Source organism: Lytechinus variegatus, chromosome 3 (genome assembly GCF_018143015.1).
Source record: "Lytechinus variegatus isolate NC3 chromosome 3, Lvar_3.0, whole genome shotgun sequence".
In the NCBI taxonomy this organism is placed as follows: domain Eukaryota; kingdom Metazoa; phylum Echinodermata; class Echinoidea; order Temnopleuroida; family Toxopneustidae; genus Lytechinus; species Lytechinus variegatus.
Window position 1 is genome coordinate 51,498,282 of NC_054742.1, and position 65,017 is coordinate 51,563,298.

The 65,017-nt window shown below is 35.3% G+C and overlaps 1 protein-coding gene across 1 annotated transcript; it reads left to right on the forward strand.

Moving 5' to 3' along the window:
• Positions 1-344: 344 nt before the first annotated feature.
• Positions 345-59,497, forward strand: LOC121411305 (guanine nucleotide-binding protein G(q) subunit alpha-like). Its single transcript, XM_041603958.1, has 7 exons — positions 345-793; positions 9,668-9,852; positions 36,878-37,032; positions 46,610-46,738; positions 48,274-48,403; positions 50,611-50,764; positions 52,846-59,497. Exons 1-7 carry the CDS (start codon positions 676-678, stop codon positions 53,034-53,036), a joined length of 1,062 nt encoding a protein of 353 aa, XP_041459892.1. The 5' UTR covers positions 345-675; the 3' UTR covers positions 53,037-59,497.
• The last annotated feature ends 5,520 nt before the right edge of the window (positions 59,498-65,017 follow it).

The following is a 65,017-nucleotide window of genomic DNA, read 5'->3' on the forward strand; positions in this document are numbered from 1 at the left end:
GTACAAATTTCTTTTGAATATGATTTTGAAAGGAAATGAATGGGAAAATCTCGACATGTGTATAGTGTAGCGCATGGGCCGTAGAAGATCGTGTGCTCTTGTACGAATTGGCCATCCCATAATACTTCTTATCAATCCTATTTTCGGACATTCCATCAATGATCCTTTCTATGGGTTTGAGATGCATTTGCTATTGATTTAAACCTATAAGATGGAACAAATCTTTATCGTCAAATATCAAAGTACTTAAATTATTTCTTTTTAATAGATAAAATGAAATTCTATCACCAAAAGTGCTTTTTAGTAAGAAATTATGCAATATATGGTAATTTCCGGAGGGGTATCTATGTTTCCCATCACCACACCCAACGTTGTAGGTCCCTTTCGGTTCTCCTGGCAGCGGATTTGTAAAGGGAATTACCGGGTCATTCAGGGTGCTACATTACGCTTAGGGGGCCCCGACCGGACACCCTTGCCTTCTTCGCACTCTATGGGATAATTTTGGCAAGAATTGGACAATTTAGTGGATGGCTAACCTGTCAGAAAACCGCCATAATTGCGTACTTGGTGACGTTCATTTTCAGTTCTAAGCTTGATAGCATAGCTTTGCATAGGCGCTGTGTACTGTGCAGCATACACACCGCATAGACCTGCACACATTACACGGCCATCATCATGGCTTGTTGTCTCAGCGAAGAAGCGAAAGAACAGAAGAGAATCAACCAAGAAATAGAAAAACAGCTACGAAAAGACAAACGAGATGCACGAAGGGAGCTCAAGTTACTCTTGCTGGGTGAGTATGCGATACGAAAGTAGGATATGCCCAATTGTTTTACCCCATTTACATCTTGATACCAATATTACCCATGTTTCAATGCAACACAGCATACATTGCCATTGGGTTTACACGGTATGGTCACAGTGCATCGGTTCGACTCGCGGATGTGCCATGTAACAACAAACGTGTGGATGCTACATGTAGTCCAATAGGCCAATGAATAATAAACATGATAAAAAGTACTTATAGATCTACATGACACAGCAGCGATGACGAGATGACCATGATGACTTGTGGAACAGATTATGGATTATACGCATTAGGCCTATATCATGATTATGTCTACTACGACTACGTGTAGATCTATCCATCTTCAAAAGGTAGTTGATGAACATGATGGACGACGTGTGTGGCGTGGCGTGTCATGCATGTGGACAGACAGTATGGCTTTTCGCTCATTTTGAAAGTGCTAGAAGTAAAACCAGCACCAGCCCAAGGTGTACCTGTTGAAACCTATGTCATCTTGACGGAGACCAACTTTCACTATTGTGATTGATGTGACTGAAATAATTACCTGGCACAATGAATTGGAATTTCGCGCCAAGACCCAGACCCATTTGCAATACCTGTTGACATTGCTCAGAATTGTGTCACAATTTTTTATATGCTCATGGACATCTTGACGTGTACATATTACATGCATGCCTTGGTTCTTGTAATACAATTCATAATATCCTCGCCTAATTCAATCCTTACTAGGACAAAATAAGTGTGAATCTAGCTTGACCATTTGAAAAACATAATAAACAGCACCATTCTCTGAATTGTTTATCTTGGAATTTGTATATTTTCTGTACTTTTACTATTGAAATGAAAAAATATTCTGACTAATAATATTAATTAGCATAGTATAAGAAAATTTCCAATGGGATTAGATGCATTTGATTGTCACACCCTCTTTGTGTACAAGAATTTTGTCCAACAATGCATTGCAAGCAAGAACCGTGGTGGCATGTATTGCATGTGCTGGTAATCTATCAGGAAGAAAACTTCTGTTGTATGTGTATTTTAGTTCTGATCATTTAGTACAGTATGTATCGTTAAAGTCTATTCTGTATTCATTGTACATGCACTTTGATTGTTTGTGTATTCAGAAATAAAGGTGTTTGAAACAAATTTATAACCAGCTTCAGTGTCTTTTTTTTTTACATTGAGGAACCCATTTCCTTCTTAATTATGCCAATATTGATTTCATTAACTAACAACCATTTACACATCAGTATTCGCATTACCCATACTTTTTTAATCAACAGCATTGGTCTCACAGATAAAACCCCATTGAATAATAATAAAAATAATAGTAATTAATGTAACTGATCAAGCGTCAATATACACTTTACAAATTGCTCAAGAGAGTTAATCAAATATAAAGGTTTTGAGCAGATTCCATAGAGATACATGTACAAGTTTGGCTGTCTAAGCATTTCCTTGTACATGTATGTAAATTGTAAATTCTTTGTGTCCTGGCTTATTTTAAGAAAGTAATACAGGAAGAGAAAATAAGCAAAAAATACTGATTGCTAGATTTCTTAAAGCTTCTCTTTGGGTTGAATTCACAAAAGGGTCATACATGTATTTACCAAACACCATTCTTAAATAGGAATCAGAAGAATATTCCAAGTGTATAAAGTACTTGTGCCATAACCTTTTAATAGCTTTGTTTGATTTTAAACCACCTTTGTGAATTCATCCCTTTGAAATTTTGTAAATTTCTCTAAAGCTTAGTGTTGGCCTTTCCCAGGCCATTTTTGTATATAGTGAATTATTTACTTTGTGATTGTTGATGAAAATCTGTGGTTGATAATTCTGAAAGATTAAAAGAAAGTAATATTTTTCTTTTTGATAGTAAACTAGTACTCAAGCTTGTTATCTGCTGAAAATTTGAGGTCTCCATCTTTGTAGCTTTATAATATTCAATCACCAAACTTGAAAGATGTGTTCAAAGGATGTTATTAAAGAAAAAAAATACTTCTGAGAGAGGGGATAAGAATCAATGGATGGGAAAAATTAAAAGGTCAATACACTTTTTGTTAGATTGGAATGTTACTTGGTTAATACTCCAATATAATTACCATCTAGAGTATCATTGATTACAGCTTTAATCTAGTCCACCCCAGGAAATTTTTATTTGAATCAATAGAGAAAAATCCAACTAGCATAATGTTGACAATTTAATCAAAATCGGATGTAAAATAAGAAAGTTAGGACATTTTAAAGTTATGCTTATTTTTCACAAATTGTACATTATTTCAATTTTTACAAATTTGACAAAGAGAACCAGCTTGACTGAACCATTATTGGTATTTTCACATATTCACAAAAAATTAAAACTTCTTTCACATTACCATGAGGAGAAGATTAGAATATTTTATATTATGAAATTAGAAAAAAGAAGTGAGTGGATGTCATCAGTCCCCTTATTTGCATACAGACCAGGGTATGCATTTAACTCTTTTGTTGTGAAATTAAGAGAAACTTAAGAATGTCAACAAAAAAATTCTTGCCTGCATAGCAGAGTGTGACTTACATGTAAAGGGATGGTCCAGGCTGGAAATATTTAAATCTCAATAAATTAGATTAGAATTCACAGAGCAAAAAGCTGAAAATTTGATCGAAGTCAGATAACAAATTTATAACAAAGTTATTGAATTTGAAAGATTTGCATTATTCCGGTGAAACGGTTCTGGTTCATGAAACTTGGACAGAAGAGTAATCAAGTATTAGTGAACATTCTGCCTGAGTTTCAGGTCACATGACCAAGGTCAAAGGTCAATGAACTTTGGCCAAGTGGGGGGGGTATTTGTTGAACTACCATGAAAACTTTAAAAGTTTATGGATCTGATTCATTAAACTTAGATATAAGAGTAATCAAGTATCATTGAACATGCTGTGCAAGTTTTAGGTCACATGACCAAGGTCAAAGGTCATCAAGGTCAATGAACTTTGGCCATGTTGGAGGTAATTATTGAATTGCTGCCATAACTTTTAAAGTTTATGATATATATGTGGACATATTGGTAATCAAGTATCACTTACAAGTCTTAAAGACATGATCAAGGTCAAGTGTCATTTAGGGCAACGTTCTCGCCAGGTTCATTCTGACGCTTGGCGGCGTGAAGCGACGAAAGCGGCGCAGCCGTCCGGTGCGTGCTTTGCACGCAGGAAGGTTCAGGAGGAGCGCGGTAGCTATAAAAAATATCAATATCGACGAGCTTAGATTGCTGCTAAATGCACCACATTTTATGTCTATTTAATGCTTCTCCAGCCGGCCACACAGCCATAACTGTTGCGCGAATTGCAATTGAAGCAGAAAGGCAAGTACTGATAACTTCAAAAAGGTCAAAGAAAATGATTTAAATTCAATCTCATTTTATACTTACAGTTTATAGATTTATTCACATCGATGACATCAATAAATTTACTCCATATTTCCCAATGTCTAGAGATCGCTACATCCTGAGAAAGTGCATTGATTTTGTGAATGCGTGTTGCTTCTTATATGTCAGTGACTGACTACATCTACGGATCGCATGCTAGCCCTTTGAGCTTGCGCCGCGCCCGATGGGCATCGGTATTCACTAGACGGGGTCCCCAACTTATGTAATTTGCATGTTTTGTTTTCAGATACTCACTGAAACTTTATCTCTCATAAAGACTTGTGTTGATGTATTCAATCAAGATTCGTTTATCAATGTCAGTTATTGCTATGTTCATTTGTATTGTTCTTTACTCACATAAAAGATAATGAATGTGCTCATCACGAGCGTGAGAAATATTTTTAGTCGTTCATAATACTTAAATATTACGATTTGTTCTTATTATAATTGCGATTTAAAATGTTTTGAAAGTATAGCTTTATCAACAGGAAAGCAGATTTCTATTCTTAAATAATACACTATGTAGGCCTACAAATACAGCGTGTGTGAAAGAGGAAGAGGGGGGTGTAGGATGGTCGAAGGGAGAGAGCGAAAGGGAGGGGTCGTGGCGTGGACAATGACAAGTGGATGTTGAGATCGTGTGTGTGGGATTGAAGAAGTTCTTATTCGAAGCGAATACATATTTATAGACGTGTCTATACTACTGATGACGGATGGATAATCTTTCTTTACATGTTTATTTTGGCGATTTTAAATTTCAAAAATATTTTCTTACACCATGAGTGGGAAGATCGAGGTACGTGATTCAATAAATTGCATCAGTTTTAAAGTTAAAGAAATTGCACACATTCCAAGGGCAGGAATTTGGGAAACCCGTTTTCAAGCACAATGATTGGCTCTACCCAGAAAGTGAATACTAATTAGATCACGTGCCATCAGCTTTGGGGCGTCTCGTTTACATTCAAACTCATTTCATAAATATCACCCACTTGCAGTAATTAGGCCGACGACGTTGGAAAGATAACTCTATATAAAACACTATTCCGATATAAAACACATAAATACATAAGTGAAATTGAAAAATTCAACGATATTCAAATTATACTAGCAACTCATGAGGGCGTGAACAAACGAAATATCCTCTGAAACGTTCACACATATCAACTTCAATAAATCGTACTTGAAATGAATTTATGTGAATGAATTGTCAATTCCACTTTGTTGAATGTGTACTTCTATCGAAATCTATTGAATCACGTACCCCTCCTGACCCAAGATGGATTTTCCAATTGCCATAAAGATTATGCAGCCACAATCACAGTAGACACATCCATAAATGAATATTAATTTCATTCGCTCCAAACATTGACTTCTTTTTGCCAATCCCCTCCCCCACAAAGTCACAAACATCCCTTTATTTTTTATTTACATTACCCACGACCACCCCCCCCCCATTATTCTCCCTTTCTCCCTTACACAATTTAATTTCAAATAATATTTTATTTTAAATCGTAGTTGTTAAGCAATTGTACAACAAATTCATGAAGCATTCACTGTGATGACTAAAAACATTCTCAGGACTGTGACAGGTGCGTTCATTATTCAATTGGCAGGCAAAGAGTAATAAAGAACAATACAAATTGAAATACACTGTACGTATAAACTCACATTAAAAATGAGTGGTAATATGATAAAAAGTGTGAATAATAATAAAGACTATTATGAAAATTATAACAGATTCAATGAATATCTGGAAAAAAAAACGTTCAAATTAAATTAGTTTTGGATCCCATCTAATTTTGGAAGACTCGGATCCCCGCGGATCAAGGATTTTGATGCCATGTGCAATTTGTATTCTGTATGTGGCCATGGCGAGTGCGAGTGCAGTGACACAGAACTTGGTAGACACACCGTCGCGAAATTAATTAAAACTTAACTGGTACCTCGCAAATGCGAGGTACCAGTAAACATCTTTGCGCTTCCTACAACAGAGAAAGAGAGTTAAATTGGGCCTCGAGTTGAGGTCGTTTGAACCCTAAATTATTAGGGGCGGTGGTGACCTTGACCCTGAATTATTTGCACATATTGGCCACATTCACAAATTCCCATGATATGAGACCCAACGGCATCTTCCCCCCCCCCCCCCCCCCCCCCCCGCTAGTACCCGGACCGAGCCGACTGGACTTGTTTACCTTCCCGTAGCCCTAGTCTTCAAACAGAAATATCAACTTTAGTGTCTGTTTTTTGCTCAAAATCACTAGTTTTTACCAAAGTCAGATATATCAGTTGCTTCCCCATAGTAAGCACGTGACTCGCAGCGTATTACACAGTGTGCTACCGCACATACGACACGAGCAACCACAAAAAAGTGGCATATTTTGGCCATTTTTTATGCCGAAGCCTTCCGAAACCATTGCCGCCCTTGTCTGAAATTATCGACTAAATATTCCGACACGTTTTTTCTACGTACACGTACTAGAGAGATGACGTCATTGTAAAAGATCACCTGACATTTGAAGTCACATCGGCCTATCGGGTATTTGCGCGTTCACTGGTAGGCCGGTATTCCGGCCCCTCGGGTTCAAAGGGTTAAGATGCTCATACAAGTAGACATTTATAAATATGCATGAACATCTAGAGCATATACAATGTATCACAAAAATTTGTATTGATGTGTAAATGCAAGGCCAATTGTCCTTATTTCTTGGTGATTGTCATTGATTGTTGAGACGTTCCTTTAAGATTTATGCATTGATTCTAAGAACACTACACTTGGGAATGCTTGAGTATTCAAATCATTGAATTTAATCTGTCTTCTCATCTTCGGTTATTGTGTTCAACATAATTCTGTTGGCAAACTAAAGTGAAATATAAATATTTTATTGTTTAATCATTTGTAATTTATGACTATTTTGAATACTTTTTCCAGAAAAATATCAAATTACATGTATGACAGACATTCATTCTCATGTCTACTGTCCACTGTACAGTATAACGCAGGTGCAGTGTGCACATCAATGTAAGTTGTACATGTATTGTGCATGTTGTGCAGACTTTATTACCTGCATTTGGTAGCTCAGATTAATGGCATTATGTACAACCTCCTTGATTTTTTTCTTTATAACAATTATTTTCCCCTGGAGGGGGCTGGTTACATAATTAGAGGTTCAGCTCCAAACTTGCAATACGGTAGTCCATGGTAAAGGACCACACACTTAATTTGGTAAATTTGAATCACATACTGTACATGTATTTGTCACTACGTTTTTTTATTTCATTTATTTTTATTTTCAATCCTGCATTGCTTACATGTATTTCAGACACATAATCCCAAAACCACACCGTCCAAAGAAATTCTTGAAGAGGTACATGTATTGTTCCTCTTTCCTAAGTTTACAACAACAAAAAATCATTAAAGATGGCTTCAGACCTCCTCGAACTTCATCAGTTCCAGGTATTTCTGATCAGGAAATATACCCTGATGGTTAATTTTGGTAGTGTGAAAGGTGTGGGGGGGCACTTAAAGTTTCCCAACCCAGTATGATCTTAGCATATCATTAAATTGAAATTGAAATTAAAACTGAAATTCATAATAACACAGGGGGGGAGAAATTATGCAGTATAGTACTGACTATTGTCAAGAATAATGCACAAGGAAATATATTATAGAGACTGTAACATGCAGATTTTAGGTTTTTAACTTTGTATGATGATATAAGATAAAAAGATTAAAAAAAAAATCTTTATGAATGTGTATCAGATAAATTAAATGAGTTGTCCATTGGTGGTCACTCCTTATGAATATCAGTCAATGTTACATGTATGATCTGAGATCACTTGTATGATCTCTTTGACGGCAAAGGCGAGGACTGCCTGACTGTCCTGGCATTGACATCACATGCGTCATCAAGTCATGTGATCACACATATCCTTTTTTCCGAGGGATGACTTTTGGCAAGTGTGAGAACTGCAACAAATTGTTATTTTTCCATATTTTTGCTCATTTTTTAAAGATTTTTTTATATTTTTCCATATTTTTGCTAAATTTGGAGAAAAATTCAAGGCTGGAATATTGATAAAGAGGGGTGTTTTGATGTTTTCAAAGCCTACATGTATGATAATTGGGCTGCAGGGACCCTTTAATCTATGAACATGGTGTACTCTGAAGTTTTGTTACATGTGACTACTGAATAGTTTAGCTATATTGTTAGTGCTTGGCAAGCTATTCAGTTATGCGATTGATTCATAAATTACAGAGGCCAAAGCTAATTGTGTTATATGCCACTCCCCATGGACGACCTTCAGCGATGGAATCCTACTCTGTTATATTATTGTAGATTAGATTTGTGTAAAGTGTAATATGTACTGTATGTAATAGAAATTGAGTGACTTCAGTTCAATATGAATTTTTGAAGTTGCACTTGATTGTATGCATATAAAGCAAGAAATGGCTTCCCCGTACAAGCTGTTCATGATCACGCACAGTAATTGTCATCCTGTATGGATGACAACAGATATAGTAATTTTCACTACAGTGTATTTCATTTCATTCTTTTGTAAGAATTCACATTTCTGTGCTTCTAGTAGTGTTTGTAGACTATTGCAATACTTTTGATATGCAATTAGGCCTGAGTTGTTACGTTTATATTGAAAAACATTTAAACGCTATTAAAAAATGGGCATGTATGGTTAAGCAGCGGGGGTAAAAAAAACCCTCCACTTGCGAAAATTTCATATTTTGCATCCTTAAATCTGTGAAAGGGCCATTTATTTTCTATATTTCCTTGAAGTTGTTTTGATTTAGTTGGAAACTATCAAGATAATGAAGAATACTCCAGTCTTTCTTGACTCTGAAAAATTGTTTTATGATGTGACACTCAGTCAATATTGTAGTCCCACATGAAGACTTGCATGGTGTTTCAATAATAAAATATAATGGAAAACGATTGTTGATTGTTTTATCGTTTGAATTGTTTCACACTCTGTCAACACTATGAAAGTTGACAACAGCAGTTAGTCCTAACAAATTTGCAATTTTTTGTTCGTCTGGGACAAAGCTGCTGTTTTCATTCACCAATTTTCGACAAAACTTTTCGCCATTGGTTGCTCAATGTCATGAAGGGATTTAACAAGACATTTTCTTTGTTCTTGGAATAGTTCCATGTGGCGGTATAAAAACTCATTATTGAAAGTAAGCACCTGAAAAAAAAATAGCCACTGGAAGGTTAAAATAGGAGTAGCTGGAACACAGGAACAGATGAAAATTAACCACTACTTGCTTTTTTTTGGGGGGGGATAGATTCTGTCCACATTGCAGTTTCAAGCCTTTTGTTTATCTACGGCTTTGTACACTTAAAATGTTGATATTTAATCTAAAGCAGCATCATGTGAAATCATTGATAGTGGTATTTATATTTCTCTGTTTTGTCTTCTCTTTACTCTCATTATTCAGGCACTGGAGAAAGTGGTAAAAGTACATTCATCAAACAGATGAGAATTATTCATGGGGCAGGTTACACAGAAGAAGATAGGAAGACATTCACCAAGCTTGTATACCAAAATATTTTCATGGCCATCAATGCAATGATCAGAGCCATGGACACACTCAAGATAGCCTATGGCGACCCTACAAATGAGGTAAATAAAGAGTTACGTTTGATACTCTCACTGGATAATATTTTTGGTGAAAAGCATACAGAGAATTACTGCTTATTTCTTCTTCAGAGCTAATCTTTGTTCAACTAGATTCTTCATAAGGTATGTGCTAGCAAAGGATATGATATGAGAAAAGGAGTTTCCGGTAAGTGATATGCATTTTCTAAGGATATACATGTAAAAGGTAAGTAACACTATTAGTGAACTTAGCGAAAACCATTGTCTATTGGCACCAAGAATCTTGCTATATTTATCTCACATACCTCTTAGTGCCCGTTGACAGATTAAATAGAAAAATTAAAGAAATAATGGAAAGAAAGTTTGAAAAAGAATTAATATCATTATTAAGTAAGATAGTTATGAGCATTTCAATGTTGATCACTTGTGTTTTGGAGAGCTTCCCATTGGCAATGTTAGTAAGATCTGTGATGTCACACTTGTTAAAGCCTGTGTATAGCTTTGGTAAAGGGTCAATAATGTGATTGATATCGAATATCATCTAATATGACAGTCTAAATGAAGCGTAGAGACCGTTAGATATTTTTCCAACTGCACTTCTCTGAGAAAATTTCAAATATTCAAATCTTGGATATATAGCGCCCTCTCTCGGCGATGCTTGTTTTAAATTAAAAAAATGGGCATTCAAGCACTTATCTTATAAATTTAGTGATTAGATATCCAAAAGTTACAGACAAAGAACATATCTTGAAAGTTTCAGCCCATTCCATGATTTGGAATAGGATTTAATTGAAAGACAAAAACACACAGATATTTTAATTTGATCGGGTGACCCGATCAAGTTAAATTTTCATGTAAAATCGCAAAATTTATCCTGTAAAACACATTTTCATTTCATATCCTCCACATCATAACTGTTATAGGGCATATCCACTCATATTAGCTAGCCATGAATTGGAATAGTGATAGGTGCATTTTGGTGGATTTACCAAAACTATACACAAGCTTTAAACTCCCCTATTACGTTTTTGGATATGGGTCTTTCCATGAAGGGCACAAATTGTGACATTTCAGCATATTAAGACCATATATTTTACTGGAACTTTGGGGCCATTTTGTGTAATTCAGCTTAATTTTCATTAAGCTAAATAGCAAAATGGTGTATAAAGCTGAACATGGGTGTCCGGGTAGCATCAGGATATTTACATTTGTTTCTAAAAGTCAAATAGTTGTAATGAGACTGACCAATAAATAATATGTACATTTACTTAAGTCAGGTAGCTAGATACCTTAGATATATGCATAGTTTCAAAAGAAAATTAAAAAATTATCAGTGTCCACATGTATGTAGCATTGGGAATTGTCACATTTGGTAGACACCGAATAGCATAGTGAAATTTTACAAATTTTCCTTTGAAAATAGAAGTTTATGCAAGGAAATCTGAGGTATTTAGCTACCTGACTTAACAAGTAAATATGCAAATTATATCAAGTGTTGGTCAACCTAATTGCCATATAACGACTTATAAGACCAAATGTAAAGATCCTGATGCTACAAGGACACTGTGTGCCTGTAACATCATCATTTTTTTGCTCAATAACTTCATTAAGTCTAAAAAGCCCTGAGTTTCCAGTAAAATGTATTATTATTTGCTTGGCATCACCTATGCCTGGGAAGCGAAAAGCGAACTGAATCACTATGACCCACAGGTCTCTCCTCCTGATATAACTGATTGGGGGGAGTGCAGGTGGACCACTAAACCAGGGTTTCCCCCTACTCTTACACGACTAGTGCAGTGGGTTCTTAACGTGCAAAGGAGATGACTCTCCTCTACCCAAGGCCTCCATTTAACATCCTATCCGAGGGACTGGGTGTTTTCCATTGTAACATAGCCTGCATCTATCAAACACGGGAGAGACGTTTACACACAATGCACTGGCTTCAGTTATCTGCCCGGGGTTGAATCAAACCCACGATCTTTGGTTTGATGGGCAGACGCGTTACCAACTTTGCCAACAACGCTCTCTTCTTAATACAAATTTAAAGCATACAAACAATAAATATGTAGTATAATTATTCTTGAGTTATGCTGAAATGAAACAATGCATGCCCCCAACTTTAGGGAAAGACCCATACTGTATGTCACTTGAATTGTTACTTTTATCAGTAGATCAGGTGTTCTTTTCATGGCAGCAAGATTTTTGCAAAATTTACGGTATATATATATTTTTCAGTGTAGAAAAGAAAAAGATCTATGTGTGTGACATCACAAATCATGGTTATATTGATAAAAAGATCTCCATCCCATTTGTGATCTCTACATTCAAATGCTCATACATTGTAGCTTTCTTATTGTTTGTCTGATTGTTGTCAATTTTTTTTATTCCATTGATCTTTTTCTTTGATTTTACTGTTTTCACACAAGCTAACTTGTTCCAAGGGTTTCATTCTTCTTTGAATGCAATTTAAACATCTATATTGGGTAGTGTACAAAGGGGAAAGATGTTTATGTGTGTCATAACAAATCATGGTAGCATTGCCAAGTGGAGGATCTCCATACCATCAGTGTTCTCTACAATCAAATGCTCATTGCTTTCTTTTTGTTTGTATGATTGTTTTCAAACTTCCATTTTCTTTTTCATTGATTTTACTGTTTTCACACAAGCTAATTTGTACAAAGGGGGAATGATGTTAATGTGTGACATCACAAATCATGATTGCATTGCCAATTGGAGGATCTCCATATTATTAGTGATCTCTATTCTCTACATTCAAATGCTCGTAACTTTCTTGTTTGTCAGATAGTTCTCTAACTTTCATTGACCTTTTCTTTGATTGTATGGTTTTCATCAAGCTAAATTGATCTTAGGGTTTCATTCTCCTTTCAATGCATTTAAAATGGTATATTGGGCAAATGTAATGCAAGTTTTCAGTATACAAACTTTGAAGGTATTGATTGAAAGATAGATGCCAGTTGTAATAATTTCAAAATTATTTTTGTACAGAATCCAAACATGTGCCAACGGATTCTGGAAGATATTGTGCAATTGCTGAGTACTGTAATTAGCAAAACAAGCATGACATTGGCAGGTTGTTTTTTTTCTCCAAACAATAATGTACACTGTCCCACATGGGCTTATCTGTGTTGGTGATCTTTAGTGTGATTGGTTTGCAGTTTAAATTCTAAATTTCATGATTTCACAAAGTTCATTTAATGTAACTGTGCTATATCAAGACCTTCGATAATATAGTGACAATCTTGGGTTTACAGACTGTCACTTGAAATCAGTGTCTAATGCAAAGTTTTATTTATCTTTAATACTTTTGATACAGCTTTGTTATTCAGTAATTATTATTTATCTGTGTTACTTATAATTTGTAAATATGTTTATAGTTTATAACACTGTAATCAGTGCTCTTTTCTGTAAAAGTGTTTTTGAAAAAAAAATGTTCATTTGATATAATTATCCATTAATAAATGATAAAAATTAAATCTCGCCTGAATTATCAATGTAACAACAGTGCTGACTTTAAAACAACTAAAATTTAAAAAATTGGGTTAAGAAGTGTAAAACACATTTTTTTGCATGTTTTGGGAATTGTGTTACCATGGCAATGGTAAATTATAGTAAAAATCTTGTGGCTTGAAGAACTTCAACCAATTCTCATGAAATTCGGCTTACATGTACATATTGGTCTTGAGGTAATTGGATAGGTAAGACATATTTTGTCAATGTGTTTGAAACTGCGTTTCCATGGTAACGACATATTACATGTATAGCAATTAACATCTGGTGGATCGAACTATGACCTATGCTCATGAAGTTCTAGAGTTAAAGATGTTCAAGACTTATTTTTTTTGCATTTGTCAGAAATGTGTTGCCATGATAACCTCATATTATGGTCAAAACCCCAGGAAAACTCATTGCGGATCAAACTATTTCCCCAATTTTTGACCAGTGCCTATGTTAGCTGACAGGCCTGACTCGTTAAAAAAAAAATTGAATTACCGTGGTTGTGGCACAAGGCAGGGGTAATAATCACTTCACTTACTTCACTTAGTGAAGTAAGTAAGCAGAGATGTACATGTAGGCTTACAAAAAATGGTGAAGAAAAGTGTTCTCTTGAGCATTTTGATACCTCATTTATCAAAATCAGTCTACAAAATATATGAAGAAATAATTTGACCTGAGTCCAGCTTGATTTGTCATGGATCACATCAGAAAAACTCCTGTTTACAAAAATCCCCCCCCCCCAGAGAGCTTTTTAATTCTCTAGGTCACATGACCGGGTGGCCCAAGAAAAGATTCAAATTGATGAGAAATGTATAAATTTTCCCCTCCAGATGAACTTTGGCATTCTTGTGTACTAAAACATGTATATACACCAAAAGTTATTTCTTAAATGCACTCTGACATGTCCATATTTGGCCTACTTGAGGCCATGCCCACCCAGATCAGATTTTTTGGAGGCAGTCTCATTTTTTGGCTGATTTCAGAATAAAAAATGGTATAAAAAAGGCTCAGGAGAAGCATGGGTGTAGTACATTGTAGGTCCATGGGAGAAGACACTGGCATAAGCTGGTGCCCTAAGGAATTTCAAACATCACCCTTTTTTGTATACCCCTGTATAGCCCACCATTCATAGTCAAGAAAATACAGTCCGACCTCTCTTATCCGGACAGGTTGGGACCAGCACCAATCTGGATAAGGGATTTATCTGGATCTGGGAGACCCAATATCAAATACACGCAGCTGCGCTGCTGGCTGCTTCCCCAGGCCAGGCCAACGGTGGTAGCTACACTTTACCTACTGTAGTGGTCTTACAGACAGTATTCACTGCAGTGTCATTGCAAATTATAAGCGGTATTTTTACGGAAATTAATGAAATCGATGGATGGCCTAAACTCTTTGATAATTTACCTGCTGAAATGATTAAGGTATGCATCGAGCATACCTCGAAAGAAAGAGAATGACTCAATGAAACTAGTTTTACAATTAGATCATCGCGGCGGGTATCTCAGCAATGTCAGCCATTGTTTCACTGACTGTCGGCTCAAACATGATAGATGGCAGTGTCCGTATTTAGGCCTAATGTTAGCTAGCGAGACATGTGTTGCTCTTCCCAGGAAGAAAAAAAGAAACGTGATGAAATGTTTGCACTGCGCCCTGATTTACTACCAGAAATTATCATGCCTAAGTTCTTTCTGTGATTTGGGTGAGATATTTTCCTGAAAAATAATTTTGTTGTAGGTAGACTATACTGGAAAATATATGTAATCAAAGTGAGTTTGCGTATGGGATTGAGTTTAGATTGAAATCTCATTTCCTCACGTACTAGATTGAATTTAAAAAAAAAAAAAATCTCTGCAAGTGTGCGTCCGGATAATAGAGAGGTCCGGATAAGGGGAGGGCGGATAAGAGAGGTCGGACTGTAATCAAACCTTTGTTCTGTAAACAGATGCTAACTAGGCCCGTTTCGGGCATATGTACATGAATACACGCCCGGTCAAGTCAGTGCACATGTAATGAATTCCATGGCCGTGTACACGGTAGCGTACTAGCGTGCATCTGTATAAAACTTGCTTGGGGTTGTAAACAAGTGAACAATTATTTACATATACTGAACACAATTCTATTACCATGCTCACAGCCTCACATTAATTTGAAGTTCTCAGACGCTGCACATGTTTTAATCAATAAAATTCCACTTTCATACCCATCTTTGAAGTTCTGTACTTGCGCTAGAAGCCATAGCACTCACAATTTTTTTATGAATGAAATCTGTCTTGGGCCGGCCTGGGGCACGAGCAGTGTACACGAAGTTGACATACAATACAGTGACACTATGCGTGATAAACCAATGAGCTATGAGCTTTTTCCTTCGCCTTCATAGAAATACTACTTACTTGATATATATTAAAATGAAACCTAATGTGTAATTATGCTTATTCACCATTAATTTGAAGTTTATTTTGATCCAAGTTCAATAGACGAGTCTTACTCGTCTATTAGTGCTGAGATAATTTATGCACACACAATGAATTCATGAATGAAATTTATTGTCATCGATCGCGTATGCTCATTGTACGTTAACAAACCAGATCGAAATTTGTTCTGAAAGGAAAAATCATGATGCGACCAATGTAAAATATATCTTGCTTTCATTATCTGTATCTCTTATGATGACCAAAGAACATTATTTAATTGAAATATTTTAACAATAATTTGCAAATGATAATCATTATATGAATTTAGAGCTTGATATGAAACGTGTATTTTGTTTCCATTTTTAATGACGGACATCGCTTTGCTTTACTTTGCAGCTTCATACATGTAGGTTTTTACAGGTGAATTATTTGAGGATGTTTTTTGGTTAAGACTCATTAATAGCGATATTGAAACAAAACTCTCAAATATGCTACTACAACTTGTGTACAAAGTTATTGAGATCTGTAGTATTCGAACTGTCGTTTAGGGATAGTGATTTTCCGCGATCACAAAAAAGATGGAACTCACGGAAACAGCCTTAAAACAGAAAGTGGCTTTTCAAACAGAAAATCACAGAAAACATATTTTTCCTCAAAGTGCACAGTGCATCGACATAATGGTTTCAAAATGTACATTACAGTATTTACCTTAATTTTGACGAATTTTCCACTGCAGGAAACATGAAACAGCTTGCCACGTATTGCATTATGTGGTTAATATGATGAAGTCAGCAAGTAATACGTGCATGTATACAGCCATGCACCGATCAATGCTGTTGTTTTCAAACAATGTTTGGTTGCTCATTTCATCAGTGCTGTTATTAGGCCCGACTTGAAACAGATATTTTAATATTCGGATACCCGACACTGAAATCTGGACGGCGGACGGGTATCCGAAATTTTACCCTGAAATATAAAAAATAATATCCATTTGCACTTATTTGAGTTATATTTAAGATTTTCAGTTATATTTGAGTTTTGAACCTATCGATGATGACGAGAGTCATCGTGCGTTAATTGAAATATTTCTGAAAACCACAAAATTACTAGAAGCTGAATATTTTGGGTTGAATCTGTTTTGCAATCGGATTTGCCTAATGTGAGTTAGCGTGAGGCTACGGCTACAAATGTAGATCAAATGACTTTGTAAGCTATTAGTAAATTACTATTATTTGAGTTATACAAGTCAGGCCTAGTTACGATCCCATTTAATGGTTGCGAGAGTATGTGTGTTTATTTTTTAGTTCTGATCGAATGAAAGAAGATGCAATGAATTTGACCGAGGCGAGTGTAAGTGCGAGTCTACTATTACTAAAAGTCTAAAACCAGACAGGCCTACATCATTCAGATCACGCAGGTGCTGTCCTGTCTGGACGTGTCTGGAGTGAATCGTCCGATATATATTTGGTCACATTACATACACTCGCTACACCTTCAAATGCGATCGTACTTGGAATATGTTCATTTTCATGTCGGGTTTCTCCCCATTCCCCAAATTATAGCCAAGCTACTAAAAAAAAAAAAAAATGTTGGAACGTGATTAAATAAATGAGCAGTTATGTTTAAATGGTTTAACCTTTTGTGCAAAAGGGGGAAAAGTTCAAAAAAAGAAATCACTGAAAAACACCCTTAGAATTGCCAAGATATTCCCAAATTCTTATATTTGTTTTAAAATGAATTTAGAATGTATATTACAATTTTATTAATGGAATGAAAAATGAAGGAAAACTGCATAGTATTTCTGTCCAAAAAGATGAAAGCTTCGCCTTTTCAAATATAGGTCTGAAATCTACTATACCCAAATTTTAGCATTTGGGTACCTACAAAAGTCACACGGTTTCTTCTTTGGATCATTCTACTTACATTCTTTCATGTAAATGTCTATAAATTCGATTACCTGTCAGGCTGTATTTTGTAGCAGTTGATGAACATATTAATTAACTTGTCACTTGAAATGCGAGCAGCCATCTTGGAATCTGACATCTAACCATCCAATATCAAACTTTACTTCAAAATATGGAAAGGTACTGTTTTAAAAAATGTCAAGTTAAAGGTTTTGACTTGAGCCTAAAAGAGACTCATCTTTTCCGACTTTGGGCTTACATGTATGCAGGCAACATAAGAATTTTTAGCCTCATTTTGGGGAATAAAAGTTTACTCCATGATGATTTGTGGACTGCCATGCGTTATAGTCAAACAACGTTTGTGTATGCCTTCTAGGCAAACGATTTTGAGAATGATGTGGGAATTATGCTCAACCTATTTGTGAGGAGCATGCCACTCTGCTCCTTGGCACAACAAAGTTGTGCAGAGTTTTTGTCTCACCTGCATAGCAGAGTGAGACTATTAGGCGCCGCTCTCCTGGCGGCAGCGGCGGCGTAAATGTCAACACCAAATCTTAAACCGAAGGTTAAGTTTTTGAAATGACAGCATATCTTTGAAAGTATATGGACCTAGTTCATGAAACATGGACATAAGGTTAGTCAAGTATTACTGAACATCCTGTTTGAGTTTCAGGTCACAAGACTAGGCCTACGCATGACCAAGGTCAAAGGGTATTTAGGTTCAATGAACTTAGACCATGTTGGGGAGTCAACATCAAAATCTTAACCTAAGGTTATGTTTTTGAAATGTCATAACTTGGAAAATATATGTATCTAGTTCATGAAACTTGGCCATAAAGGTAATCAAAATTACTGAATATCTTGCCTGAGTTTCAAGTCACATGGCCAAGGTCAAAGGTCATTTAGGGTCAATGAACTTTGGCCAAGTTGGGGGTATTTGTTGAAATTACCATCATACATGTAACTTTATCAGTTTATGGATCTGATTCATGAAAGTTGAAAATAAAAGTCATCAATTATCCCTGAACATGCTGTGCAAGTTTCAGGTCACATGATCAAGGTAAAAGTTCATTTAAGGTCAATAAACTTTGGCCAAGTTAGATTATTTGTTGACTTACCATTATAACTTTGAAAATTAATTGGTCCAGTTCATAAAACTTGGACATAAGAGTTGTCAAGTATCACTGAACATGCTGTACAAGTTTCAGGTCACATGAATTAAGGTCAATGAACTTTGGCCATTTTGTGGATATTTGTTGAATAACCATCATAACTCTGAAAGTGTATGGATCTAGTTCATAAAACTTGGACACAAGAGTAATCAAGTATCACTGAACATCTCTTGTGAGATTACATTTAGGCCCGAGTCATCCCACTTTTTTTTACCAGTGCGTGCCTGGTATTTTTTAGTGAAGATGAGTGCGCGTTGGGATTTTTCAGCGGAGACTGGTAGACCGCCAAAATAAAGATGTAAATCAGTGTCACCAAAGACTATGAATATCATCCACTTTTTTAAATTTTATTTCCTTATCTAGACCTGATACTATATTTCTAAACAATAAAACAACCAAGTAGATCTATAAAAATAATAGAACCGGAGCAGAATTTATTTATTTGTTAGCTTGAATTAATTGGCTGGAAAGTCATAATCCAGTGTATGTGTGCAGCCACGTTTTTCTTGTTTGGTCGCAATTGATGGTGGCGATCGCTGCAAAGCTTTGACACCCTGTTCGTTCATTGGATAGGCCCTATTGAAAAACTGATTTCCCAACCATAATTAAAGAAATCACACGCAGGTTTAGCATATCACACTTCACTTTCCTATCTGAAATTACATTTTTTGTAAAGGCGGTGCTGCACCAGCCCGAGGTTGCTCAATTTTGAGATTTTAGTCCGATTAGCTCTCTTCACAATTAATCTCGAGATTCAAGAAACCCCATCTCCACCAGCCCAAGAAGAGCATTTTGTGTTCTAGCAAGGCATCGATCCATTATGGTGTGACACCGAGAATAAATAATCCTGAGTCGAATCTCTAGTGCGTCTGCACCTGCAAATTCGCAGGATAATTCATAAATAGCGTGCTATTTTGCAAATCATCCTAAGTTGACTTAGGATTGTAAGCTTGAGATTAATCCAACGAACTCTCTTGATGATTGCGTCTCCATTACAAATAATCTTGAGATTGTGCAGATCGGGATAATTCGCCTGATCAGAAATAGCACGATTATTTGAAAACTTGGGCTGGTGCAGATGCCCCTAGTGATGTCTCGTGCAATGAAATCTCCATGTCATGCACTACGTATAAGTTGCCACAGATGGCACCTACATTCACTGAAAACAAGAAAATTAAGAAATTTGAATGCTTCCAAATATTAATTTCATTGATTTACTATTGATATAAAAAGGATGGAATTTCAATATCAAAATTCAAAATTGTGAGAATGCTGAAATAAAAAGAAAATTGATAATTTCAGCCCCCCAAAAAATTTATGAGCATGAATTGTGCTGTCACGGAATTGGGAAAATTATCAGAATCCAATAGGACATATTGTGTTCTGGAATCCCTGACTCCGAACCGAATCATATGTTGTAGTCAAAGGTACACAATCTACATAGGCCTTCATGTACTTGTAGTAAGTCTGATGCTGTGAATTCATGCATCTTACTTTAAGCCTACGTGTATTCTGACAGCATCATGTAAAACTAGACGAGGAAAGGACAAGAGAGGGGGGGGGAGGTGGGGTTGCATTCATTTCCGTTTTTGATTTGGAGTAATCCATTACTGATCCATAGAAATAGGCCTGTATGACTAAGCTCAGGCTAATTTATCCAGCTTGTGTCCTTGATGGATCTGGGCATTCAGCGACTCTCCATAATGAATTAACATCCATCTAGCTGTGTGCCTTGTGTATCTGGGAACACTCCCACTGATTATAATTAATTGCATTTTTATTAAAAACAGCAATATGTGGAAGCTATTGGCATAGACATAGATAAGTTCAATGTTGGTAGTACATCTATACCAGGTATCACATTGTCACTGGTTTGACTTAAATTGTCAAAATTGGGCTGTACATGTACAGGACTACATGTATATGATGAAATATTTGAAAACTATCAGTAATTGTGTGATGATGAATTCTTTTCTGTGTATGACAGACACATTTGACTAAAATTTAAGTACTGTTATGATAATAGACCAGGGGCCTGTTGCAGAAAGAGTTGTGTTTAAATGCAACAAAATGAAACCGAGCGCAAGTCCCTAATACATGTGTTTCATTGGTTGAAAATTAAGTTGATTGCAACTCTTCAATTGATGCAGCCCATGTCTGGAAGCAATCGGGCCTACATGTAGGCCTGAGACAGTGTCATAATTTTTTTGTTCCGAAATCTACCAGAGTTGCTCAGGTCAGAATCTGTTATTCCAATAGATAAAGGTTTAACATTTAAACCACTCAAAAAAAAAAAAAGGATATTTTTATTTCCCAAACAATTGTCAAACAATTATCAAAGAATTGAAAGCGGGATTTGCATGTCACACGTCACTTTGCTATCCAAACTTGTTCTGTTCATTGTCCTAAATTCTCAAGCAGAAGAGGTCCCAATATCATGCACTATTTGTTGCTGCAGTGGGTCACTTTTATAATCATTCACTGCTTAAATTCTTGTCACAGTCCATTCATTGTTTTCGGAGAGAAATCTCTCCAGATTGCGCCCTCTGTGGCAAAAGTATCCAATATACATTTACAAATATACATATACAAAGCAACCCCTTTTCACGATACTGATGAATTTCAATGTCAATTTTGTGAAAATACTTGATGGAATTTATTATTATGAATTATGCTATTGTCAGTTGTTTCATTAAAACACCAGAATTAGTCCAGGCTAGAAGGGGCATGAACTTTACATATACACAACAAAAAAAAGTAAGTCCCCCTTAAACAAACATCCATCATTTCCAAACCACTGGGAGTTAATATATTTTCACATGAGCATGTAGGTAATTTTATAAGCTACCCTCTTAGTGAATGTTACGGACATATTTTATGTTATGCTTCAGTGAGCAGCGGTAGAATGCGAAATTGTCACTTTTTAAAAGTCACAAGCAAAATATGACTTTGATATCAGTTTATTGGAACAAATTCCACATTCTCATCATGAAAAATCGTCAGAAGGCTTGTAAAAGATACTTTCTTAAAGACGATACAACTTTTTTTTGCTAAATTTCACGGTTGAATAAACAGTCAGAATTTGCCATTAATAGAATTTTTACACATTTCTATCGATGAAAATTATCGAATATGATAATTATTTTGGGGCAGATTATCAACAATTTTCATAATTTCACGGCTCTATGAACATGTAACGAAAACAAAAAATATGATTTTCAAATATCATTGGCAAGTAATGCTTCAATTTAGTAACTGAAATTATTTTTTCTCACCCCTTTTCGTGATGTTCATGACCAATTAACATATTTCAATGATTAAAAGGTGTTTCGCTAAGCATTTTAGCTTGAATGAACATGTGGAATGTGATAAGCTCTTTTTTACTTTCTTGGAAAAAATGAAATTGCGAACTATGGATATCTGTCACAAACCTTCTTGCAAAGTTAATTTGATTGGATTTTTATGAAAATCCCGATATTTAATGCTTCGGTGAGCACACAAATTTTTGAAAATTATGCAAATGAGATAAGGGTGGGAGCCGGAGAATTCCTTTCATGTTTCAAAACAATAATGCAACCTTTTTTCTATCCCCCTCACACAATGAAAACTACATTCCAACATGCGGCGTCTTCAACGGTACTTTCTCGACTAGTCTCCAAAAATAGACCCAGTTATAAATGTAGGTTCAAATGATAAAAAATCGTAATTTTAAAAGGTATTTCAAATTAAATATTTTGCAAAATATTTTTTTTAAATACATGTGTAGAATCGTGGGCAGTGCCACAAGTGGGGGCGGGGACATGGTGTGGGCAAGGGATGAAATTGTTCAAGAAATGCTCCACCTGGGGTCAGTCTCAAAGAATAGTTCATGAATGAGTTGTTTACATCTTTCGGCTTTTGAACTTTGGACGGCTGATCTGGGCTGATTCATTCATATGCAGGGGTGTGGCACTTGGAGGGATGCATGCATAATACCAGAGTACCAGCATGGATTTAGGAAGGATTTTCATTGGAACAATAAACTGAAAGTTTTAATCTCATTTCATGTAGTTTCTTTTGATATAAATATCATGGAGAAGGGGAAAAAGGTCCTACTTTCATTTATTCTAAACATGTGACTTTGATGGAGATTTCACCATAAAGTAGGTCAACTATTGTGACTTACAAGACCTGATTCCCGATGTACAATCGAATCATTCGATCATTTTTTCAGGAAATAATTGAATGATAAAAATGACAATCGTCCCAGGCCTAACATCCATGCACCATAGCGGTCACGCACAGTTCTCAAACTCCTTTGCTATTCGTTCATTGTGTGTATAGAGGGCGGGATAAATGACAAACACAGTACAAGTACATGTTCCTTGTATATACAATGCATTTATTCCAAGTTCCACTCCCATCATATCAAAGCGCAGCTACCGGTCATGGAGCATAGCCGGTGTGATGTGCGGGGCAGACGGGGGAATAGGCAACGGAACGACCGTACCGTGCCGTCATATGCCCTCAATAGCAGCCGCGAGCTAGCTGTGCGTCTTGCCACTTTCCTAGCCGTAGTAGGCCTGTAAGTGTTTCTTAAGTTGGTGGGACTTCGGCGCAACCCGATAAATGAAGTTGATATCACTAAGATGAGTTCATGGAGTGTATTATTTTTTTCTGAATATTTCCATTTAATTTTTCCACGCATGTCGCCACGCATGTCGCTGAAATTTTACGCATGGTTCCACTTGGTCTCCATTTCCGCACGCATGGTGTTTGCACCATGCGTATTATACACTGGCGAGAACGCTGGTGAGCACACTCGAAAACTGGGGAATGAATACTCAATTTACTGCATAAATGTATTCTTTTCCTAACAATTTTTCAGGATCAGTTAATTTTATGGACAAATGAGTGGTGGATCCAGAATTTGAAAGTGGGGAGGTGTTGAGAAATTTGGGAAGGGCAGCCACTAACATTTTCCAATTTTAACATGTTTTAACAAGTTACAGAAGATACTACCATAAACCCATATGAGAGGATGCAACATCACAAAAACGATGTGCTCACTCAACCATGAACATACGTTATCAAAATTTTGTGTGGAGTGGCTAAATGATGGATAGTAAAACAACATTATGGCCATAAAATCCATAAAAAACAACCTTTGCCCAACTTTGTATTTACACAATCTGAAAAATGACTCTTGTGACTTTAAAAAATGGTCATTTTTAATTCAATCTTTAATTACTCATGCATGACCCAACCGATCAATCTCATTTTCCCCCAGGAGTTGCCTAATGAGTGTAAAAAACCATCTATGAAATATTATGTCTCAAAATTATTCCGTTCGAAAGTTACAGCAATTTGATTTAGGGGGGACTTTCTTTTTTTGTTTTGTGTATATACGAATATCATAAGTATATATTATAGTGTTTTTAATGGTTTCTTCACTTTCTTGTCACTTCGAGAGTGCTGATTCGAAATCTGAATGCCATCACTCATGTTACTCTGAGCATATTCCACAAATTGGCAAATTCCAATTAGTTATTAGGCCACCAAAATATGCAAATTGCCTATGGAAATCTCAAAATTTTACACACATTTACTATAAAATACCTGCAATTCGGTGCACTATCTATCAACTGCAGCGGACAGGCTGAAATTTGCAATGCCGCACGGTAAATAGTCGACATCTTTTTCACACGCTAGTACTAAGGTGCATGCATGTGATTATTCAGCACTTGCCAATGCGGCTCGACCAGATATGCTGTTGATAGGGTCTAGGAAATGGAGAGAAATTTGCCCACCATACTTCTTTGCGAAATTTAGACTATTTTTTTAGACCGTGAATTCCTGCCATATAGATTTCATTTTTGAAGCATCCAGTCACATTACAGTACACTAGCACTGTGTGCTGCCTGCACATCATATTGTGAATCCACCGAATTTGTGACACAGAAGTGAAATACTGTCTGAAAAACATGATTTTTTTCTCACTATAGGCGCCGCCTTTCCGACGGCAGTGGCGTTGTCAACATTGACAACATTGAAATCTTAACCCAGGTTAAGTTTTTGAAATGTCCTCATAACTTAGAAAGTATTTGGACTTAGTCTTAGTTCATGAAACTTAGACATAAGGGTGATAGTGTATCACTGAAGATTCTGCCTGAGTCTTAGGTGACATGACAAAGGTCACTTAGGGTCAACAAAGTTTGACCATGTTGGCAGTATTTGTGGAATTGTCATAACTTTGAACTTTGATGGATCAAGTCCGTGAAACTTAGACATACTGTAAGAGCAATTGCGTATCCCTGAACACCCTGTGCAAGTTTTATGTCACATGATCAAGGTCAAAGGTCATTTAGGGTCAATGAACTTTTATAATGTTGGAGGTATTTGTGGAATTGTCACCATAACTTTAAAAGTTAATAGATCTTGTTCATGAAACTTGGACATGGAGTAACTATGTATCCCTGAATATCCTGTGTGTGGTTCAGGTCACATGACCAAGATCAAAGGTCATTTAAGGTCAATGAACTTTGGCCTTGTTGGGGGTATTTGTTGAATTGTCATCAGTGCTTAAAAAGTTTATGGATCTACACATGTAGTTCATGAAACATAGATAAGGTTAAATAAGAATGATTGTTTTGCATGTATGTCTTAGGTCACATGATCATAGTCAAAGGTCATGTAGGGTCAATGGACATAGTATTTTTTCATTTTCTTCTGTGAATAATTATTAAATACCTGTTTTCATAGTCAGCACTGCTATTGAATTGCGTAATGCAGGCGAGATAGCCAGAGGTGTTCCACTTGTTGACAAATTTGTATTTTCCTGATACCTAAACTAGCCGCAATTGACCCATGTACATGTATATTATATCATGTACAATATGAATGGGGAAAATAATATTCACAAAAGTGAGCAGTAATATGCATGTAATTGTGATTTAAGAATGAAGTACCATCTGAAAACATGAGTAATGAAATATATAATTTCTTATATCATGTGATATTCAAAATAACAATATTACATGTATAATAGGATTTGGGACAAAATAATTTTCACCAGAGTGCACTTGTTTAACCTTAAATTATGATCTATGATAATGTTATCTGAAAACATGACTATGTACATATTATGTAATTTCTTATACCATTTGTTATAAATGCTGTATTTTGACATTCAAAATGGCTGCTGTAATAGACCATGACTGTACAATGTGAATGGGGAATTATGATTTTCCCCAAGTCTGAGCAACACAAAATGCATGTAATTGTGATCTATCATGGGTAAAATATTGTCTGAAACATGATTTCTTGCAAAATTTATCATTTCTCCTGCTAAGTAGCTGTAGGTGATGAATGATGTATTTGGAAATTCAATATGGCCACCATACGCCCTTACAGTATTGTACAATGTGAAGGGGGATAATAACTTTGGCTTTGTTAACTATAATTTATGTGTAAATGAATGTATTTTTGCTGTATGAGTGAAATGTTGGTGAAAAATACTGTAGTATAAAATTTAGAATGGTCGTCATAAGTCACAACAGTATTATGTACAATGTGCATGGGGACAAATAAGTTTTACAAATTTCTTGACCATGAAATGTTTTTGATTGTGATATTAGAGAAATTATTCTGAAATAATGGTAAATATTAGTAAAAGTATAAGTTTGCTATATTTTAGAATTAATATAGCTACATCTGGCACTTCTATTATTTTACTGAATGGGAAAGAAGAAGCACCATTTACATGTATACCACTTCAAATTTCATTTCCCAAGTCATATGGTACATACATGTAATATAGTTAGGACCTGTAGCAGCCATTTTAAAACTAAAATTACTTCCAGACCATAAGAAATTAGTTTGTGTTACAATTTAGCATTTTATGGTCAAGCAAATCAAAATTTTTGTGAAATTAATTTCCCCATTCAAAATGTACAAAATACTGTAGAGCCTACATGTACGGCGGCCATTCTGAATTCCAAAATGTAGCATTTTGCCCTTATTTTTTATTTGTTATTTCGTGAGAATTCATGTTTTCAGACAATATTTCACTCACATAACATACATTTTAAAAACCAAGCAAAGTCAAAATTATTTGTCGCCATTCAAATTGTACTTATTATTGTAGCGGCAAATGACTGACTTATTTATTTAAATTCAGCATTCACCTTTGATGGCTCAGGATATAATTTTGTTAGAAATCACGTTTTCAGATAATTTTGCTCTCATACAACACATGTTTTCAGGTAATATTCTAATCACAGATCGTTTTCACCTATATGAAAATTAGTTTCCTTATTCGCATTGTACTTAATACAGTTGGGGCCATTGGAGGCCATTTTGAATTTTGAAAATACATTTATCACTTACATAGCAAAAGAAATGATATATCTCATTAAAAATCATGTCGTCAGACAGTATTTTACTATTAGTACATCACAAAAACATACTTTTGTCTCGCCTGAACAAAGTGTGGCAGAGGCCTAGTTAGCTCTGGTGAGTCTGTTGGTCTGTTACAAAAATGTTAAAGTTTTTGTTATTCTCATTTCTTTATTTCTGCATCAATTAAGTTCTCTCTTGTAGAGACAGTGATTTTCCATTTAAAAAAATTCCCTTTTCCTTTTCAGAAAATCTTAAATTCAATTTGAGCATGTCAGAAAACGGAAATTCCGTTTCCCCATAGACTTTGTGTACATAAAAAAATTAATGATTCCGTTTACCCATTCAGTAGCAATAACATTACGCTCGCGCTGGTCAAAATTTGTATCTGCCACTGTACCAACAACGCAGTAGAATCTGCTCTAATCGGATCTATGCGGGTACATAAAATATTTTGACGGACATATTTTACATGAATAAATCCTCACCTTTCACATTTTTGGCATTATTTTTGGGATTTTTGACATCGTTTTGAGCAGTCAACGACTTCATTCTATCCGCCATTTTGGATTTCATGATTGTGTTGTTATCTTCAAATGTTGAGGGCAGCAACACACGACCTGCATGTGAATGTTTTCGATACGGCCGATCGACCGTACCCCGCCTGCGCGGCCGGGAAGGCCTGGGGGGCGAGGGGTACGATCGAGTATGATGGAGTGAAGAGCAGTCACGATGTGTGGATTGTTGTGATTTTGTAGTGAAGTGAGATCTTGTTTTGTGGCCATTTAATATTCATATTTTCTTGAGATTTTGGAGTAATTTTTGTTGCTGTTCTGTGTATTCTGAGGAAAATTATGTTTTCCGTGATTTTCCGTTTGAAATGCCACTTTCCGTTTCAAAAGGCCATTTCGGTGAATTCCGTCTGTTTTCCGCAATTGCGGAAAATCACTATCCCTACTCTTGGTACATGTACATGATCCTTGGGTAATACCGAGCCTCATGGTTCATGAAGCAACTTGTTTAAAGTCAAGCAAAGCCAAATTTTGTCAAAATTATTTGTCCCCATTCATATTGTACATCATATAAGGGCCAATGGCAGCCATTTTGAATATAGAAATACTGTATTTATCACATAAATGACATTAATTATTCATTAACAATCACGTTTTTAGACAATTCTCCACTCAGGTCAGAATCACAAGCATTTTAGTGCCCACTTTTGTGAAAATTTTCTGCATTTATGTCGAACGGAGTACTGTAAGTACAGGGGTCTATGGCGGCCATTTTGAATATCAAGATATTTGTAAAAAATCATTTTTCAGACAGTATTTCATTCCTGCAGCACAATTACAGGCATTTTATGTTTAATGTGTGAGCAATTTTGTGATTTCCATGGGTAATTTGCATATTTTAATGGCCATATTGGATTTTGCCAATTTGCGGAAAATGCTCAAGTTTTAGCAAGTGTCATCATTCAGATTTGGAATTAGCACACTTGAATTGACAGGACACCATAAAAAACATTGAATATATCAAAAAGCAAGGTTAGTCTAGGGAAAACGTTACTGCAATCCGCTTGCATCGTCCTGATACCGGTGTGCTGCCCATTCCAATATAGGCTCAAAGGCATAGGTTAACATTACATACACCTTATTTAAAATATGCTTGTCGTGGGGGGATGGGGACTGCTGTGCTAGAGATTTTGAATCTTCGCCTTGCCTGCCTATCAAACCATTCTGCGCATGCTTGTAACTTCAAAAATTTACCCCCAAAATGTCATCTTTGGGTTGGTATGAATGTGTAAAAAAGAATTATCTGAAATTTTAAGACCTGAAAAAGTTCTTGTAAGTTAAGGGGTACATGTAAGCCAAATCTAGTAATCGAGGCAGTCTGAATTAGGGCTGTTATCGATAATCTTTTTTATCGCTGGTCTTGTCTATAATTGCTTGTTTTTTGCCACTTGGCGATATTGATAACCTTTCTCTCGTTGTCCATAATACTTGCTTATGTAAAGGACATGACAGTGATTTTCTGCGTTTTCACAGAATTCACAGAAACGGCCTTTGGAAAGTGGCTTTTTAAACAGAAAATCATAGAAAACATATTTTTCCTCAAAATGCACAGAACAGCGACAGAAATTATTCCTAAATCTTAAAGTACAAATATTTAATAGCCACAATGCACAAAACACGATCTCACTTCACTATAATCATGACAATCCAAACATCGTGACTGCACTCTACTCCATTCCATCGTTTATCAAAAACATTCACAAGGCAAGTTCAATTTTACCGAAGTACCAACAAAGAAGGCAGCACACGGCCGTGTGTTGCTGCTGCCCTCTACGTTTAAAGATGTACAGCACGATATCAAAATGGCAGATAGGCAAAAGACATTGACTGCTCAGAACCATGTCCGAAAAGCCCCAGAATTATCGATGAAATTTCATCCAACCCTAAAATAATGCTTATAACGTGAAAGGTGAGGATGCATTTATGCTAAATATGTATGCTAAAAGATGTTATATAATCGTTTACATCCGATGAACATGGATTTTAAAGCGTTCTTGGTATAGCGGCAGATACAAATTTTGACCAACACAAGTATTGGGTCATGACTGTATTGCATAAAAAATGCGTATTGATTATGTTCTTTTGTCGATAGTTATTAATATCGGTAAGATATTTCTAGCGACATATCGACAGAGAATTTTCTTTACGAGAACAGCCCTAATCTGAATACGCCTATAGTATAATCACTGGCCCTTTGTCGACCAGAAATGATCATGTTTTACATGTACATGTAGCTCTGATTGTGCACTGCAAAACTGTTATTTACATTTTTTTTTAATACAGAATTTGTCAATTCTCTGAACATTTGATTATTGAAATTAAAATATTTTTATTATTCTTTAAAAGTGCCCTTTAAATAAAAACATCTTAAAAATTTAGGTATTTGATATCAAGAAGCTATGTACAAAGAGTTTGTCCTAATTTTTTTAGCCCAGTCCATGCTATGGAATAGGATTTTTATAAAGTGGCAAAACCATGCAGATATTTCAATTTGATTGGGCATCTTATTGAATCATTTTCCATGATATCCTCGACAATATAACTTTTTTAGGACATACACATTCATATTATCTAGTAGTAGTAATGAAATCGAATAGTGATAGCCACATTGTTGGGCATTTCATTACCAAAACTAAAGATGGGATTTAAAGCAGATACAAACCAATAGCACCATCTCGAGTCCTCATACTACTCATGCCTGGCCAGTTTCCTGACCCATAATGCTAGTGTAGTCTAGTAATATAGACCCACTTGAATAATAACTTGCTAATTAACTACTCAATACATTTATACTGCAATAATTATGTTACCAAGTAGAAAAAAACAATTTCCTCTCAAAACATTGTAGTTTCTCTACACAAATACAATTACAGGTCAATTAATTCTCTAGTATTAGTAGATATCTGAAAACGTATATTTAAGACTATGCATCTATTACACACAGTCAATGAGAGACCACACACAGTTCACCCCCCCCCCCTTTATAATGGTTGATATCTTTGGTGACACTGAATTTCTTATGCATTTCTTTATTTTAGCAGTCCACTAATTTTGATGAGAAATCGCACTCAGTCACCGGTCAAAAGAAAAAATATTATGGCTAATATTGTGTGTATTTTTTATTGTGTTTTATGTTCAATTTAACTAAATAGCACGATTTGTACTAGTTATCAAGTTTACTACTTGCCATGAAATAGAAATCACAAAATTATGAATATGAATATTTTTTCTTTTTACTTCTAAGACAAATTTTTATTGTCTAACCTAGACTTATACATGTAGTGACAATGCAATAATTCTCTGACATGTCACATTGGCTGCCAAAAGAAACTTTGATAATATTAGCGACAGAAGCCTTGTCGATGACAGTACTAATTCACATGGACAACGTTATATATATAATACTGCTTGAATTGAAATATATTTTAAATATACATATATATATGCAGGTACCAATAAATAATTTTTCAAGTGATATTTGCATTGTCACACACCAAACTTGGTTTTAAAAGCTAATATTTATTTTAATTTTCTTCATGATTTATTCTTAAACTGGAAAAGAAAAATCAACTTCGTAATTTGTATATGATTTGTTATGCCCTATTCATATGATATTCTACAGCTTTCTTCAAACAGTAGAAACAGTCAAATTACTAATTTCCCTTTTTAAAGGGCATTCATGAACAGCTGTTAATGAATTTAATGTTTTGCTTCTCCTATTTAGCAATCAGTTTGTTGCTGTTTCGCAGATAGTGCCCCAGACAAAGTGTATGATGTTATCATAATAATAAGCAAATAATTAACTGTTGGTGATAGTGATGGGCAAACTATCACTTTTGGGGCAAGCTGGATGTAGCTTTCTTTCTGAAGGGAAGCCGAGGAAAGATGCTGTTAACATCCAGCTTACTGAGGAAGTGATAGTGTGCCTCGTCACCTGAAATAAAGAGGTGATTTTGAACAAGGAACTGATTTTGATCAATTCTACAGCAAGATTCTTAGTATGCAGAATATAAACTCTTGATTCAGGCTGACAAACTTAAAGTAGTATGAAAAAAAATTACAAAAATGTTTGTGCATATGTTAACTTTGCACTCCTTATGTGCTTGATCATGTAATTGTAGTAAAATATTTTTTTTTATTTGTGACTGAAACTAGAATGCTCTGGGTTTAGTAGATGATGTGCATTGGCTGTGTAGGTTAAAGCATTTGGGCTGACCCATGTGTGTAGAATGATGGCGCTGTAGTTTCAAATTTCATGTAAAACATTTGACCCCACTAGGCGGTGCTGCACCATCCCGAGTTTGCTCAATCTCGAGATTTTAGCCCGATCAGCCCTCTTCGCGATTAATCTCGAGATTCAAGAAACCCCGTCTCCACCATCGCACGAAGAGCGATTCTTCCTCGAGCGAGGCAACAAGCCCGATATTCCGAGCATGCGCACTTTCGATCTTGGAGTTTCAACGGCCCGCGCTTTTGAATAACTTCCCGCGATATGCAGTCAAGTACATGTACTCTTTCGCCGAATTCGACCGTTGTTATGCAACAATCCTCTCAGCTCAGCCGCGCTATAATTATAAGCGAGTGAAGTATTCTTCGTTTAATATGATGGCGGACTCCGAGGCAACGACAGAGGGGGAGAGAGAGATCTAGAGGGGGGAGGAAAGAAATGCTATTTGCTCACATTTTGCGAAGGAATAAGACGACAATGCTGTCAGTATTGTTATTGACTATGACCAAGGAGCTATGACCATCGTCGATAATGAGCGCCTCCCCCATCGGTCTGGTCTCTCCCAAAATCCATTCACGGGGGGCTTGACACCATCGTTGCTAATTGGGGAATTGATGAACGCTATGATAAAGTTGACTTTCGCATGCGTTCGGTATAATCGCTGTTTATGTTTTTACCAAGGCGGAAATGGAATGCGAATTGCATTATGGACTGAAGGTCATGAATAAATTAACCCGAGTCCAAACCCGAGTGCGTCTGCACCTACGAATTAGCGCGATAATTCGTAAATAGCGCGCTATTTTGCAAATAAACCCGAGTTGACTTGGGATTGCAATCTCGAGATTAATCCTACGAACTAGCGCGATAATTGCGTCTGCATTACAAACAATCTCGAGATTTTTCAGATCGGGATAATTTGCCGGATCAGAAATAGCGCGCTAATTTGAAAACTCGGGATGGTGCAGACGGCCCTACTGAGACTTTTCGTAGGAAAAAGACCGATTTACATCAAGTGGTGCTGAAAACCAGTTTAGGAGATGAGGACTCTAGCAAACCAATCTTCTAAACTAGTTTCCTGAACTGTTTTATTAAGGTAAACCAGTTCTGTTAAAAAAATCATACTGAGATTTGGGCCTGAGCTGCCTTTTCAACTGATTGATAGAATGGGTTCTCTCAAAAAAGCAATGGTCTGCACCAAGAGTGATTTTTTTTTTTTGCAGACTTTTAGCACAGCCCAAATGTGGAAGATTTACATGTACTGAAAGAAGAAGGGTTCTGTTAGACAAGCCTAAAATAATAAGTTTGTTGTGTAAAAAAAATGACGTAGTTAAAGAGATTGTCTGATATTGACAATCAATTGTACCCACATAACAGGTAAACCTAAGTTATACATGAAAATGTCAGCTTTCAGGCACTATTTACTGTCATGGATTTTGATTACATATGTAGCTGATAATTCATCTAGTTGTATGGTGCACACATGATCAAGGTTGTGTCAAGTTTCAGGCAACAAAATTGATTTTCTTCTCATATTCTTGCTCTTCAGCGGCGTAATTCAGCATTGTTTTGATCCAATCATGAGCTTTTGTGACATTTAACGCAACTTCATTTGCGGGGTGGACAATGGGAAAGGCAAAATGGAGCCCCTGCTGGCTAAGTATGGACGGCTGAGTGCTGGATAGATACTGGGGTATTAACAGCGATTCAAAGTGCATGGGATCAATCAACACACCTGGGCAATTAACAAAACGTCTTCTTGAAAACTAAGGCTAGATATAAAAACACACGTGTGAAACAGACATTAACACTCACCAATCAAACAGCAAAAACAACTTGTATTTCAAGCAACATCATAATTCAAATACTGATCTGCGACTGTTAAAAAAAATGATTGTGATGCATATTATTTTTAAGTTTAAGCTCGCTTGCTTAAATGTCACCCTCTGTAGGTCAAATTATACACTTTCCTTGCCAAAACAATACACGCTATCGAACCGCGATTCAAAACATGCTTTAAAATAGATGCTCATAAATTTGTGTGTTTTCAAATTTGTGCTCTCCGGTCTTGCCGCGGAAATTAATGTACCGTGAATATTTATGAATTTACAGGAACTGTAAACAAAGTACATTTTTTATTGCAATTTTTAAATCCTCACAAAATATCCTTTGAGAAGAAGTTTATTTTTGTTTGGTCAGAGTAAATATTGTTCAGTTCCTACCATTTTTTTTATAGCGATACATGTACTGTGCGCTATCATTCAGATTTTTGTGATGAGACACAAAACCCATGGTCAGATTCAGCCTATAATCTAGGTGGAGGCTGCAGCATTTGTCTGCCTTGGCCTGTACGAGACTAATGCTGTTATGTAAAACATCAGCAATACGTGTCAGCCTGTGGGATTTTCATAACCAGAAATTCCCACTTGACAATTGCCGGTAAAAAGCCAACAAGAATTAATGCGAGATCAGGGGGGTGTTTCACAAAGATGAAGTACGACTGACATGTATGAGTCGCATTTAAAAATTCTTTTGTGCTTTATAAAAGACATGATCGCATTGTTCAGATCATGCAAAGAAGATGCGCACTACTGTGTATTGATCAATAAGATTGCGCATTTCATATCATGTACGCGTCAGGATTTTAGTGGGACTCAAAGTTATACTTAAATCTTTGTGAAACACCCCCCCCCCCCCCGAATACATGTATGTAGGCCGTGACTGCTTTGCATCTACTATGCATTATCTTCTACATCCGACTATAGGCTAAGTTTCATGTAACAGCATCAGATTGTAATGACAAAGACAAAAGCTGCAGCCTCCACCTGGATTATATAATAGGCTTTGCCAGATGTTTCAAGACATTTGCTCCGGCAACAATTGCTGCGGCAACAATTGCTGCGATTGAAAATCTGCACTTCAAGTAAAACATAAAACCTAACCTCCAAAACTAGATTAATCCTTATCTTTACATTATTCTGAACCAAGAACTCTATATATAAAAAAGTAATTTTAAGAATGCAAACTAGGATACAAAAATTACTGATACCAGACCTTCATATTTGAGGAGCGCTCCTAAAAAAAATAAGGAGAACAAAATATCGTGCTCCCCCAAAAAAATCACTAAAATTTGCTGAAATTGCACATGTTATATCTTTACACGTATATTCATGAAATAAATTTTCCATAATTCCTTGAAATGATTTTGATTTAGTTGGAAACTACCGAAAAAATGAAGAATGTTCACCTCTTTCCTGACTCTGATTTGATGTTTAACTCGATAAATATTGTAGTCCCATATCATAGATTTTCATGGTGTTGACCAAGTGTACAACGATTAAACGATCATTTTCAGTTAACGTTGCAACACCATGGAAGTCTACATGTGAGACTACAATATTTACCAATTGTAACATCATCAATCAGAGTAAAGAAAGAGCTGAATATTCTTAATTTTACTGATAGTTTTCAACTAAATCAAAATAATTTCAAGGAATTATGGAAAATAGATGGCGATTTCATGGATTTAGAAATGTAAAATGTGAAATTTTAGCAATTTTTTGTACAGTATTTTTTGTTCATTTTTTTTTAAGCAGGAGTGTGAGTGTAAATGTATTGACCCAGGCCTAATCACCACAGATTAATTAATAGCTACAAAGCTATTGCATTTACAATTTTAAGAAAAATCTACAATTCATCATGTAATACATGTAATTGAATTGATTTGAGCTCCTCAAGGAGAGCAATACTGAGAAGCTCAATTGAGCTCCTCGAAAAATTAAGGAGAGCATTTTATCTCTGGAGCTCCACGAAATTATAAACGTGAAGGACTGATTCCGCATAAAAGTAAACCAAGCATAATTAAATCAAAGTTAAACATAAGACATTTGTCAATGAGGATATTTTGATATTTATAAATTTTGTTATAAAGGGACTTGTCAGACATTTTATCTGACAAGTCCCATTTTATCTGACAGTGACCATGGTAACAGTGCTTCTCAACCAATGAAAATCAAGGAAAATGACATCTTTCTGGCCAAAAATGTTGATGAAACACTCCCCAGGACTTGTCGGATAAAACATCCAACCAGTACTTCTATGAAACGCTCCCCTGAGAAGTCATATTATGTTTTTTAGCTATTCATTATTAAAAACATTATCTTAAAGCCCATCTTTAGCTTTGGTGACCCCCCTCCTCCCCAGTGCATGTTACTATTCCATTTCATTACTAGATTATATCAATGCCTGTGCCCCACAGCAGTTGTTGTGTGAAGGATATAAACTGAAAATGTGTTAGATGTATATTGGATAAATCTACTGAATTTTACATCAGATTTTCATTTGATCGAGAGCCTGATTGAAATAGAATATAGATGTGAATTTTTTGTCTTGTTTGTAAATTCGCAAGCATGGAAAAGGCTGAAAAATTCAGGATGTTTATACCGTAATCTTTGTCAGTAGCTTTCTAATATACATTTACAAAATATGTTACGTAAGTGCTCAAACAGTTTTTTAAAATAAAAATAAAAACATTAAAGAGAGGGCACTATATTTAAATTTAAATTTGAACTGCAAGAAAATTGCCATATTAAGTCTTGTGGGTTCAAATGCTTTCAAGGACTATGACACTTTGTAACATTTTAATGTTCGATAAAACTTTAGTCTTGTTCATATTACTGACTTTTTACCAAAAAATTAAATTTCAAGCATGCTAGAACAAATAGCTGCCAGTATAAGAAACACTCCAAGGACAGTCTGTTAATGCTTGCATGCTTTTGTTTAGCAAATAAAAATAACACAAACAAGTGGGAGTAGAATATATGATTCCCATTAATTAATTTGTTTGTATCCTCTCATTTTTATCTTTCAGAAAAAAGCTCAGGAGGTCAGATTAATAGACCACGAAACAGTAACAACATTTCATGAGCCATATGTAGGTTATGTAGATAGTATATGGAACGATTCAGGAATTCAAGAATGTTATGACAGGAGGAGAGAATACCAGCTAACAGATTCAGCAAAATAGTAAGTATCATCATTGATTTTGATTGTTAAAGGAGAAATATATAGATTATGAATTTGACCTTATTATAATACATCACTGGAAAGGTAATGATGTGGGGATTATCATGTCATTTGAAAATAATTTTTTAAAATGCATAGGACGTAAATCACCAGTTACATGTATTAAGCGCTAAAATGCCTCTTCGAATTATGCCCAGAATCGGTCTCTGAAATGACTCTAATTTGATGACGTGTATGTGTGTACGAGAGACGTGATTGGCTCTCCCACGTCAATCTCCACTTGCGTGCAAAACCTGTTGCGAGGGTACGTTTTCTGTACACACACTGAATACTTCAATTGCAAAATTGAAGAAAAGCCAATGTTTATCTAGAAGTGGATTTTGAAATTGATGATTTTGAAGATGAAGAGATTGGTGATGAAAACTGTAGCTCCAGTGAAAAGCAAAGTGATTGGGATGAAGGTGAATTATGGGAATTGCGCCGATGATGATGAGTCCGACAATTTGACTTGCATGCCGATTCGCGACCATTCCTACCAACCCATGCAGCTGTAGGCTTGTAGCAACATGCAACATGCGTAGATTATTTAGACTTGATTTCGCCCAGCACCGTAGATCGTGTAAACAAACAATCAAACAGAGCCAGCTTGCTCGCCTTGATGGCTTAGAGAGTACTCAGAAAAGCAAGCAAGTTAAATTGTTGGACTCACCATTACCTGCATAATTCACCTTCATCCATGTCACTTTGTTCTTCACTAGAGCTACAGTCTTCATCATTAATATCTTCACAGGACTCGGTGATATATTGTGTTATCAGCGATATTTAGCTGGGCATATTCAACTAACATTGAAATCAAATATCGACCAGCACTAGGGGACAATGGCACTATTAATGAAAATGCTGCTTCCAGCCACGACTAAGTTTATATTACAAAAAAGCCATATGAAAATACACAGTATTTGTATGTTGCTCTTTCAGAGAAAAGTTATACTTAAATGGAATTTTTGTTTTTTATTCAGTCTTGTTATTGTATTTGAATCATGATTTTTAATGCCACATAAATTTTAGGTTTAAAGCGTTTTTAATTTTGGTAAAATCCTGAGACATGTATGTCACTGTACTTATGGAGGAATAGAATGTTAGAAGATTACGACAATTAAAGGTCAAGTCCACCCCAGAAAAATGTTGATTTGAATCAATAGAGAAAAATCAGACAAGCACAATGGTGAAAATTTCATCAAAATCGGATGTAAAATAAGAAAGTTATGACATTTCAAAGTTTCGCTTATTTTCAACAAAATAGTTATATGAACGAGCCAGTTACATCCAAATGAGAGAGTCGATGATGTCACTCACTCACTATTTCTTTTTTTATTGTTTGAATTATACAATATTTCAATTTTTACGAATTTGACGATTAGGACCTCCTTGCCTGAAGCACAAAATGTTAAAATAATGGAATTCCATGTGTTCAGGGAGGAATGAAACTTCATTCCACGTGACAATGACGAGAAAATGAAAATATTTCATATAATAAATTACAAAAGAAATAGTGAGTGAGTGACGTCATCAACTCTCTCATTTGGATGTAACTGGCTCGTTCATATAACTATTTTGTTGAAAATAAGCGAAACTTTAAAATGCCATAACTTTCTTATTTTACATCCGATTTTGATGAAATTTTCAGTGTTATGCTTGTTGAATTTTTCTCTTTTTATTCAAATCAAGTTTTTGTTGGGGTGGACTTGTCCTTTAAGCCTTGATTTGAAAACCAGTATTCAATCTGTGCTGCAGATTTGTTAAAGCTAGTGCACTGATAACTGTGGAAAGTGGCCTTGGTAAACTTGTATGAAAGAGGAATTACCGGAAAAGAAAAACCACAATATGTACAATAATGTACATGAGATCACAAAACAATTGTCTGTACTAGTGTACTGTTTTGTTCTGTCTTGCCCTGTCTAGCACACGGCAAAGAAAATACAAGGGTAATTTAAAGGGGAATGAAACTTTTGGAACAAATAGGCTTGTGTAGAAACAGAAAAATCAAAGAATAAGAATAAAGAAAGTTTGAAAAAAAAAATGCTAAAATGTCATATTTTACATCTTTAAATCCATGAAATGGCCATCTATTTTCCATAATTACTTGAAATTACTTTGATTTAGTTGAAAACTATCAGAAAAATGAAGAATATTCACCTCTTTCCCGACTCTGATTTGAACTTACTCTCGGTAAATATTGTAGTCCCACATGTAGACTTCAATGGTGTTGCAATGGGACTACAATATTTACCAAATTCAAATGCAAATCAGATTTGGGAAAGAGGTGAATATTTTTCATTTTTCTGATAATTCTCAACTAAATCAAAGTAATTTTAAGGAATTATGGAAAATAGATGGCGATTTCATGGATTTAAAGATGTAAAATGTGAATTTTTAGCAATTTTTTTTTTTTTTTTTAGGAGCGTGATATTTTGCTCTCCTTATTGTTTTTAGGAGCGCGGTAGGAGCGCCAGCATGATCACGCTCCTCAAAAATGAAGGTCTGCATTTATCTGAAAAATTATTCAATATCTTTAAAATCTGACATCATCATAAAAATGCAACCTTAAATCACTCTATACCGTAATTTTTAGCTCATCCGGCCCGAAGGGCAAGATGAGCTTATGCTGTGACGTGGCGTCCCTCGTCTGTCCACAATTTCAAAATGCTACTACTTCACCATTTCAAGTCTGATTTCAATTCTGTTTACTTTATATGATAGCACTAGGTGTGGCATTCAAAACTTCTACACAGAATTTTAAAATTCATTAAATATGCTAATTTATGCACATTTTTCAAAATTCACAAAAAATTGCTTCTTTATTTGTTGACCGATTTTGATTTTTTTGCTTCCATCTGGTAGAGCTTCATGAGGTTCACCAAACTTCTACACAGAATTTTGAAATTTTGACCAGAACAATTTTTATGCTAATTTATGCATATTTTTTAAAATTCACATAAAATGCTGCTTCTTCTTTATTTGTTGACCGATTTGGATTTTTTTTTCTTCCATCTGGTAGAGCTTCATGAGGTTCACCAATCTTATACACAGAATTTTGAAATTTTGACTAGAACAATTTTTATACTAATTTATGCATATTTTAAAAATTCACATAAAATGCTTTTTCTTCTTTAATTGTTGACCGATTTTTACTTTTTTCTTCTTCCATCTTGTAGAACTTTATGAGGTTCACCAAACTTCTACACAGATTTTTGAAATTTTCAGTAGAAAATTACTTAAGCTAATTCATGCGAAATTTATTCAGAAATCACAGAAAATGCCTCTTCTTCTTTATTTGTTGACAGACTTTGATATTTTTTCTTCCATCCGGTAGAACTTCATGAGGCCCACCAAACTTCTACACAGATTTTTGAAATTTTCAGTAGAAAATTACTTGTGCTAATTTATGCGAAATTTATTTAGAAATCACAGAAAATGCCTCTTTATTTATTTTTTCTTCCATCTGGTAGAGCTGCATGAGGTTCACCAAACTTGTACACGAAATTTTGTCTGGAAAATTATTTATTCTAATTTATGGAAAATTTATTCATAAATCACAAAAAATGTTTTTTCTTCTTCATTTGTTGATCAATTTCAATTTTGTTTGCTTTATATGATAGCTCGAGGTGGTGATACAAAATTTAGACATAGAATTTTGAAACTCATTGAATCTGCTATTTATTCATATATTTTCAAAACTCACAAAAATTACTTATTTATTTGTTGATTGATTTTGGTTATTTTTGTTCCATCTGAGAGCTACATTAGGTTCACTAAGGTTCTACACAGAGTTAAGAAACTTTAACTAGATAATTATTAATACTTAATTCATATGAAATTTATTCATAGATGACAAAAAATGCTTCTGTGTCATTTCTTCATCAATTTCAATTCTATATCCTCAATTTATGTCACCAATATAATTCACTACAGTGTCAACTTGGCTGAAATTAGAATTGTGTTAAATTGTGTTGCGAGATGCCGGATGAGCTCCACATCATTGATGTGCTAGTTTTTTAGGGTGAGATCAGTATGCATGAAATACGAAATATCGGCAAATTTGTTACCAGGCATTAGCACCCATTCCGACCAAAAAAAATCTGAACAAGCATCAGGAAATCATTATTTTGCAAGTAGAAATCATCAAAACTGTGAATGAAATGTGGTACTGACCAATTCTATAACATTTTGCAGTCCATCTGATAAAGTTCTCACATTTTGAGTTTGACTTTTTGTTTGATTCTTGACAAAACTTTTGTCCACGAAGTTGTAATTTTGTCTCGCCCACCAGAGGTGAAGGCGAGACTTAGGGATCCAAATGTTGTCCGTCCATCACAAATCTAATGACACATAACTCCGCAACCGTATATGTCGCTTTTCAACCAAACTTGGATGGTAGATGGACTTGGGGGACCTGCATGTTATGCTGCAGTCGGAGGTCACATGGTAAGGTCATTTTCAGGTCAACGTTAAAATTTACATGAAAGACTCTCTTTTGACAACTAACTCCGCAACCGTAAGTCACTTTTCAACCAAACTTGGATGGTAGATGGACTTGGGGGACCTGCATGTTATGCTGTAGTGGGAGGTCACATGGTAAGGTCAAAGGTCATATTCAGGTCAACATTAAAGTTTACGTGCAAGACTCTTATAAATATGACAAGTGTTATTCCATCCCAGTCATTTTACAATGAAGTTCCGATACAATTTTGTTGCGTGCCCTCGCAAATCACAATATTTCTGGTTATTTTTATAAGTGGGCGAGACACATAATTGCTTTTGCCTTGTTTTAGTTTACGATCTTGCCATCAATTTGGCAGCTATTATTTGAATTGGTTTTGTATTAAATGTGAATATTTTGTATTAAATGTGAATATTTTGTGTATGAATTGTAGTCTGAGGAATATTTTTTAAATGTCCGCAAAATTTGGACACACCATACAGATACCACTTGAGATAAGACGCGAATACATGCAAAGTAAATGACATGTGTATTAGCTGTGGCCATCTCTGTACGGGGTGTGGCGTCACACATATTGTAGCTCGACAGGGGACCAATGAAGGCAGAAATATGGATTGAAAATATATCATTTTTGAGAGATGATTTCTACAAGCCTCATTCACTATTTTGAAAGGGGAGATGATTTATCTGATTAGTAATACTTCCCCTTTACAATGATGAAAAAAATTCATTGTTATAAAATACTTAATGAAATACACCCAGACTATCAAAAGTCCAGTGAAATCCGGCTTAAAGCAAGGCCTGTGTAAAAGGGGCTGTACATGGTCTGCAACATTGAAAGGGAGAAGGACTTGGATAATAGGGGACTGTGAGAGGCATGAATAAACAGGGATAGAGACATTGATACACAAAGGGAGGAAAAGTGGGAGAGAGAGCAACCATAATCATTAAGGCATATTAAGTAACAAATGCTAGAAGGATAGAAAGGAAACATCTTATAAGCCTGTTGCAGTTTATGGAACTTGCCTGTGTTTAGTACCACCCCCGCATGCTGCAACCAGCCACAAATAGAGGCAGAAACCTTACCTTGATGTGTCCAGCTATCCCCTGTGCGTCACTGTCTGACGTCAGAGTTGGAGAGATCGGTCTGTAGCTGAATAAGAAGGAGCCTCCTCTGTGGAATACTATTTTCTCTTCTTTTTTTACCAAAATTTCTTGATGAAAAAGCCATTTACTTTCCCTAAATGGTTGTTGGTCATTTCACATAGGTCTTATGTGGGCCTGTACTATATTTTTTAATCACTAATTACATGTAGGGCCTACATTTTATTTTTTTACAGATACTAAACACACACTTAATAAGCAAGTCTTTTAGATTTCCCCTTTTTTCCAAAGCAATGTAACTTTTGAACAAATCTATTGTTAGCTAATTTGCCAGTGGTGTTGCCACACGTACATGTCACTGGTTTTAATTCATCGAGTCACGCATGAGTAAGCAAATGAAATTGAGGTTAACATGACATTTCAGAAGTTACAATGGTCATGGGGTATTTTTTCATAGGTCAGTGAGTTGAATTTTAGAATGTTCATCTTTTCACAATTTTTAATTGTAAAATCCATTCAGTTCATGAAAATATATAAACTAGACTTTTCTCAGCAAATTGTATCATAACATTAGATATTGCAAGTTGTAATCTCTGATTAGTTGGGTGAACACATTTCAAAAGTTAGGTCAGTTTTGCATAAGAGATGACCTTTGTTACTTTTGAAAAATGACAATTGGCTTTTGATACATACCTCACCCAGAATTTAAATCAAAACCATTTTGTTACGAAGTTATTTGAAAATGGCAAGACAGAAGGTTGGAATTTCCCAACCCTTCATGAGACTTCATCTCATTTGAAAAGTTGGAAGGTTATTTTGTTTACATGCAAGTCCTGTATACCTGTAAAATATTAAATTAATAGTAGAATACTTCATTATGAAATGTCAGTCTTTTAAAACAAAAACATATTCTGCTTTCTTGAACATTTTTTTGCTGTGATATATTTTGTGGTTGATACATGACATGGGTTGGATTCCCCAATTTCACTTTTTCATCATGTTTCATTTTTACAAGTACCAAACTGTGATTGTGTATTTATCCTTCTTGTGTAAAGGAAGCAGAGGTTTAGAAATTCACTCATATACCGGTATTCTACTCCCCTTTGTAAAAAAAAAAGATTCTGACTAAATCGATAAAGTCAAAAGACAGTATTTTTTTCATTTTTTAATGTTTTAACTTGGTGGATCATTGATCATGATCTGCTGTATAAAGGCCCCTATTTGTTTAGGTTCATAATTTTTCAGGGATGTTTCTTGCATTACATGTATCTACATTGATTGGTGTGTATGTGTACACAAGTACATGTACATGTATGTTGTGTTCTGCTAAGGCTAGGCTCACCATCTATGTGTAGTAGAGCTCACTGCAGCTTGCTACATGTACATGCTCGATCTTATATCCCACATTGTCAGTGCATAGAACAGTATTCAGGTATGGCACTGTGTGTGGCGCTGGCAGTTATACATGTATAGCAGACCATTGCCAATAGTGAGTGTGCGTGAATAATAGGGCTTGCATCGGGAGTCTGTGAAAGGGTGCGTGTTTGCTATGCTTTAGTTGTGGTGCATAATATATGTCTGCTGAATTTGTGCGCATTACATCTGTACTGGCCACTCTCCTCTGTTGCTCAGATATCTCCATTCTGAAAAGAATTCAGACATGTCGTTTGAATGGGAGAATACAATCGCCTTGGTTATTGACATAATTCTAACATTCTTTTTACTTGTTATTGCCTTGACTCTTGATTAGATTGGGTGCTCTCTGCTCGACATTACATGACCTACTACATTAATGCAGCCTACACTGTTTCTAATGTAAATAATTTTTGGGAAGTAAGGGGGGGGATCCCAACATTTTGTTGAGTTGTTGAATTCAAGATTGCTTGACAGAACCAACCCTCCTCGGTAAAAGCATAGTGAAGTAGCAGGGCCTACACGTTATGTGCTGAAATAAGTATTCTTCTCTTTTACCAAGGTGTTATAATAAATGGAGTACCATACAAACATTCCCTTGAAGCCTTTGATGCCCCAAAGATAATAGGCCTATATGTCAGGCATATGGTTCTTAGATTTTTCTTGCAAAGTTTAGACAAAAGATTCCTGCCAACTATAGACAAGCTGGCCAGTTACAGAAAGATGTATGCTCTTCTGGTTGGATGATATGACCAGACACATTGATCACTTTGAAATACAGGGGAAAGCAAAAATTAATGTTTCAATATTTCTTGAGTTATGATTTTAAATAAATTGATTAGCTGCATGTGGCTGCAACTGTGACATAACATTGTAAAAAGATTTATTCCAACAAATTGTTGGAAGTTTGTGGAAATTTGTAAAATGTTGATTAAGATGTTTTCATTTTTTTTTAACGTTTGAAACTTATCATTCCATTAAATTTTTCACTGACTGTGTATATAGGCCTATATTTTGTCATGTATTTGATTCACATTTTGTGATCAAGTAAAATCGGGAGTATTCCAAGTTATCTATTTAAATACATGCAAATTCAAAGGCTACTTCTATATTCTCTTTTAATTCTTTATGAATTGGAAACTGCATTAATTAGTTTGCTTTTCATTATGACTTCATTCTTGAATAAGTGCCTTTGCAGCTTTAGCTATAAAAAATGTCAGTGTGGTATGTATAATTATGCAACCTTGAATGATGTTTTCTTTGCTCTCTTTTTCAAATAGTTGGTATTAATGTGAACTTTTGTGAACTGAATCTTAATGTTTGTCTCAAAAACCTCTGGTCATTCTACTCATGAATAAAGGGGGAAGGGGTATAAATAGCTCAAACACTGTAGAGATTACAAACATTTGGGACAAATATATATTTTTAAATTTAAGTAACTTAGGTTTACATGAACAGGTATATGAGAAAAGTCTGCCCAACTGCCAAACTATAGATATAAAAAACCACAAAATTTCACACAAATGAAATTTTGTCCGAATGTACAGAATTACTTGTAGTGTTTTAGCGGGTAAATAGCAATATCGGCCCACTGGGAGAACAGTTTCGGAACTGAAGTGGCTACCCTGGGTAAAACATGACATTTTATGAGCAATATTCTGAAGATGTTCATCATCGCGGTGAATTCAATGGAGTAGGCAATTATTCAGTTGTCTCACCAAGTGGTTGAAACTTTTAGAGAGAGTTACGATGTTCCGCGCTTACGGCAGGCTGTCACCAACGTCCGCATACACGCTATAACCTTTGCCCTAACACTAAGTCTCCATCACTTGACAAAGTTGAACAGTAGCCAAGGAAACATCATGAAACTACAAGTTTCAACCACTTCTTGAGACAACCAAATAATCGTCTTCTCCAATGAATAATTTGTAAGGTTTTTTTTGGGGGGGAGGCTCAAAAAGTTAGTTTTGAAATTAACCAAGTGTACCATCAGTAACACACACATAAATGCTTATGTGGTCAACTGCAATGTACTCACCATTGTATTTTCTTGCGTGCTGATACGGACAATGTCATTTAAGACTTGATCTTTTTGAGCCAAAAGAAGTAATGCTTATGCCACAGGGCCACCTCAAATACCGAAACATGTTACAGAGAAAATTTTAATGGAGACCTAAAAAGTTAAATGATGCCCCCTTAATTTATTCTTCCTCTATTAGTCTGCACTAATAAACATGTCTGGACTGCATTCCAATTTGTGAAATATATTTCCAGTAATGTACAGCAGACTGCCTTTTTCTTCTTGCTTTCTTTTCTATATTTGTACAAATCAGCTTGATTTTGGGGTGTACTTTAAAAGTAGCATATATAATAGGAGCTCACCTATGAAAGGAGAATAGTGGCAACTCATTGGTGTTTTTGGTTTGCCAGGTATTGATTTATTTCTAATTTTGAACGGTGAATTTTGTTTCATATTATATTGATTGTTGTTGCATCATAATTCTAAACTTCAATTAATATGTACCTTTTTCTCTTGTTACCCTTTTTTACCCATTTCAGCTACCTTAGTGATTTAAAGAGAATTTCAGATCTAAACTATATACCTACGGAACAAGATGTACTCAGAGTAAGAGTACCCACAACAGGAATCATTGAATATCCATTTGATCTAGATTCAATTATTTTCAGGTGAGTGTTTGTGAAGTATGCTATAATGTGAAAATTGAAAAGAAAATCACTTGAACAATTGCTAATTACTAGTGCTGTTATTGATAACCTCTTTATCGCTAGTCCTGTTGATAATTGCATGTTTTTGCCACTCGGTGATTATCGATAACCTTTCTCTCATCGATATACCCGCTATTATGCAGGGCCAGTGATTTTCCGTGATCACGGAAAACCGACAGAATATGCGGCCATTTGAAACAAAGTGGCTTTTCAAACGGAAAATCACCGAAAATATATTTTTCCTCAAAATGCACAGGAAAGCTACAAAAATCACTCCACAATCTCAACAAAATATGATTACTTACTGGCCACAAAACACGATATCCCTTCATTACAATCATGGCAATTCAAATTTTGTGACTGCCCTCGACTCAATCACTTGATTATATTGAAAACATTCATAAGTGCAAGGTTAATTTAGCGACCAAAACAAGTACCAAATAGCGTAGAAGCAACATGGCCGTTTGTTGCTGCCGCTACGTTTGAAAATGTAACCGCACGAAATCCAAAATGATGGATGGGTGAAAGTCGTTGACTGCTCAGAATGATGTCTAAAAAGCCCCCAAATTAATAAAATTTCATCCAACCCTAAAATAATGCTTAGATATGAAAGGTGAGGATGTATTCATGCTAAATTTTTTTTACAATATGTAATGTACTTGTTTAGATTCGATGAACATGTATTTTGAAGTGTTGTTGGTACAGTGACAGATACAAATTTTGACCAGCTCCAGTATTGTGACAGCGCTAATCAATGCAATCGGTATTGATTTTCTATGTAATAAACGGAATTGTCACCTATTAGTAAAGTGTTCTTTTGTTGATAGTTGTCGATATCGGTAAGATAGGTAGCACTACTAATCATTGAAAGATTCAATATTATACACCATGTGAAAGTGTGTTTTATTCCTAATAATTCAATATAAATTTTTGTGTGGGACCTCTTTATACTTGGATCAACATGTAGAGCATTGTTTTATGGAGTGCAAAAATTACCTTGTGCAAAAGTTATGCCTATTGAATGCTATCATTTGAGGCTCTTACACATGAGGAGTTTCTACACACACAAATATCAACATCCATTGACCAACCAACATCTTTTGTCCTGGGGCCCATTTGCAAAGAGTTGCGATTGATTAACTATGGACAGCCAGCAAAGTCAACATATAAAATGCATGTTTGTTCAATAGATTTTCTAGATATGAATGTATATCCATGAATTCATTGATTTCTTGACAATTTGGTGCGTTCTCCTTTGTTTACAAAGGACAATCTGCTAATTTCTTGTAGAAAAAATTATGGCACTGATGGATTTCCATAGAACTACAATTGATTGGATCAATCGTAACTCTTTGTTATGGCAAACAATTTTTTTTTTGGGGGGGGGGGCTATCCAAATCCCAATACTAAATTTCTGTATTTCTAAATCCTGTATCAAAATTTGCGAGTATGACTTTACACTTGATAATTGATCATGTTTCCTAATTACTTCACAGGATGGTTGATGTTGGAGGTCAGAGGTCAGAACGACGAAAGTGGATTCACTGTTTTGAGAATGTCACATCTATAATGTTTCTAGTCGCCTTAAGTGAATATGACCAATTACTTGTCGAGTCAGATAGTGAGGTAAGTTTTAAAAAAAAATATATAGTAAACTAATTAATGCTAGGGTTATGAATTGACAATTGAGTTGAAAAACAATCTTGATTATCTAAACATGTTGCTCATCAAAATACAGTATCCAACTGAAATGAATACATTCATGTGAAAGTTTGTACATTTCAGTGAAACTCAAAATGCTGTTTTGAATTAGCAAATTCACAGAAAATGTATGAAATGGACATTGTTTAATATTAATAGAGGCACAAAGTAGTTATTCACTTGCTTAATACTTTAAATAGTGCCGATATATGAGAAAATGGTTTCCAAAGAAAAAGTATTTTAATTTCAACATTGATTTTCAGTAGGTTAACATTTACATTGTGAGAAGCAACCACTTTCTATCACGGAATTCTTTTAATATCATTTTACCCCTCTTTAATGACATCTTGCATGGACATGTTGTTGGTCAGAAATGCATGCCTCTTAATTGGTGGTATGGTTTATGTGTGTTAGAAAGACATCAACACCAAGAATGTGTCCCATTCAACTTGTCAGATAAGCATTCGCTTTCACGGAACACCAATATTTTACTTGTAGAATGTTACGGCCATGTCAAATATGCAAATCTAAAGTGAAAGGTCATTTTCAGGTCAACGTTGAAGTTTACATGCAAGACTCTCTTTCTCCGCAACTTTACGTCACTTTTCAACACATCTGGATGGTAGTAGGGCTTGGGGGACCTGCATGCTAGGGTCATTGTCGCCATGATATTGTATTTTTTGTCAAATTTCTATGTGAGCTCTATATATGGCAATGACGGATGACGCGGTGGGTTCGGGGATACATTTGCTCGGCTGCGCGACCCGCCGAGCATCTCTAGTCTGACTTTGATTATATTTTGTGCAGAAAAATCTACATACACATTTTGACCCCAGACTGACTAATACGTCAGTTTTAATCTGGCTATGCCTTGTGTATATTGTAATCTTGGAACCATGAGTAATATTTTTATTTGTCTACTCCGCACATGTAAAAAGAAAAATATGAACAATACAGTCCAGCCTCCCTTATCCGGACACGTTGGGACCACAGGGATACCAGTTTTCAGGCAAAAGCCTGAATTCAGGCTCTGGCAATTTATTTTCAGGCCATAGTTGTAGTATTTTTGTGTACAAAATATTGTATTCTAGGTGATTTTCAGGCTCTCTGATCAATTCCAACTGGCATCCCTAGGACCAGCACTAATATGGATAAAAGGATTTATCTGGATCTGGGAGACCCAATATTATATACACGCAGCTGCCTCCCCTATGGTAGCCACACTCATCTATTGTAGTGGGCATACACAGACAGTATTCACTGCAGTGTCAGTGCAAATTATAGGCATTTTTTATGGAAATGAAATGAATTTGTTACCAAAACTCTTGGATAATTTACCTGCTTAAATGATCGAGGTATACATAGAGCATACCTTGAAAGAAAGAGAATGACTTGCTGAAACTAAGTTATAAAATAGCTTTGCAAAGTCAGACATTGTTATGACTGTAGGCTCAAACTAGATAGATGGTGCTGTCCGTATCGAGGCCTAGCGCTAGGTAGTGTGAGACTTTTTTTTTCTGTTGTTTTTCCTGGAAAAAAAAAGAGAATGTGATGAAATGGTTGCCCTGCGCCCTGATTTACTGGAAAATTATCCTGTCTAAGTTCTTTTGATGATTTGAGTAAGATATTTTCATAAAAAACAATGACGTGGTTGTAGGTAGGCTATATTGGAAAATGTACAATCAAAGTGAGTTTGCGTAGGATTTTTTTTAGTTTAGATTGAAATCTCCATATCTCATTTGCCCATGAACTAAATTGAAAATAATGAAAAAATTATCGGCAAGTGTGCGTCCGGATAATAGATCCAGATAAGGGGAAGCCGGATAAGATAGGTCGGACTGTATATATTTATTTTTAAAAGCTCAATGATTATTTGGAAGGCATGAGAAGGATATTGTTTTTTTTTTTTTTACCTTAAGTTTTGAAGTACTTGGGATGGAGATCTTATACATTTGACATAGGCATTGTGTATAATTATTTTGCCAATTATTACTAGTATGTTTGCCCATCAGCTCGACATTTTGCCTTGATGTGACACACTTTGTAGTGGTTTACTGATTTGCCAAAAAGACCAGCTCATCAGATATCAAATGTCAGGTGTTTTAATTTACTCTGACCCCTTTTGCACACAGAACCGAATGGAGGAGAGTAAAGCACTATTTCGAACCATCATCACATATCCCTGGTTTCAGAATTCATCAGTAATTCTATTCCTCAACAAGAAGGATCTACTGGAAGAGAAAATCATGCATTCACATCTTGTAGACTACTTTCCAGAATTTGACGGTGAGTATGGTTATGGTCGTTTATTTTTTTTTGGGGGGGGGAGGTAGCTAGTCTGGCTCAGCTGGGACAAAACAAATTATTTGGGATGAAAAGTGAGCATAGAGCTAAGAAAATATTCAATGTAATTCACAAGATATTCTGATCACACCATAAAGCCAATGGGGATATACAATACCATTAGGTGTTTTGGGAGTATGGAAGTTTTAAATGGAGCTTCAACAAATCATTGTAGATTTCAAGGGGAGTAAAACATACAAGAAAGTTCAGGTTATCAAATGTTATGAACAGGGTTACCTAAAAAAAGCTCTGATGAATTACCTTGAGTTTGACTGTAAAGCAGAATATTCTCTGACGTTACTTGGTTTGAGACTTCTTAATCATGGTATCCGTCCATCCAGATGGATTTTCACAAAGCTGTAAGTTATTTATTATGCATGATTTAGTCACAACTGGTGACCCTTTCTTGGGCTGAAAAACATTACTGTGCAGCTGACTTGAACAAGAACATGTTCCAGTCATACATAACACCACCCAGACATAGAAGCTAAACCACCTCAAGTGATTTTTTTTTTTTGGGGGGGGGGAGGAGTATGTTACTCTTTTCCTCTTTTTTTTTACATTGTGATCCAGTAGAAGAAAGGTAACAGATTTTGATGGTTAATTTTACATGGTCTTGATCTGAAGCTAGCTCATGAAAATGTGTCTTTTAATAGGTTGAAATAGGAAAATACTGAGGTGCTATACAGTCAAATCAATAAGTTTTTGTCATTTGCTTTATATGAATTTTCATGTCAGATTTGGGAATCACAGTAGTTGTCTGCTCTGTGTGAAGTATGTTAGACTTCACCCACTTCAGTCCAGCCTTCAATTAGTGACCTTCCTCCTTGAAACATGTAATAAATCAACCAAAATGAATTTCAAGATTTCAGTACGTTTTTAAAAACAGCTTTAAAAGGATATGTGGCTTGTCAAAATTGATAAGCAATTCTCCATGCAGTGAGGAAAATTTAAGTGAGAGCTTCAAAGATGAAGGAGAATTTGAACAAAGTTCCCTTTTGGCCCTTCCTAGGTTAAACCTACTTTTAATGTCATTTATTCAAACAAAATTATCCAAACCACTTTATGAATATCAGCAATGCTGAAAGTTCAGCACACAAATACTGGAAAGGGGTAAATTTTCAATCACTTACTGGCTTGTTTTGAAAGGCAACTTCCTTCATTTTTTGGGGGGGTAATTGTTTTGTAACAAATTTTTGTGGTGTCAAAATACGATTTATGTGACTGTCAAGGTTTTTTTTTTCTTTTTTAATATTTTCATTTTGTTCAGTCACTAGGCTATTTAAAGAGTTTATTATGGCAACTTCACAATCTGTCTTTTCTTTCTTAATATCAAGAATTAGTTGAACATTGCTGCTGTCATGCGTCCATTTGGGTTGCAGTGAAGTGGACTTCTATTGCACCGTATCCTGCACAGCTTGTAGATTCATTGTTCTGCTGCTGCTCTGAAATGCATGAGGAAATGAATTCTTGCATATCTTTCTATTGTAGGCAAACAATAAAAGGGCATGTAGCATGTCTTTTCTGAATGATATGAGGAAATAGTAGGATAATTATATGGCCTACATGTAGGCAATGATTTTTTCTTTGAGATTTAATGTGTTCTCATTGATCATTTTCTTACTTTAAATTTTTTTAGCATGAAAAAAATAATTTTTCAGGCAGATTTTTTTATCTTTGTTTTTTTGCAAAGTGATCAAAGAGATATTCAGTCTTTTGTTTTTATAGCTTATGGAAATTATTTGAAAGTAGGATAAATAGGAAGATTTCAATATTTTTGCTACAGATGAGGTAATAATTCAGAGAAAAGAGAAAAATCATGAGAATAAATGAATATGTTTATCGTGACCATTTTCTTTTAGGTGTAGGTCCTGTGTATTTTTTAACAGTTGCATTTTATAGGAGCACAGACAAACTTGAACCAACATTGCCTTGAGTGGTTCAGATGACTTCTGTCTTAACATATTTTTCTTTTCTTTTTCTTTCTTTACATATTTGCTGATCCCTACAATGTACGTGAGCAGGACCGTCAAGAGATGCAACAGCAGCAAGAGAGTTCATCTTGAAGATGTTTGTTGAGCTGAATCCGGACAGTGACAAGATCATCTACTCGCACTTCACATGTGCGACCGACACGGAGAATATCCGATTTGTGTTCGCTGCCGTCAAGGACACCATCCTCCAACTGAATCTAAAGGAGTACAATTTGGTGTAGCAGCCGGCAAAGACTGTCATTGCTGTGTCCACTCTGCCCGGCTGGCATGGGCTCCTTTTTGGCCTAGCAAGTAATAAATTGACCTGCCCTCTGCTGGCCTGTGTCTCATTGCCCAGTAGTTGTGGTTGATTTACCCTATCAGTACACAGAAATCAAACGAAAGACAATTTTTTTGTATTGGGGACGTGCACTATCGACTTGTACCTGAGAAGACCGTGCATTTTTTCTTTTTGTCTTACGTGTTGGGCGAGAGCTCTTGTGTTAGGAAATCAAAATAGGAATTAATTAATTGTTATCAATGCTGAAAAGCTAGTGGATGTGTTGCTACAGTGATGGAATATTGAAGACATCGTTGAAAGCTCGTCTTTAATGAAAGGAAGCCATGCAGTTCTGCTGGACCCCTGGCCGGCTTGTAGCTCCACCCTATGTCGCGTTTTGCAGCTACTAGAGGAAATTCGCCTTGTTTGCTATTTTATGCTTGGATCAAAACACATGGATCGCCAACACACAGCTGGATAAGCCAGAAATTAGTGGAAAATATCTCTTTTTCAACAAATTCTTCTCGCCTTGATAATGTTTCTGTTGCTTTGAGTTCTGAAGATCATCTGTTGGGATATGTCAACAAGCAGCAAAGACAGGCTGCGCCAGTGTCGCAATACATTCTTGCTTCTCTTGCCAGGGCGTGGACAAGTATGAGAAAACTTTCCTCTTGATTGTGGAACAGATCGATGGAGAGATCCAACCAGATGAAACAAATGAGAACCGAATAATGGAATGATTTGTATGTTAGGCCAGTATAATGGCTATGAAGAAAGTGTGGTTTAGAAAGGGAAGTATTTATTTTGAAGCAGCAACTCACTGCCATACAATGACATTGAAAACTGCCTGTCTACTCTATTCCTTTTTCTCATATTCATAATCTGCCTTCTAAATCTCGTAATTTCTGTTTCTGATCTCTGACGACCTTACTATCTTTTCTGTCATCCTCCCATCTCTTTGTCTCAAATTTTTCCCCCATGAATTTTCTTCTTCCCTTTCTATGTCCATTTGCTGAATACATGTATATTGAAAAATCTTACATAAAATACAGCAAACCAGCATTTTTTTTTTTTTGAAGGAATGCATGAAACTTTATGCTGAAAATGAATAGAAAAAAATTGACCACATTCTTTCAAGAATCTTTATGTTGCGGTTTTTGTACAAATTGGCATTTATTTTCCATTGTTCAGCAGGCAAGTAGTTGGCAATAGGTGAGTTACTGCTTACATCAACCCATGTCTTTGCTTAACTAGAGAAAGATGTGCATTGTTTTGTGAGAATTGCTATCCTTACACCTTGATTTGCCAACTTACTGGCAGAGCATAGCATGTGGTTTCTCATCAAACAGAGAGAAAGAGGGGGAGAGAAAAGGAAAAGAAGACAACCATTCAAATTTGATAAAAATTAACACATGCAATTTGCACAATTTATAAATTTTCATTTCTTTTATATATCTATATATATGCATTATCAATGAAATCTTTAGATCGTGTTTGAAATTACAAAAAAATAAATCACTTTTGCCAGTCCCAGTGTTTACTAGGAAGCACTTCTAGGTTGTCAAAAGACTACTTAGCTACCACTGTGAGCTATTCTTTTTTTAATTCATTACCTGTGTTAATAAGTTTATTTTTCCCAGAAGATAAGTTTTGGTTAATTGCTGGGATTTTGTACAAATGGCAGCTGACTGCATTTTACAAAAAGTGTATCTAAAACGAGCAATTTAGATTTTTGTTTCAAAATTTATCTTTATCAACTCGACAAATGTCATGCATCATTTTTTTTTCAAATTTGAAGAAGTAATCTGAAGTGGTGAGGATTTTGTCAAACAATTAATGCAATTTTATACATCTGCTTTACAATCTGGAGTCCTTTCTTTGTGGATAGATAGTTCAAATTTTTTGTTCATGTAGTGTGGTATTTAGCCATGTTAATAAGCAAAGAGATTGAGCCAAAAGGTTGCCTGTTTTGTTTATTTTGCTGTTTGCTATATTATGAATAATGGCACTTTATTTAAAAAAAAACAACCTTTGTTCAATTTTTACATCATGTTTCAAACATTTCCATTATATTTTAGTGAAGAATAAAAAAAATCTAGTACTTAGCAAATGTTATTGCACTTATCACATTACCTCCCTCTTTTAACAATTTCATTGATAAGTGACTGCTGTTTTGATATTCTAGACGATTTAATTGATTGACATGGTTTTGTGCTCCCAAGGAATGGAAGAGGAAATAGTATTCATCAAATTAGTTAATGTATTGCTCCTTCAGCAATCTGGAATTGGAATGAATTTGATAGGCATTTAGGCATTCACTGTCACTGGTTTAGAACCCAGAGATGTGATTGATAATGCTGAAAAAGACGGCCAATTACTGGTAATTTTGTCATGGCAGGTTTTAATACAGATGTTTTGATTGGCTTAGCATTCTATTCAGTGTTATTAACTCCATTTCAATTCCTAAACAGTTCTGAATTAATTGAAGGTGGGGTTATTTCTGGATAAATTAACATAATGAAAATTGCACACAAAGGGGAGGAAGGAAAAAAAAGGGAGTTAGAAAGAATAAATAGGTCAGTTATAGAACCAGCAAGTGAGATAGATTATACTATTGTATCACTTTAGAATTGCTTCACCACATACAAAATGGCTTGATGATTTGCCGAGTTGCACGTCTATGCTGTCATGAATTATAGTGATCACAATATTAAGCAAAATAAAAGATATGATATGAAGTTAGTTGAGGAAAATTAGTTGAAAATGCTTCTTTGAATAAAAAAAAGTGAAGGCTTTGCATTGTAGCCTTCTCTCGTATCATCGGGAACAAATTGTGACTCTTTAACATGTTACTTGATTCATTAACATGAAATGCAATGTGTATTTGTTTGAAAATGGACCAAAGAAGTCACTATCTACGTAAAGACAAAAAAAATATAATTTTTACTTTCATGCATTGATTCAAGGAGTTGTTTCTTTTCTTCTTTTTTTTTCTTTTCTAGTTTTCTTAATGTATGATAAAGATTATTTTTTCCATTTGTTTATTTCCAAACATTACAACGAACTCACTACTAAATCTAAAGCAAACTCTCTGAGATATTAGTCTTTTTGTGAATTGCTAGGTTCTGCATTCCTTGAGTTTGTAAAGTTGTAAAAAGAATTTTGAAATCAGTACGTACAGTGTCCAAAGTAAATTATTTATTCAGAAACATACTATTTTGTGCACATAATATATGCTTTATTCTCAATTAGACACCTCCAGAGTGTTTTTGATATTATTTAATAAGTACTATGCTCCTTAAGTATGTTGTGAAAGTGAAACAGATTTCTTGAAATGAGCTTTGTACCCTGTCCATACTCCAGAGTAATAATCTCTTGAAATTTACAAGTTTGTAACATTTTGAGGTTTTTCTTTTCTTTCTTTCCTTCTCCAGTTAGTGAACATCTTAAAGTACTATTCTTGAATTGAAATGAAAATTAAATTTTCTTTTGTTTGGCAAAAGAATCAAAATAGTTGCATGAATAGGAATTGGTCAGAAAATTCCTTGTTATATCATTGATTGTAAGTATTTATACGCAAGCTGCCTCAGTGCTCAATAGGAGAGTATGGATCATTACATAACTAACATTTAAAAATAAGAAGAAAAAAAAAGAACAAGAAACAGAAAATCAAATAAATCAATCATATGATAGAGTACTCTTGCATTTTGACGTTTTGACTTACATAACTCAGACACTTTTTATTCGTTAAACTAGATTGTCTATTGAAGAGTTATTGGTTAAGAAGAAAAAATGTGGATCCATTTTTAATCATGAAATAAATCAAATACTTATTTATACTTAGATCATGTTATGGAATTGAAACAAAATAAACAAGAGTACTCTTGACATCACTTGTCATGGATTATTGTTGGTCATGGATATCGTTTTTGTGATTATTTGATGCAAGGGGAATTATAAAGTGAGGGGAGATATGCTTCATACTCGCCAGAAGAATTGATGCACATTAAATGTATCATGTAGACAAATGCTGTTTTAATATTAGAATTATACATATAGAATCTTAGGTTGTAGTATTAGTAATGTTCTTTTTTCTTATAAAGAAAATATTCATTTGGCACAACTCTACCAAACATTGTGATGCAATGGTAATTATTTCATTTTCAGTAAATGGTTTAAGGTTAGCCACATGATGATATCGGTTGAGAGTGTTTTTATTTTTTATTTTGTTTTCTAAAATTTTAAATCATTCAGGTTTATATAGATTCCATTTTATTAAATTGGGGAAATTTAAGCAAATCTACAAGAAAAAAAAGTTATATAGATTGTATGATATTTTATTATGTATTCACCTTTGGAAGCAGATTGGCTTCATTTTTAAATTACAAATGAGAATGTCTACCCGTCTATTATTTGCATAATTTTTAATCTATTTCACTTACAAAAAACAAATATGAAATACAATTTTTGCATATGTTCAACATGTTTAACAGACCAACCGGTTTGATGTAATATTGCATTTTTGTTGATGTGTATTAGGATGTGGACAAAGGCTTTTTTCCCTATTTTTCCAATCAAGTTGATCTGGTCTAATTTAATCATCAACTTTACATCATTGTGTGTACATTTGCCAAGTTAACTCATAGAATGCATTTTAGTATGCAGATGAGGACTTAGTAGATAAGAAATTTGTTATTTATTGAAATACCTTGAAAGAAATGATTGGAAAAAAAATATTCTAATGACCCCAACTTTTCAATCTCTTCAATTAACTTACTAGAAAAGGAAAATTTTGATATAGGTAAATATTGTTGTGGAAATAAGGGCTCGCTCTTTGCGGCGGTGTAATTATCAGTGTACTATTGTTATACAAGTTTGTGAAGAGTAGAGTTGCCGTGTGAAAGGATCTTCTTCATGAATGTTCTGGCAGGCCAGTTGCTCATTAAGCGGAGGAGGTGCGTTCTCATACGTGCCAACCTGCGATGCTTGTTTTTATTTTTTGGGGCCTGGTACATCACGGCCAACCCTGCTTTTTTCTGTCTTGTGTGAATCAGTTCTTACTGGTGTCTTCTGTATCCAAGATCTTTAAGTTATTTCTTTTCTTATCTTTTTTTTTAATTTCTAACAAAAGGTTGTAATAACCTGTTGAATAGGTTATTTATGTTTCTCTTTTTGTCTTTTGGGAGAGAGTGTTTTTAAGTGTGTGTGAGTGTGACAGTGCATGTATGTGACTGTGGGAGTGTGCCTATGTTCATGCAGTATGTATATGAGAAACAATCTTTTTGTCCCAACTGTCTTTGCATGTGTGAACAAGGAAATAACACAAGATTTTGAAAATGTGTGTGAGGACTCTCTTTGTGTGCCAGGATGTGGAGTGGTTGTCGCTGTATCTGGGCGTGGATGAGGGTGCGAGCACGTTAGGGTCAGTAGTTATATTTAATGTACCGTGTGACATTGCTGCACTCTAATTTAAATGTTTTTTCCAATGAAATTTTGGTGTATTTTACTAGGTATTGTGGCTTTTATGTCTTAACTACTATTACTATACCTACCACTTCTACTGTTACTGCTATAACTACGTCTACAGAAACCATTACTACTACCACCACTACTACTACAACTGAAACTACTACTACAACACGATGAAGCTGTGGGTACCTCTGATTAGCAGAGACCCAACGTCCATGCTTTATCACACAGCACTTCATCTTTTTGCATACACCAAATTGACCCAGTTGATTTGGAGCTGCCACTTGTGTATATGGCTTTGACTAACCAATGAGTTCTATAATGGATGGTGCCTGTGTCCTATGTAAAGTAGACTTCCCAAGACTTAAAGAATATTCAGTGTTGTTTGTTGTCATCATGTCTGTTGCCCTAACTGCAAATTGTTTTTACAAAAAATGATAATAATATTCAAGCGGTGCTTGTTTCACCGCTAGTTTTACAAACTGTTGTATGGTAGTTGTAATGAATATTGATTAGTAAGATCATTGTACTATGGTAGCCAGAGTCGGGGTATTACGAAAAAATACAAATAACGGAACTGCACAATTGACTTGGGAAGGAGATGTGGGAGAAAGAATTTTTTATTGTTAAAAGAAGATAAAAATAGATGAAGTTGTTACAAGATCCAGAGATAAGATGGACGTTTACTTTTTTTAATTTTTTGAATGAGGTGCAATTGTTATCCTTTAGAGAGAAAATTGTCATTTAACAAGACTCAGAAGAAAATTTGGCAAAGAAAAAAAAAGATCAAAAAGTGGAGGAATTGTGCCTCTTTATGTGGCATACACTTGACTACAGTATGTATACCCACCCCCTCCTTATGAGAAAGATTCTGTCTTTTTCCTGTGCAGTGTAACGAAAGCATTCATGTTGCGAGTTGTCTCATGATTAAACTCTTGACCGTTGTGACAAAAATTAACCTGTGTTATGACTTTGTTGTTGTGTGAAAAACAAAAGCCAATATTCGTTGTATGATCTGCTATGGAATTGAATACTGAAGTACAGTAGAATTCTTTTAGTGGGTTCACTGCGACCATGATACTGGTAATCAAATTGCCATATTAGGTGTCTCATATTTATCACAGCTTCTTTAACCATAAGTGTTTCTATTTGAAAATGATAGTAATGGGCCAAGGCAATTATGATAGCCTTGTACATTGCCCATTGAAATTCACAATCAAACGAGTGCTGTACTACGTCAGTGATCAATCCATTATTTCAGTGGACCATACACAAGATAAAATTAGTTGTTTGGAATTGAATATATCTCTATTCTAATTTCCATCACCATGAGATTGATTTGAAAACATTCCAGCTTTCACCAAGATAGTTGTGAATGATTAGTAATTCTTTTGGTTCAGTGTTTGAGAAGTGTGGTGACGTGGACATTGAAGGCTCTCGTAAAATGAGAGTTGAGTATGCAGAGTGTGAAAGGGAGTTAATACGTGAAATTTACATGTTTATGAGAAAGATCGTGAGTCAGTATAGTTAGACCACAGACATGCGTGTTTTGTAAAGAGTTAAACATGAATAAGTTGTACATATTAGTAGTAGCGGGTGGTAGCTAAACGTTAGTTGCTGTATGCTCAGTAGACACCTGCTACTGTGTATCAATAGGGTTGCACTTAGGATACTATGAGGGTAATGTTACCTTGCGAAAGAAATTGTCATGAATGTGAAGTCTACTTTCAAATCTAACAAGTATACATTTTTTAGCCTTTAATAATAATTTGCGAAAATTCACATTCTGATATAATTGATAGCTCACTTTCTTAGCAATTATTTTTTTCTTTAAAAAGGGACTATTTGACTTCTTACCTAGGTATCTTAAAATATTAGGTTACAGTGTTAAGTTTTCAAAACTTTAATATCAGTATGTCATTTATGATTGTATTATTTTTATGAAATTATATATCCAAACAGTTATTATATGAAACACAAAATAGAACACCTCCATCCTGCCCCCTCGTGGGATCTGTTTAAATTTCACATAGATTATAGGAATATGTTGAAAAATAGTTAAATCATATCAAAACAAGTGCTTAGAATAGTCAAATTTTTATTCTTTCCTCCAAGCCTTCACGGCTTTGAATTTCAAACCTCCCTACACCAGACATTTTTTTTTAATATACCGATACTAAATACGGAAAAGTCACCTGTGGCATACTTAAGGTGGTATTGTATGATATGCTTCTATATACCCTCTTTAATATTCTCCATGTGCACCCCCCCCCCCCTCTTGCCCTCCTTTCTTTGGTCATAATATACCCATGTTCACTAAATCTAACAAAACAAAACTACAACAAAGTTTGGGATACATAGCCGACATGAAAAGGGACATTTTAAGGAATTCACGAGGTGGATATAAACAAAGAGCTCCAACTGAACAATAAATATTCAGTCTTGAGAACTGGACAATTTTGTAATGCATGCGTATCACATGAATCAATGAAAGTGTGAAGTTAGAGGTGCATTTTTTATGTACTTTCTAGTCCAAAATGGAACGTTTTAAGCACTGTTTTTCATGTTGGAAAATAATGAAGAGAATACATATCTCACTAAGCCAATGATGGGAGCGCGAAGCGCAAGCTGAAATCTTTTCATAGGCAGACCTGAAAATATTATATTTTAAGTACTTTTCAATAGGATGTGTATCTCACTAATCAGATAATACGAGTGCAAAGAGAGAGCTATATTTTTTTATATACTGTCCCAAAAAGGGAGCTGTTTGACATGTTTGAAAAGTGCAGAGGATTCATACATCTCAAAACAATTCCGAGTAGCGAGCCGAAATTTTTGTAGTGTAAGACGTAAAAAAAGGGACATTCCAACCACTTTTTTTATGAACATTATGCTATAGATTACCTTCTGTCCATATTTCATTCTTTTTTCCTCTTATATCTTATTTTGTATCCTCGCATCCCCCCCCCCCCCCCCCTCTTTTTTGGGCCGCCAATATGGAGGACGTCCTGTTTAATCCTTTAACCATTGGACTCGCCTTTGTCGTGGTTACAACCTCATTTTCATACGTGTGAAGATTCATTTTGCTCTCTATGTGATCGAGACCTGTATGTTTTTAGTGAAGATGGGTTTACAATTTCATAATTGTGAAAAGATGAATATTTTAAATTGAGCTCTCTTACCCAGGTAAAACGAGCAGGGAAATGGGATATAGGGCTAATCTACATTACAAAATTTGGCGTAAATCTTGTCCGAGCAGTTGGGGAATGAAAGCAATAAATTGAGGTAAAAAATTGCCAGTACCTCAGCAGGAAAAAGATATTACAATCACTGTTTCCCGATTAATCTTTTGTTGTGGCATGATTTATAACCTCGCATCAATCTATACAATAATTTATTTAAATAAAAACCCAGGACTATGGAGGTGCGAGAAAGCAAATGGAGCGAGCAAAGTTTCAGTAGATTTGAGATTGTTTGGTGTCCAATCAGTTGCGTAGCTAGGATTTTTTTCCTGGGGGGCACTGGTGTCCTTGCTTTTTAATGGGGGGAGCAACAATTTTTTTTCTGTGTGTTTATGTGTCACAGGGGCGGATCCATCTTCGCCAATAGGGGTGGGGTCCGAAATTATTTCCCCCGATCGGTCACTCAAAGTGGATTTTTGTTTCTTTGAAGGGGTAGTCCTTACGATCACTTCTTTGCTATATTCTTATAAAACAACATAAATATGAAATAATCTCATAAGCCATACAAAACAAGTGCGAGCGTGAGCTACTTTTTTTTTTAACTTTCGTGTATTTTATCCTGAAAATTTAACATTCTGTTCAATGTTTGTGATCCTGAACAAAATGTGTATGTAACTAGATAATAACCGCGAACGCCAAGCGCGAGCAGAACTTTTTAATAATGTTCTGATCGAAAAGGACATTTTAAGGACTGTGAGCAGTTTCCCATGAAGACGATACATATTTCAACAATTAGATAATGCGAGTGCAAAGAGCGAGCTAAAAGTTTCTGACATTCCGACCTAAAAGGAAATTGTCATTCTCAGCACTTTTCGTAATCATGAAAGGGATAGTTATGTAACTAAACATTGATGCGAGCGGCAGATAATTGAGATTTTAGACCTAAAAACGGGACACTCTTCATCCTGGTCATGTTTTGTAAATTATGAATAGGACTGGTAATTGGGTATCTTCGTAGATTAATAATGCGGGCGTGAAGCGCGAGCAGAAAATTATTGATATTCTGATCTGAAACTGGATAATCTATAAGCATGTTTTAAATGAAGAACATGCTGCCCATATCAATAAACATGTGAGCTCCTGATTTAGACCTAGAATCTGAGCATTCTGTAGGGGAAGGCGGGGTAAGTTGAGCATAGGGGCAAGTTGAGCCACCAGCCCCAGGCCAATAATGAATGAGTCAGACATTATGGTGGTGTCATGTATTGATGACCCATTACATAACCCTTATAACCTCACCACATTGTTTTCAACTTTGAAACAAAAGGTACTTTTTTAGAGGGAAAAATACAAATTTCAGCCAAAAAAAGTTTTAAAAAAGGTGTGAAATATAGATAAGTGCTTTTTACCCACACACGTCTTTAAATATAATAAAGAAGTAAGAACAAAATTGTTAGTCCAGGTATGGATTCTCATTCTTGTCATAGTCTATTACATGATGGATGCATAAGAAATGTGTAGATGTAAAAATATCACTTGAAGTTAGGACTGGGGTAAGGTGAGCAAGCCAACATGGGGCAAGTTGAGCCATGGTAATTCTTATGGTAATGTTTAATAAAAAAAAATCTTTAAAAAGCCATTGATATGCAGGCAGAAAGGAGCAAAGCCACATGACATTTCTTTTACTTTTAGGGGATGTTAGTATTTATAGAGAATTAGCAAGTGAAAAGACTCTAAATAAAAAATTGGCATGCCGGTTCTTCCCGCATACATTTTTTTACATAGTTTTTGTGGCTCAAATTACCCCAGACGGTGGCACAACTTACCCCACATATGGGACAAATTGAGCCATTTGACATTGTTTTTTTTTCAAAGGTGACAATGACTTTCAGTGTGAGTGCAGAAAGTAATTATAGGCCTATATAGGTGAAAAATGTTTCTTAAGAATCAAATTAAAAGGCAAGGTACTTATTTCTACAATATTATTATTCATATCAATTCTAACAAGCAAAATGAAAAAAAAGTGCCACAACTTACCCCGCCTTCCCCTATACATTTTTTTAATCATGAAGATCAATAATGCCAGCTCGAAGCGCGAGCTGAAAACATTTATATTCTGATCTGAAAAAAAGGTCAATTTAAGCACTATTTCAAGCACTGTGTAGGAAAATTGTGAACTGGATGTGGATAACACTTATAAATGATACGAGCGCGAAGCGCGAGCTGATAATTTTTTATTATTACTTTGACCCAGGTCCGGGACATTCTTAGGACATTTTCTCATCATATGATGATGATGACTATCTTCCTATTATTCCTAAGCGTGAAATGAAACTTGTTGATATTCAATGCTGAATAGGGGCCAATAATAAGGGATTAATGAAAATGTTATTTTTTATTCATTAATCTAATATGCTTAATGAGAGCGTGGAATTTGTTGTTATTATTGAAAACTGGACATTTTAAGCATTTTGAAATCATGAAGGAGGCATGGGTTAATACATTTTTTAAGCGAGCGCAAATTGCGAGCCGATTTTTTGTATAAACTGTAGTGAAAAGGGGATTTTAAGTCGCTTGTTGTAGAATATGCATAACTCATCAATAAAAATTCGAGCGCGCAGCGCTAGTTGATGGGCCTACGTTTTGACAATCACATCTGAAAAGGGATATTTGAGAACTTTATGGGATAAACGAAGACAAACGGAACTTGGCAAATCAAATAATGCAACCGCGCAGCGTGAGCTGAAAATGTTGATATTTATTTAAACATAAAACGGACATTTTACAAAGCACTTAAAAATCAATTTGTAAAAAAAAATAATGAAAGCTCGGTGTCCGGGCCGAAATAGGTTTTGTATAATGACTTCAAAACTGGATATTTTAAGCTCCTTAACAGCCTATTGAGCAAGATATCAATCTTATCGAATAGGCAATGCGCGCGCGAAGCGCGAGCGAAAATTTTATACAGTGACATGGAAGATTTTTTTCGCAATTCTTCCCTCACCTTATTTTATTATTTCGTCTTCCTCCTCTAATTTTTTCCTTCTAGCTTTCACCTTTTTTCCTTCTTTCTCCCCTTATTTCTTTTTTGCTCCGCCATTTTTTTCAGGGGGTACTTGCATGGGGCACGTGCTCCCGGGCCCAATCTCGTAGCTTCGCCACTTTGTCCAATTACGTGTTTGTTCGACATGGATAATAGCAAAGATCTATGACAATTTGACTCTATACTCTGAAGTTAGGGGTAGAAATTCACCAAGAGGAAGATCGGAAAAGGAAAGAATGATGCTGATAC

Excerpts from the sequence above, each read along its gene's own strand:
- LOC121411305 (XM_041603958.1), top strand. The coding sequence starts at position 676 with ATGGCTTGTTGTCTCAGCGAAGAAGCGAAAGAACAGAAGAGAATCAAC. Across the intron at positions 37,033-46,609 it reads CTAACAGATTCAGCAAAATA|CTACCTTAGTGATTTAAAGA; the intron begins GTAAGTATCATC and ends TACCCATTTCAG. Across the intron at positions 48,404-50,610 it reads TTGTCGAGTCAGATAGTGAG|AACCGAATGGAGGAGAGTAA; the intron begins GTAAGTTTTAAA and ends TTTTGCACACAG.